Source organism: Nicotiana tabacum, chromosome 22 (genome assembly GCF_000715075.1).
Source record: "Nicotiana tabacum cultivar K326 chromosome 22, ASM71507v2, whole genome shotgun sequence".
Classification (NCBI taxonomy): Eukaryota; Viridiplantae; Streptophyta; class Magnoliopsida; order Solanales; family Solanaceae; genus Nicotiana; species Nicotiana tabacum.
In genome coordinates, this window is record NC_134101.1 from 3,126,511 (window position 1) to 3,178,736 (window position 52,226).

The following is a 52,226-nucleotide window of genomic DNA, read 5'->3' on the forward strand; positions in this document are numbered from 1 at the left end:
ATAAATTCAATTGTTATCTATTTGAAAATAAACTCAATAAGTTTAATTTGGGATTGGAGAAACAAGTAAATAGACCACTTGAAGACTAGGAAGTTGTCCTCGGATCCTAAAGAATCGAGAGATCTACGCACGAAAGCGGCCAGGTTCAGCCTGTCTGAAGGTACTTTGTTCAGTAGAACGTTCGGCGGCCCGCTCGCCATACGCGTAGGGCCAGGGGACACCGAATATGTTTTGCGAAAAGTTCATGAAGGCACATGCGGAAATAATTCGGGGGCAGAATCTTTGGTTCGTAAGATAATCAGAGCCGGTTATTACTGGATCGACATGGAGAAAGATGCAAAGGACTTTGTACGAAGATGTGATGGCTGTCAAAGGCATGCACCCATGATCTATCAGCCCGGAGAGCTACTACGTTCGGTCTTGTCACCTTGGCCGTTCATAAAGTGGGGAATGGACATTGTCGGTCCCCTACCATGGGCACCTAGTGAGGCTCAAATCATACTGTTTATGACCGATTATTTTTCTAAGTGGGTCAAAGCACAAACGTTCGATAAGTTCCGGGAAAAAGAAGCCGTCGACTTTATTTGAGACAACATAATATGCCGGTTCAGAATACCGGCCGAGATAGTATGTGAAAACGGGAAACAGTTCATCGGCAGCAAGGTAAACAAATTTTTCGAAGACCATAAGATCAAAAAGATCTTGTTAACACCCTATCACCCTAGTAGGAACGGACATGCAGAATCAACAAACAAGACCATACTTCAAAACCTAAAGAAAAGGTTAACTAATGCTAAAGGGAAATGGAAGGAAATTCTGTCCGAAGTATTATGGGCATACTGTACAACCTCTAAATCTAGTACCGGGACCACTCCATTTTCATTGGTCTACGACGACACAGCACTAATACCGGTCGAAGTAGGAGAACCGAGTCTCAGGTTCTGATATGCGACCAAAGAATCAAGCGGTGAGGCTATGAGCACGAACCTGAAACTATTGGATGAAAGGCGCGAGGCCCCCTAGTCCTGTTAGCCGCCCAGAAGCAGTAGATAAAAAGGTACAACCGAAGATCCAATCTCCGACACTTCAATATCGGGTACTTCGTGTTAAGAAAGGTAACACTGCACACTCGGAACGTGAACGGAGGGAAGGTGGGCCGAATTGTGAAGGACCTTATCGAGTCATCGAGATTACTGGCAAAGGTTCATACAAACACGAAGCAAGAAATGGTGCACAGCAAACGAACAACTGGAACGTGACGCACTTAAATCTGTACTACTGCTAAGTACGACCTCATTCACATTTTTATAATATTAAGAATCGAACTAACACTTGCATGCAACAACCAAAGGAGAATGTGACTATTAGGTCTAAAAGCATGCGTTGTACTCTTTTTCCCTTAAACCGATTTTATCCCAAATGGGTTTTCCGGCAAGGTTTTTAACGAGGCAACAATAAATCGTGCTAACTTAGAATCGAAGACCGGTTTTAAATCAGAGTCAATGATCTCATCAACAGTATCCAAGCCCTCTCAAGATCGACCTCGAATACTGGGGGCCACGTCCCCGGGTCCGGTTCAAGTCCCAAGATTTCGGAGAACATTACGAGACGACCGCACAAGACTAACAAAGGATCGTGATATCCGTGTCCAAACGGATATCACGACGTGAATCTCGGCCCGTATCGGTAGCGAAAAGGAAGATTTTTACCTTTCTTAGAATTGTACCTAGGGTGGAACTTCCCTACTATATAAAGGGGAAGCTAATTATTCATTAAACACTCTGTAGCACGCATACCAAGGCAATATACTTCTGTTCTCTTTGTTTCTAAAAGTTATTCAAAGTTCTTATTTTAATTCATAAGTTTTTCATAAGTGATAGCTGAGAACCGAAGGCAGGTTCCTTGTTAAGCCTTTAACCGAGCTCGGACTCACTATCATCATCGGTTTGGTTATTTACTTTATCTTTTATTTGCTTATTTAACGCCATTAATCACTTGTATTGAATTAATTCACATATCCTTAAAATCACGTATAAATTCAATTGTTATCTATTTTTAAGGGTAATCTAACTGTAGGTATTCCTAAAAATAAAAAAGTAAAAACATAAGCGTTCTTTATTTATACAGCAGAAATTGATTGCCTACACAACTATACTACTGCTTAAAAAAAAGGAAAAAGATCAAGTTATTACGACTTTTTTATATATAGCAATTGTCGTTTTGTCATGAATGTGAACCTTATCCGTGACATAATTAACAGTCTTCTTAGTCTCAACAAATTATCAAACACTAAACATTCTTCCCTAGTATTTAAGTATTCTCAATTTTAGGACAATTCCATCGTCCAAAGCAAAATCTCCAATTAATTCCCGATTACAGTTAATGAGAGCTCAAAAAATCGATCAATGATCCTTACAGACCTGCCAAACTTGCTTATTGACTTTGGCAACGTAAGTGGAGGCAGATTCAGCCTATATTCAGTAGTTTCAATTGAATTTAATATTATTGACATGCAACATAAATATTTATGTGAAAAATTACTAAAGTTTCAACAAATTATAAATTATAAATTATTTTTTAAAAAATACAATTTCTTCAATACAATCATCTCAAAATTAAACGTAACCTATCAAAATCTAAATCTTACGTACCGCTAGATATAACTTACAATTTCTGTATAGCCTCCAACCTTATCCACGAAAAACTTGCACGTATCTGGAGAACAGAGACCCTTTATACAAATTAATTCTTGTCATAAACTGTTAAAGCAACTACTGTAATCTGTAATTCGAGAAGGGTCCCAATGAGTATAGACAAAAGAATCGACAGAAGAAAAGTTAAAATGATGGTTAGATTTAATTGCATATGTTAGCTACTCACCCTGTACATGTCAGGAATCTCACAACAAGCACATAAAATTCATAAATACTTGATATTCAATATAGTACATTCTTGTTGTTATGTTATTCAGCCGTTGCCGGTGTCTGTTCTGTTCTTTTGCTTTCATCTGTGAAGAAAGAGGACCCGAACTAAAGATATATACCTATTAACTTGTTAATATGAGTAGTTTTTACTTTTGCTACGTCTCAGCTTTGTCTACAGAAAATATGGAAGAGTTAGCAGATGTACAAAATCTACTATCATAAGAGTGGCACAGTACTTCCATTAATTATTCTGCAAATTTTATCATGGTGGAAAGAGTGGGTGTCTAGATAATTCTCAATAAAATTTTAGTAATGAATGAATAAAAATGGAAGTTGAAAGAAATATATAAGACTAGGAATACCAGAACTGAGTCATTTGGATCAAAGACTAAGGCCAGATAACGCACTGAACCAAGTACATGAATATTTAAAGGATTCCCCAATCCACATCTGATTTCTCCAAAAGAACTGAGCCATTTGGTTCAGTCCTTGTCCTACTTTTAATAATTATTCTTTTGTAAAAAGAAGCAGCCAAGTAACTAAATAACGGGCAATGGGATGAAAGCAGCAATGGAAAAAGCCTATACACACACTTACCCAAAAGAAAAAGTCCTACCTGTTACTGGTATTTAGCGTTAGAAAGTACAAGTCTTCTTACGCTTAGTTTTCTGTCAATTATTATTAGAGAAGTACGCCTTCTTTAGCTTTAGGTTAGAATCTAGTATAGCTTTTACTACTAGTATATTATATGGTGTGGCTAATTTTGTTGGGTTTTAATATGTGTGCATAGTTGGTGAATGGACAGCGTCTGTCAACACAAGACATTTTGATTCAATGACTGTTATTTACAAAGAAAGCAGAAATATACTATAGGTCTATGACTTAGCAGCTTACCTTCTTCGTGATAGGCTCCTAATTACTGCTGTTAAAATTGTAGCTTCTTGACCAATGAGCTATCAGACTATTTTTGAGTAATCATCTTAGGTAAAAGTCCATCTTTATGTTTCGTTTTGAACTCGTAAAAAGTATATAAGCGTGGATTAACACAGCAGCTGCAACAGCACATCATAACATAAGCGTAAAACACTCACTTCAGAACATGTTTGTAAGAGTACTATTTAGTACAATATACGTATATTTTTTTGTTAGTTGTTACGTAGTGTAATTTTATAATTCCTACAAAATATCTACCCTCATTTGATACGATTCCTTAGCCAAAGGAGAATTTATGTAAAGTAGTACCGCACACACTAAGCTAGTGGAGCCGAGTATTATTTAATTTAATGCGGCAGCATCAACACGATTAAGGCGTAATACGACAACGATTTTACCAAGAAAACTAATCTCGAGTACAGCACTAATTAACAGAACGGACAAAAGTGAATTAAAAATATAATGACTTAACGTCCGTTTGTAAGGGGGTTGACGGCAGTTTCTTTGCAAGGACTTGGCGGCAAACTACTCCCAGATGCAATAAGCCGTTGTACGAAGCTTCCGATTCTTTGTCCGTTAGTCTCCGTCAATAACCGTTTACCGCCAAAAGGCAACGACTCAACTCCTCTTTCCTCCAACACCTCCTCCACCCTCTGTCCCACTCGTCCACTTGTGTAGCCGTTAGCCTGTGCATAAAACGATACTCCGTTAACGACGCTGACACCCCTATAGCTAATCTTTTAAGTAATTACGAAAAATATTACTATAAACTTACTTAAAAGTATATCTAAGTAGGGCAATATTAATGTTAAGGAAGGATTAATAACAAAAATAAGATGATTATTTGAGCCGATTAAATATTGATGAGTTAAAAAAAAAAAAATCAAGAGTGTAATTTTACGCAGTTAATATTCATGTTTTCATTTTGCTAAAAATAAATTGTGACAGTTACCTGAACTCTCACGTAGTCATTTGGATTCCAGCAGAAGGCATTGCCAAGGATTTGGTCAACAGTTTCTGATACGCCGTCGACAACGATACCGACGACGGAAGACGGAGAGAAATAACCGTCGTTACGGAGTTTCAAGTTTGACGGAGGACTTAACGGACTGTTACCAAGAGAGAGAACCAACAGGTCATCAACGCTTATCACGGAAGGAAAATCTCGTTTATTGTGCAAAACATGAGTGACGGCGGCGGCGGCGGGATTGTTCATGACGAGACCGCCGTCTACGGCCAAGCAAGAGGTTTTTCCGTCAACGGAACTTAGCTGAAACGGCTTAAACATTGACGGATTAGCTGACGTGGCACGGCAAACTTTCCAGAGCTCGAAATCGAAGCTCTCAGACTCCGCCGCATCAGCTCGGGAGAAAACGAATGGAGCTGAGCTGTTGAGGTCAAAGCAAGGAACAATCATAGGCTTACACGTGTCCCTTAACGTCAACACTTTCCCGTCCTCTCTTCTGAAAGCTTCCTTCAACACTTCATCCATACTCTTCCCTGAAAACCTCCTTTTCCTGGGGAAAACGCCGACGTTTTTCACCTTAAACAGCCGCGACTGGTTTTCCGTTACGAATTTAACAGCATCCTTCGCTGTGAATAACGGACGGCCATTACCTCCGTCAGCAACAAGCATTGCAGCGAAAATAGCACCTATACCGGTACCGGCGATAATGTCGAAGAAATCCGAAATTCGAGCTTGAGGATCGCTGGTTTTCACACGGATCTGATGTTCGAGATGAATCAAAGAGGCACCACAAACAATGCCATTAGTTCCACCACCGTCAATGCTGAGAATACGTGTTTTCTTCCCTTCGTATTGGTACAGCCATTTCTGCTCTAGCTTGGAGAAAATCTCCATCGTCACCTTATCAAGCTCCATCACTTAATGGTTTCAGTTTGATCAGATAAAGTAAATAATGGCACTATTAATTCAGTGAAAATCCAAAAAGAATTGACAAGATAATAGAGTGTGGATAACAACGAAGAGTGGTACTTTGCCGGTCGTAGTTGAATTGTACCTATGCAGTGTAGTGATGGAGAAATGAGAATCCGTGAAATCGTACACAGAAGCAAAAGCTCACGATTTCGTTTGGAGAAACATTTATGATCGCCAGTTGTTTTTATTGTAAATCTCTCTGTTATTTCACTTGAAATAGTCACACTTTTTGTGCAGTGTGTGCGTCCTCTCCCAGAGTGTGACTGAGAGTGGAAACAAAGAAGTGGAGCAGTAGTAGTTGTAGCAGGGGAAACAGGACACTCCAACTAAAGTTGGAACCTGAAAATTAGAGTTTTTTTTGGGAGGTGAGTATAATTTTGGATTATTTTTGAATTTTTGTAAGTAATGTGAGAAAAAATAGTTTGTTTTGAGTTTTTTAAGTTTTTCAAAAATTTTAAATTTTTTTAAAGTGAGAATTGAAAATTTTATGGCCAAACAATGATATCGAAAAAAAGTTAAAAAAATGAAAAAAATCTTATGTCCAAACGCCAAACGGGCTCTAAATATCGAAATCACTAATTTAATTAATTTGAATTTTGGAGAAAAACGCTCCTTATTATGAATTTCAACATTTTCGGAACATAGTCAGTGGAGGAGCTACCATTTGAATTACGATTCGATAGAATCCATTAACTTTGATCGAAATTCTATATTTGTCTTAAAAAATTTATTGAATATACATAAATTATTAAATTAGAATTCAATAACTTAAAAATATTAGAATATCAAACTCATAAACTTCAAATCAAACTTCAAATCTTTATTCTTCTAAAAATATGGTTAGTTGCAATTTTTATAACTCTCATTTTCTTCTAGTAATAACTTGATGCACTTTTTTTGTATTGTTGTAAAATTAAGATATCAATATTCAAATGCACAGGGTAGAGTATTGGACACTTTATAAAAAGTTTAGTTTAGTTTAGACATTTAGTACTTGCGAATTTCAGAAAACTCGTTGAAAACTCTTCTACAAAACTGGGCTTGCTACGTCGAAGTCGAATAAATTTGGGGATTGCAACATTTTCTTTTTTCGTTTTACTTTTGACTGGTGTTATTACTTCTTTTCTTCTTTAAATTTCTCGACACAACTTTCTTTTATTGTATATTTCCTATTATAAAACAATCGCAATCACGTGTTTCTGTTTCATAGGATACCGGGGAGAGACAGCCTTTTTATAGGATTTTATTCACAAATCAGTACACTTTCATCTTTTATTGCAATTTTAATGTGTCATCATTTATTTATTTGTCTCTTTATACTTTTTTTCAGTGTGAGTATCCTACTCAGCATTTGCCTATTAAAAATACAATAAAACAAAACTCGCTGCATGGCTAGCTGTTTGGTAAATATTTTATTGTTAGGATTCTTTTGTTTCTAGGCTCCTACCCAACTCGCTTTTAATGTGTTTCTTAACTTTTCCTTACCATTTCCAACATTTTAAATTAGTGATGAAAATTAAGGCTAGATATTACGCCCACCAATCCACTTTTAAGTGGCAAGGTTAGGAGTATGAGGATTCGGCCTGACCTTTCAAGTGATATGACATAAATGACTTTTGTATTATAAAAAAGGAAATATTATTTATTAAATAATTACGAATAAATGAGTGAACATTTAAATAATAAATTTTGTGCGCTTATCTTGGAGTGATAGTATGCAAAAAATCAAAAGAATAGGTAGGAAGTGCACTTGATGCTAAAGTATACATGGTTTATATATGATTTAACCCTTAATTCAGACACGAGATTGTTTGACCAAAAAGTATAACTTTCGGTTAAACTATTAAATTTATGTAACAAGGGGTTAAATCTAGTTAAGAATAATAACTCTAGAAGCTAATCTTTAAAACGTACAGTAGATGAGACAGATCTCATAAATGGTTGATGGCAATAAGTGCAAAATATTCTTAAAATATGAACATTAATGGAGATATAACTAATAATAAATGGCAATAAATGATATTTAAGTAAATAAGGAGAAAGATTAACCCAATGATGAATGACATATAGGTCCAAGATTAGTATGAACAATCCTCGGATATGGTGGAAAGGTGGCAATAATATGAACAAGAATCTTTATTAAAAGGTAGTCTTTGTATTTTTGCGAGAGAGAAAGTCTTCTTCTCAAAAGTGTTCTTATCAAAATCAATATTACATGCCCCTATTATTGTTGTTTATTTCTATATATATGAGTCTTTTTTCCTAGGAAACCATAATAGTACAAATGCAGGAAATATCCACTAAAATATTCCCTTTTAGTATCATATCCTGACAAATTAGCCGTTACAAGTCTTATCATTAGTGGCCAATCTTGACATCGACCCTTGTTGACATCTCGACTGCGATCCATGTCAACATCTCGATTACGGCTCATGTCGGCACCTCGACCAATGACTTCGGTGCATCTTGGGCGAGCTCGAACGACTCTTTCTTTAATGTCATATTACGCTAAATATCCTAAGGACGGATTTTGACCTATACAGAGACAACGAGAGGCAAAGCAGAAAATCCAATAGGTTTAACAGTTGGTCAGGCCTAGAAGAGGACTTAGAGTTTAAAATTTATGAGTTTTTATAACGATCTCAAATTAATATATAACAATAACTAATTAAATTTGCAATCAAATATTTATAGATATTTATAGAGTTTGAGCAAAAACTACTTATATAACGTAAACCCATATGTTTCATGCTAGCTCCGCCTCTAACCAATAAGTATAATCTATGGATCATTGTGTATGGCCTACTGCTTTTGCAAAACTCTAATCTGTTGCAGATTAACAGAATAGATTATAGGTCACCCACGGGGAGATAGTAATTAAAAAAAAAAAGAAATGTATACAGATATGTGTGTCTCTGTATTTGTACACGGGATCACGAGAGTTTGGATGTAAGTGATGCATTAGTAAAAAAATTTGCATGTTTTCTGGAAAAGTAGGGGTAGGTAAAATGGACCTTGACCCACTGATCCAGAGAATATGAATAGATGGATTGCGAAGAGAATAGATTTGATCCAAATTTGATGTGGATTTCTTCAACTCTATTAGATAGTTTCAAATATTTTGGATCTGTGATACATGGTAACAGGGAGATCGACGAGGATGTCGCACACAATTTTGGAGTAGGATGGATAAAATAGAGGTTCACTTTTGGTGTTTTATGTGACAAGAATGTGTCACCTAGACTTAAGGGCAAGTTCTATAAAGCGATAATTAGACCGGCCATGTTGTATGGAGTCGAATGTTGGCCAGTCAAGAAATCTCATGTCTAGAAGTTGAAAGTAACAGAAACGAGGATGTTGAAATGGATGTGTGGGCATACGAGGAGAGATAAGATTAGAAACGAGTATATTAGGGACAAAGTGGGCATAACTCCTATAGAAGATAAGTTGCGTGAATCGAGCCTGAGATGATTCGGACATGTGAAGAGGAGAGACCCTGATTCCCCGGTTAGGAGATGTGAGAGGTTGACCATGGCGGGTCAGAGGAGGGGTAGAGGGAGGCCTAAGAAGTACCGGGGTGAGGTGATTAGACAGGACATGACGCTACTTCAGCTTACTGAACACATGACCCTCAATAGGAGGATGTGAAAGTCGAGGATTAGGGTTGTGGGTTGACAGGCAGTCTATAGTTTCGTCTAGGCATCCCAGTAGTATTAGTATTAGTCTCGTAATTTGCTATTCCTAGCCCCTTGCTATTTCACATTGTGTCATTATTTCTAGCAAGATTGGATCTATTTTTATTATTCTTAGATATATGTTTATTGCACGTATCTCCATTTGTGCTCATATCTAATTACCTTGTCGTTGCTATTGTGTGTTTATTGCTTCATTTTCACTTCTCTTGAGCCGAGGGTCTTTCGAAAAACAACCTCTCTACCGTCATAAGATAGGGGTAAGATATGCGTACATCTTACCCTCCCCAAACCCTACTAGTAAAATTTCACTGGGTTTGTTATCATTGTTCTTCAACTCTATTATTTTGAGATGGATTGGTCCTCAGAGCGATTGCAAATGTAAAAATATTCAGAACGAATATAGAAGATTCATATGGTTACTCTATACAGTGAATGAATAGTATGCAAAAGGATCCCTAAAAGTAATTTTGTAATTTGGAGTTGAGGCACAGTTGGTTAATTAATGCATATAGATATAAGATATATACACTTCAAATCTTGTGCACTTCTTTCGGAAGACCTAAGAAACAGATATATAGGTATTTTATGATATTCATATGTCTATGTTTTACCGACACCAATGCATTTTATTACCCCCAGAACATCAGTAATACAATAAATAAGACTAGTTATTGATAGGCAGTCCAATATCTAAGAGATAATAATTCAAAACATTGTCACTAGTCAATAGTACATATCTTATTAACCTCCAAATCAATTTTCTCCAAATGAAGTTTTTTTTTTGGCTCTTCTGATCACTGCTACTTAGGCTGCAACTGGAGGTTTAGTTAGTTTTCTGCTACGGATATCAGTTAATTGGTAGTTTTTGGGTACCCGAATATCGAGCTTCTGTCCGGCTTGACAGTGGCCTCGAAACCCGCAAATATAGTAGTAGTGGCCGGGACCGACAATGGTGATGGAATCGTTGCCGGAGGAGTAAGTGACGATTGGATTTCCAGCATTGCACGAATGGAAATCGGAGAGGCTCACTCGTACCACGTTGTGGAGTTGTTGGTTGTACTGGAAAACTTCAGCACCATTGAGGCAATAATTAATGAAAAATGCTATAAAACAGGACACTTAATCATCTTAATAAGTAGTTACTATAAAAAGGGCAGCCCGGTTCACGAAGGGTCTGGGGAAGAGCCGCACCCCAAGGGGTGTGATGTAGGCAGCCTATCCTGATTGCACGGCTCGAATCTATGACCTATAGGTCACATTGAGACAACTTTATTGCTGCTCCAAGACTCCCCTCAATAAGTAGTTACTATATCATTAGAAATTCTTAATAAGGATGGGCAGAGATGGAGATGGATCTAAAATTTAAGAAGTTAAAATATTTCTCGATGGAGACAAACCCCTCCGGCGAAAAAGCACCTTTTGTCATTGTAGACTGAATTCGATGTGAACCTTAAGAGTTTAAATTATGTACGCTAACAGATCATTTACGAGAAAATTACAAATTAATGTCTAATAAACATTACATTGTAACCTGGTAAAACAGTAAATAACATGCTATCACGAGTTAAACTACACACGTAATGTTAAAAATCTTCACACTATCTGTGAATATAACTGAAATCCTTTCTATTAGAAGTAGCAGCTACTAATCTACTGCAGGAAATGCAAATTTGATATAAATTTATATTTTTAAATAATTGGCTTGTTACATACATAGTTCAAACGAAAAGCACTTGTAGTAAACCAGGTGATCATCTAAACTAGCTGGACTTACCAAGAGTGTCACCAACCTGGAAAGTCTTTGTAGAAGCCCACATGTGATAGTCAGTATTGCTGCCTGTCCAACCGGCGGAATCCCCAACACTGTACACAGTACAGTCGACCAGAGTTGTGCTAAAGAAACCAAAAATAGCCATTGCCGAGAAGAGAAGAATGGTTTCCTTTGCACAAACCATGACTTAACCTCCACAAGGGAAAAAAGAAATTGTAGTACTTTACAAGGAGTAACTTGGATTACAAAGGAAGTTGCAGCAACTTTCTTGTGTGAACTATCAGTATATAACTGACCAGCAGACTTCTGGTGCTGCATCCACCATGTTGTTTTTGTGAAGAAAGAGCTGAGAATGCTTTTAGGAGTCCAGTAGTACTCACAAGCTGTGCATGAGTTGAGAAAATCGTACGAGTAGAACATGCTGTATATACATGCATGAGCGTGTCAAATTGAACTTAATATTTGATACTGTTAGTGGATATAACTTAAAATTTAGAGAAAAAAAAACTCCCTTGACTCTCCCAAGTTCTCTTTGCCAAATTGCACCTGCACCACGCTAACTAAAAAAGGGCAGCCCGCTGCACTAAGCTCCCGATATGCGCGGGGTCCGAGAAAGGGCCGGACAATAAGGGTCTATTATATGCAGCCTTACCCTGCATTTTTACAAGAGATTGTTTCTACGGCTCGAACCCGTGACCTCCTGGTCACGCTAACTCCTGGGAAAAAAACCTTAGTAGTGTTTACCCATGCTTCACTTATATAACGGGAAAATGGTAATCCAGGTTGTTCTCTACACTTTGTATTTCTACTTGGTCTCGTCTGCTATCGTAAGAATCCTAAATACCAGGTGACTGGACATCTTGCTTCTTTGCTAGTTCCCTTGAGGGGGTCTAAAACTTCCTTATTCCACCCCCTGATGCATTCCTATATAGGAAAGAAAACAAATTTGGTAACCAAGGTCAAGATACTCATTTTTATTATACAACAGATACAGCTTATAGAATGCCAGAGCAGGAAACTACAGGAGTAGAGAAAACAACTCATCAAATTTAAAATATAGATCCAAATTTTGTTTGAAGAGATCTTTGATTCAACTATTCAAAGATAATCAACCAACCAATACAATATCACCAGAAGTCGATTCCTCATGTTGATAAAGTATCTTTTATGCCAATGAAGTAGCTACTTGTGAAGTAGAGAAGCCAAGTTCGACTCAACATCTTCTTTGGCTTTCTGATCAAATGACTCATCACCAATATATAGGTCTAGAATTGATCTGCATAAGAGTTTGCTTTGTATGCTTCCCACTTCCTTTCCATCAACTATAAAAGAAAAATAAACAAAACTTAAGCTTCATCTAAATGATTGATGCTAGAATGAACTTCGAACAAACAACTACAAACCAAAAAGAGCAGAGATAATATTTAGAGAAATGAAAAGAAAACATCCAGATATATCTTGGGGAAGATATTTTCAACAGCTAACATACAGCAATCCCTTTTTTGGTTATATAGATGGTGAAACTGGTGAAGGGCAGAAAAAATATATCCGTAACAAAAGGGAATAGGGATGGTTGGTCAATATCTTATACCAATCCTATAGAGAATCAAATTAGGAAAATGTTTAGCCACTTGCTACTTAGGAAATGTAAGGGAATAAAATGTGCCAACTGATGGTGTAATCAGGATATATTTTTGGTATTGCTCTTGTTTAGCTCTCACTTGATGAACTAATTTCCCCTTTATTGTAGCCTCTTTTATACTGCTTCGAAATCCAACCTTAAAAGGGCAATGGCTAAAAGAAAATAACGTCATGATCTATCCGCTTAATAGCTCTTCAATGATTCTTGCCAACTGATAGCTAAAACATTTGTTTTCTCAGCACACATAGACATACATAACACATGGAATCAACATACTGGCAACAGAAATAAATCATCTTACTTGTTGTGTGAAGTATGTAGTCATGGTCTCTGGAGAGTTCTATGATAGATCCCCGAGGTATTTTAATGTCATCTTTAAACTGGGAAGTGAACCTGCAGTTACAAAAAGACATTTTAGGCTATAAAAGAACTAGAAGGAGGCAAGGATAGTTAAGGATTTCGAAACTAGAAAGTTCAATTTTCTGAATAAACTTGTTAGCAGCTCAATGAACTTATTCAAGGAAAAGATGTGCTGTATGTAGATCTGAGAGATAACTGATCACAGTTAGGCAAAAGAGTCCAGTAATAATGTCCAAGACTGTGATATTGCAAAGCATTAAATTTAAAAGGTAACTTGAGTAAGGATTCAGAATATATATAAATATGAATAATTTAGGGTGCGAGCTAATGAAGTGCTTAGTCCAGCTTTATCAGGCTTGTTTCCCTGTAGTGATATGGTAATTACATGAAAAAGGTTGAATAAGATGTCGATTGATATGAGGCTAAGAAATTACCTATGGAGCAACTCTTTGTTATCATATCCCCCAAACTTGAGTAATCTGCTGCCAACAGATTCTTCAAAAGCATTGCGCACAGAACCAATGCTTAGTCTTCCATACACTATCTGAAGCCTAACAGTCATGCGTATATCATTTTCCATGAGATGATCCCTCAGCTCTTCCTTTTGCTTCAATTCAGAATCAGAGTACCCGCCTTGCTTCTGAGCCAGACACTTCTTCACATCACCATCATCAGCATAAACACCTATTGGGTGTCATATCGATATCACATCAGATAAAGGCCATAATTCAAAGTAAACGTCACTTTTCCTTCAAGATAAAGACATTCAGAACTGCAAACAGGAAAAAAGAGCGAGCATAATGCATATATCCCCTTATCATTTAAAGGAAGGTCCAAATAGAATAAGATTCTCAAATATGATACCACCACGGATTTAATTTTTATGCACTAACAGTGTAAGAAACTGTATCAACTTCAAACCTATCCCGGGTAACTATCTATAGTAAGCATGAAGTGATTACCTCGAAAAGAGGGCACACCAGATAACATAAACAATAAAGTTATCTACATGGTCAGTACAACTTAATAAATCCTACCTTGGGGTAATAAAGTAACTTAAAGAGCTCTTGAGCTTTGACTGGAATAGAAAGTGAACCAGCTAATAACAGCATTTTAAGAAGAAAATGATAAGCAAGAAATAAGAATTGGCATTTATTTGATACTCGCTTACTTCCAATTTATGTGACACTATATCCTTATCAATCCATTCAAAAAAGAATAATATATTTTTATATTTGGAAACAATTTAACTTTAAACTTTTCATTTTATTTTAACTAGAGCTTTTACAGCGACACAGATGTTATATCATGTTTAAAAACACGAGTTTCAAAAATTAACTACTTGACACACAAATGTTATGACATGTTTAAACCACTAGTTTCAAAAGTATTCGCTTTTCTTCTCTTAAACGCCGTGGTAAGTCAAACTACAGTCATATAAATTGGAATGGAAAGAGTATAATTGAGCATTTGTGCTGCACGCATTAATCATAAAAATCAAGAATTTCAACTACGTACACTATAGGAATCTACTTCAGAAATTGATATGGAGCAAAGAAAGAAAGTCAATTGGAGTGACAATGTGGTACCAAAAGCATAGACATCAATATTTTTCAACCCAAAAATTGCCTTTTTACGCAGCCCAATTCCAAGGAGTTGCTGAGACTCTTTCAAAACTGACGGAAATGACATTCCAGTCCTCGATTCTGTGACTGGAGCTGAATTATCAGCTAAAGAAACAGAACCCCACAAAGGCGAAGAATGATTCTTGTTAGGTGAGAAGTTGGAGAGTAGAAAATTCATAGCATCTTCAAGAAACGGATTTTTGGGACTTTGAGTTATGGCAATGATCGCTCCGGCAGCAGCCACGACTGAACCGCCGGCGGCCGCGGCGGCAGAGGCGCTGGAGAAGGAGCGAGATGAAGCATTTCCGGGGGTGGAACATGGTGGCTTCTGGGGCTGAGAAAACAAGAACGGAAAACGCAGAGAAGCCATTGTTTATTTTTTTACCTTTTACTACGAGTGTAGTTTATACTTCAAAAAATATATTCTTTTCTTCCTAATATTATTTGTATCTGTTTCTTTTTTCTATTTTCTCTGCACTTTTTTTTGTTTTCGCTTTTAGTGCTGAGGAAGGCAAGAATTTCCTATCCTAGACAGAGAAACTGGAAATACTTTTTTATTTATTTAGTGATGGTGTATTTGTCAAACTTAGGCATGCCTCGATCCGAGAGTCCGGAACCAAAATAATGAGTTTTTGCACTGAAGACACAAAAATAGGTGAAAAAAATATTTATTGACCAAAATATATATAGCGCATGTTAAGGTATAGCGCCCTTTAAAAAAGCCGTTATACTTGAATATGAAAAGACGGGTAAGTATAGCGCCGTTTATTAAGGCGCTATAGTATAGCGCCTTAATAAACGGCGTTATACCTACATAATAAATCATCTCCTTCTCTTCCCTACCAAACATAACTCTCCCCATTAAAACCAAAAAATTATAGCGGTCCCCCCCATTGACCACGAAAAACCTCGAGTGGACCCCACCCGTCCCACAAAAAGTAAAGATTCTCGGTCTCACATCCTAGCTAAGACGTTCTCTCGTTATGGGTTGCTCGTTTCGGCTCTAAATCGCCAAATCTTCAACTTTCCTAAAACCTTAAATCGAGGTATTCCGACTTAGTTTTTGTTGAAACTCGTATAAAAAATTGCATATTAGTTGTTTTTAATGTGTTCTATGTTGTTTTGCGATTGTTTTATGATTTAACTATTTTGTTATTTTTATCCGGACTATGATATTAGTGTCCTAAAAAAATTAGTAAAATAGAGAAATTATTATTAGTTGTTAAAAAAATATTAATAAGTTACTTTTTACTATGGTATATGTATTTTCGTGAATGTTTTGTGATTAAATTTATTTGTTGTTTTTATCTGGTTTAGATTATTTATTTGCTTAAAGACTAGTAAAATAGATAAATTGTTACTTTAGTTCCCTTTAGTGGTATCTTGTGGCCTAATGTAGTTCTTGTATTTGTAATGTAGTGCCCTTTTAGCGTAGTAAAGTGTAGTGCCCTTTAGCGTAGTATCCTTATAGTTATTGAAATTAATTATTTAAGTATTTATTATATCCAAAAATACGTCAAAATAGCTTATAGTTCAAATACAAACTATGTCCAATTCTAGTCAAGGATTGTAAGAAAATAACATGAGAAAACAACAAAAATTCAGGATATCTTAGTACTACTAGGCCTCAAATATCGAGCCCGGAACCCATATATGAATATTTAATAATTAAATCTTGTATAATTATGAAAATAAATTATTTAATTTTATTATAGTCAAAAATAAGTGAGTCATAAACAAAAATATATAATAATAAAACTAACATATAAATTAATAAAACTAACATATACAGTATTAAACTAGCATATAAATAATAATCTAACATTTAAAATAACAAACATATTGAGTGATAAATCGAGAAAATTTTCTCATCATGAACACAAGAATTCAGGATATCTTGGTGCTACTGGGCCTCAAATATCGAGCCCGGAACCCATATGTGAATATTTAATAATTAAATCTTGTATAATTATAAAAATTAATTAATTAATTTTATTATAGTCAAAAATAAGTGAGTCATAAATAAAAATATGTAATAATAAAACTGTCATATAAATTAATAAAACTACTAACATATAAATAATAAACTAACATTTAAAATAACAGAAATGTTGAGTGATAAATCGAAAAATATTTCTCATCATGAATACAAAAATTCAGGATATCTTGGTGCTACTAGGCCTCAAATATCGAGCCCGGAACCCATATGTAAATATTTAATAATTAAATCTTGTATAATTATGAAAATTAATTATTTAATTTACAAACAAACATATAAAATAATAAAACTAACATGTAAAATAAAGTAAAATAATATAATTAATCTTGTTTAATTTACTGTAGACGATATGGAGGTTCCGCCTTTGCATCCCAGACCTGCCACCCTGGAGCTACTATTGTTACAGGGTGATCATAGGTCGTCCCACATATGGGAGGGACAGTTACTAGCCCAGACTTTCTGCACCAGGAGAGTAGACGATATGTGGGGCTTTCTCAGGGACCGCACTCTCCATCCTCGTATTGTCAGACGCCTCCAGGATACTGGTTTTTATAGGATTGTGGAGATCGGTCGACTGCAGCTCGATTGGTCGTTGATTAAGGCCCTGATAAAGCGGTGGCGACTGGAGACGCACACATTCCATTTGCCCATTGGCGAGGCCACCGTCACGCTGCAGGACATGGATGTCATGTATGGGTTGCCCGTTGATGAACACCCTGTTGCTCTGCTGCATGCCATGATAGAGCAGACAGGTTTGCAGTACATGTACATGCTTCAGCGGCTCACCGGTTTACAGCTACCGGAGGAGACTGCACTGGTTGGGGCCAGTCGTCTGCAGTTGATGACTGTCCGACAACATTTGGAGGCATTGCACTCTGACATCACAGACGATACATCTGAGCTTCATATTCACCGGTACACGAGGTTGCTGTTACTCCTTATGTTTGGAGGGTTTTGTTCCCAAACACTTCGGGGAACCTAGTCAGCTTGAGATTTCTTCATCATCTTGAGCAACTAGATGATTTACCCCAGTACAACTGGGGTGTTGCTGTTCTCGGCTACTTGTACAGGCAGATATGCCGGGCGAGCATGGGCACCCAGCGTGACGTTGCTGGATTTTTGCCGTTGCTACAGGTGAAAACATATTCGAATACTCTATTCATTATAACATACCCAGTAAAAATATACCTTAAATTTTACGTCCACTTTGTATGTTAGGTTTAGGCTTGGGAGCGGTTCTTGCAGTTGCATCCACCTCTATCACCATTAGCTCCGGGTGCACCACCTCCGTTTCACTCTCTAGCTAGGAAGTGGGTTGATAGGCGGGGATATGGACGAGAGTACGAGGCTCGACATAATCTCCCCTTGTGCAGGGATTTGTTGGATTTGTTGGAGGGCGCACAAGTAAATGTATAGCTAAGTTTACTTGGCCCGACTTCATATATGTTGCGTATACTCACATTTTATGTTGTTACTTAATAGTTCATTTGGAGGCCATACAGCGACGAGCTAATAGCTGGTTTGCCCAATTATTGCTCCGCCGGCCGAATTATGTGGAGCTCTTCTGTCTCGTTGATGTGCCTTGATATTGTGGAGCATCATACCACCGAGCGAGTACTTCGCTAGTTTGGCCGCCCGCAACTTGTGCCGCCACCGTCCGCTTGGCATATCACACATTACCAGCGGGATGATCGTTCCAGGGTGGACAAGACATATATGTCATGGCTAGAGGCGCAGATCGATACTTGGGACCAGCGACATGACCTGATTCCGCCCCCTCCACCTGATCAGACGGATACTGAGCATGATTATATGGGCTGGTACCGCAACATTACCCGACATTTCGTCGGGAATCCTATTTATCGCGCTGGCGGTCGGTACATTCCATACACCGGGAGGCACGAGGCACTGGTATGTTATTTGGTATACTTACTTATAACGTTAAACTAGCATTCCGTAATTTATATTTTACATGTTGTGCAGGCTATTGGCCTACATGTGTTCCACCAGTTGGGACTGCAGATGCAACAACATACCGGCGAGGGAGCAGCTGCTTTGCACGAGTATGGCCGGCAGGTTACCGATCTGGCTTCCCGAACGTTGAGGCGAGCCCGAGATGATGAGCGATTAGGATATGAGGCTGAGTATGTGACGCTAGAGCAGTACCATCGTGGGCCACCAGTGTGGGCCGGAACGTGGTCGACATGGTAGGCGTGCCCCATGAGGTCGTGGGGGTCGACGAGGAGGTGGTCCCCAGCGAGGGGGCGTTGAGGCACCTGTTAAGGATATTGGAGTTGATCAGTCGGGTGACTTCCATCAGCCAGACCACTCTCAAAGCAGCATGCCGTCATTCAGCCTTCAACTCACTCCAGGGACTTCGCAGGTGACCCGTCATCTCCATTGTTGATCACGGGCACGGGCATTACGCGAGAGGATTGGGATCCATATTTTTCTGATCTTTCAGGACCATCGACCGTTGCTGATTATCGGCCGACACGAGATGTGGATAGTGGGCGCCGAGTGAGTTATGGCTCATCATGGAGGGATGCTAGGGATCTTTCACATGCGCAGTTATGTATTACTATTACATTTATAAAAAAAATATCTCATTGGTTAGACATAAATATCTTTATATTTTTTTTTATTAAGGCTTCATCCTCGCCCGTCACGGAGGCCACTTTGTGCGATATTGACCTGGTTGAGCCAGATGATTATATTCAGGAGCCTGACGAGACCATGGTAAGACAATTTAAATTTTTGTGACTTAACACGTACATTACAAAAATATATTTTCATATACTGAAATATCTTATTATTCTGTAGGTTACTGCTGGACAGATGACCCCTTCTACCGAGCCTGCCAGCCCTACTGAGGATCATGCTGCAGCGCATCCTCCGATAAAGAGGTGACGTGATGAGTATGATCCTGATAGTGTAGTCAGGCGGGATGGGATGCGCCTCAAACCAACGGCTGCATTAAAGCATACAGGATGTGGGACACATTGATTTTTTGTATTTTATGTACATATGACATTCAGTAAATAATTGCAATAATTTTTATTGTTTACATTATATGCGCATTATATTTTTATTTCTCCGGTTCTTCGTTATTTTGATACTACAATACAAACACAAACATAGCAATTTAACATAATTTAAATTCAGTACAACTAATGAAAATACATGACACGGAAAACATAAAGATAAAATACTACACTCAACACATACATGTGTTTGTTTAGTCACTACCTCCTATTATTCTCTGCTCCAAACACTTAAATTTCTCTTTCATTTTATTTTTTCTTCTTCCGCCTCTTTTAGTTTCTCCAGCGATGCCACAATTTCTCGTTGCATTTTAGAGATCTGGCGTTGGTATTCACTGTTCATATTCCAAACATACTGCAAACATGATTTATAATATTCCTGGTTAATGGGTTCATCATACTATTCCTTAGATGAACTTCCACCAGGAGCTGGATTACCACCGCCACCCAAACCAGCTGAAGGACATTTACGACGGTCGTGTCCTGTTTGCGAGCATATGCCACATTTGTGCGCATAAACAGTATCACCAATATCCATTTGGTTACGTATACGCATTCTTTTTTGCACTTGTTGCTGACGAAAAACTCCTTGTTACACACCATTTTAAATGGTTCCGGCGGCCAATAATCCTCAGTACCTACTGGCTGCAACTGCCCACTATAGGTGTTTAAGTATGCAGCAACACTATATTCTTTATTAACATAGTTGGTTGGCCCTAAACCTGTATGTTAAAAGCACTCGATGGTATGTGAACACGACATGTGGTAGATGGACCATTTCTCACAAAAGCATAACCTTCTGGATTCATTTACGGTGTGTGTATTATTTCCCCGGTTGTGATGGATAGCGGTGAGAACTTTAAAAATATTTCGCTCATTACAATACTGCAAAAATGAATGCCAATGTGCTCGCTTCCTGTATTCCTCAAATATTTTCATTGGTATTAGCATAAATTCAACACCCTTTTTCTATCAATGACGATGCACCTGTAGCCCTTTCAACAAACATCTCTGCCATCAGCTTGAATGACATCCACACCATGGCAGTGACATGCAATCCTCGTGCAGACTTCAATAACCCGTTGAAAGACTCTGACACATTTGTAGTTAGAATTCCCCATCTTCTGCCACCATCAGCATACAAAGTTCACTTGTCACGCTCATGTCGCATCAACCAATGATAGGCTCCCTCGTCTTCCTGCCTGATAGATTCCATGCGCCTCCTGAATTTACACTCTTGGTGATCTGTTGCAACCATCCACATTAAATCATGCAAATCCTTGTTGGGACATACCTTCAGGAAATTGGCCTTCAGGTGTCTCACACAGTAACGGTGGTAGGCATACGGTTCCTGCCATGCACGCAAATTCTGTACTGAACTTAAAATACCACCATGTCGATCAGATATTAGACAAATACCTGAACGCTATTTGATAACGTGCTCTTTCAAGTGGTTCAAAAATAGTGTCCACGTCTCTTGGCTTTCATTGGCACAAATAGCAAAAGCTAAGGGAAATATACTTCCATTAGCATCTACTACAACGATGATCAACAACTTAATATCATACTTACCATAGACATGAGTGTCGTCTATAGATATTACCGGCCGACAATGCACAAAATCATCAATTATTGGTTTAAATGCCCATAACACTTATATGAATATATATTCTGGTATTCCCGGACTCTGCTCAAGCTTCTATTCAACAACAGTCCCAGGGTTAAAGTGTTGCAATGCGGCCATGTACCTGGGTAGAGATGCGAGTGACTTATCTCAGTTACCATAAACAATTTCAAACGCACGTTTGCGCCCGAGAAATGCCTTTCTTTTGGTAATGGTGCACCAATATTCTTGGTGGACAGATGTAATACACTCTTTGATCTTGTACCTTATGGACGCTTCAATGTGTAGAATCAAGACAAGAGAAATCAATTCAACATCCAAGTTGAAGTGATTCCCACTGAATGTGTCCATTTCACAATTATGGGTGCCAATGTATTTACCCATAACCCACATATTTGTTTTCTTCTTCTTCTTCGCATGCAGCATCCAATTACAACCCGTAAACCATCTACGGCAAACAACCTTGTATATATATCCAGAGTTGACTCTCATACCGTCATCTCACGACACTCTTTTACGCTGTACATTTTCACCGCCCTGCTTAGGTGCGTTTTATCAGGAAAAAGCATGCCCTTTGACAGCACCGTTGGTCTAGACTCATCCCACAATGCTGTCCGAGTTTCATTAGTATCCCTTGCGAGGGCATCCACATCCGGCATACTTGGCAAATGATCAAGGTAGGGAATCTCCCTTGAATGAAACGGCACGTGGTACTTGTACACTCTTGGTCTAACGGGGGGTGGAGCATGCTCCCTCGTCAAATCAGGTCCAGCATTATCCTTCTCCTCCTCATCACCCTCATTAGGGAAGAGTGTATCATCTCCGAACTCATCGGTATTGTTGTCATAATCACTGTTCTCTTCCTAACTCTGTGCATCTACCAGATCCTGATTAAATATGTCGTCTTCGGGTAATTGAGTCAGGACAAGACCTCCAAGATGCTCGTTTTCACTGCACAACCAACAAAATAATGAGTTACTCAAATTGATAAATACTTTACATATAGCTATATCACTTCACTTATAAATCGTAATGTGTTGACATCCCATGATGGACATTATCCTGTTAGTAATGACTCCCGGATGGACTACCATGATCCAACATACCAGAACTACGCATATTCCAACTGGGCATGGGTTCATAACTTGTAGAATTCATATCTGGCCAGTACCCCCTGTGGAATAAATGAGTGTTAATACAAATTCAAAACAACAAAAATAAACATCGTAACACAAAGGAAAATTGAAGTTTACCACTCGTCTTGTGGATCATGCAAAGTATGAGAGAAATTATTTCCTCGCTTCTCATTTGCCCGTGGAGATAAGTTTAGATCAGGCCAAACTCTTTCGGTCACAACCTGTTCGGCTAAAACTGCTCTAAAATAACCACCTGATGACTGAGGAATATCCCTGTTTTGTGCAACCTCATTATTGCGAACGTTTTCAGCCTTGACGTACATTTCTAACATTTATATCAAAAAAAAATTCCGGTATTCATCCGGAGTCCTCAAAAAATCACTCAGAGTTTCATCATCCTCGATGTTAAACTCAGCATAACAAGCAACCCCTTGCAGAGTGACAGAATACGAATATCTTCTGGTTACTTTAAGGTTCACCGAACGTTTGCTCACACTCATTTTTTTACATAACAACGATACTAATCTATCATACTCCATTGTAAGTGGCAACTTAACATGATACTTTGAAGATAAACTATAGCTTACTGAGTTATTCGCCACCACAATCTCACCCCCCTCCCTCCCCAATATAATGAAACCCTAATTCTTCGCTCTTCAGACATTATGACAAAATACAAAATAACTTAACGAAGAATTTAACAAGACTTGAGAGTTTTTCTGAATGGATTTTTATAAAATCCTTAACGTCTTTAAATAAGGTAATGTCCAATCCGGGGGTCGAATCTTTTGAGGTATAGCGCCTTAAATAAGGGCGCTATACCCATTTAAATTATTGTTATGTCAGTTAAGCGCATAATAATTATTGGTGGGCCCATAAAATATGTATAGCACCTTAATAAATAGCGTTATACCTGCCTGTCCTTTCAAATCCAAATATAGGGCCCTTTAAAAGGGCGCTATATGTATTTTGGTCACTAAATTTTTTTTCCACCTATTTTTATGTCTTGAGTCCAAAAACTCATTATTTTGGTTCCGGACTCCTCGATCCGATCATCATATGTATCTAATAATTCTATCTATAAAGACATAAACAAATAAGATATAAGTAAATTGAGAAAAATTATCTAATATTTTATTTCGTCTATGCTGAAATTTGAATACTGATTACTAACGAAATGAAATTATCTAGTAGAAGATTTATTTGAGCTCCAAATCCTAGGAGTGCTTTGATCCATGACTCATAATGACTTTGGGGTGGCATCACTTGAAATTTTCCATTTTATATGAGAGTGTGTGATGTATGCAAATTGTAAAGTTTTATCTTATACTACATGTTTAATGTAATTAAAAAAGAACCTTCATTCAAATATCTATAGAGCATATGAAAATTATTAGTAATATGATTAATGTCTATACATTTCTATAGTTCATGTCAATACTTAAAACAACGTTTTAATAAATGCAACCTAAACCCATTAAGATGAAAAATTCTAAGTATAATGTTAAAACGAAACAACATAGTGGGCCGTCGGGCTGGGTCAGCTTGCTATCTCCCTTCCTCTCGGCCCATTACATCTTGGGTTATTCATTTTGTTAGTAGGCAGATAAATTTAGGAAATTTTACCTCATATACCAAGGTATACGTTATATTTATTATAAACTAAAATTATTTTAAAATATTATTTTCTATAGCTATCTTTTATATTTTATAGTAAAATAAGTATTTATGGTATATACTACCATTGAAGAGTGAAATACGCTATTTATGTTTTTCCTCTCTCTTTCTTTCAATTAACACACGATTCTCTCTCATAATTTTTCTTCTTTCTCTCTCTCTTTCTTCGAGCAAAATACCTGCTTCTAATCGTGAATTCTCTGGCCGAATCCTCTAGGGGTATTGCAATTGAAAATACTTATAAATTGTTGGGAGAAAAAGGGAAAGACAACCCTTTTCTTCAAAAACATATTCCTCCATAACAAGGAAGGGCTCGTCGCTCTAAGGCTAGGTCTACTGCGCGGGGAGCAAAAATAATGTCGAAATGATTCGAGTAGAGCATGGGTACTGTAACATGAACGGCGGATACTATAATATTTTTTTACGCCAGAGAAGATTTGAGGGCCGGAATTTTTGTTCGTCTCCATTTTTAGTTTTAATACAATGTATACCGTATTTTGCTTGGCCGAAAAACGTCATCTATGACGAACTTTCTTCTCTTCTTTGCTATTTGATCACATACAATGATACAAATACATTGTATTATGTATAAATTCACTCAAACACATTATATTTTTGTATAAATATATTTTTTGCCCGTATTATGTATTTTGAAGGTCTGTATTTTTTAATATAACTGAATACACGTGTATTCATGCATACTATACATACAGTATGCATGAATACAGAATATAAATATTGAAATACGCTGAATACAAACATTGAAATAAAACAGAATATAAACAATAAATATATTTTATTTTAAAATATAGTAAAATATAGTAAAATTCACTGAATACAAATAGAAAATACAGCGAATACAACCAATGAAATATACTGAATACAACAGTAATAACATGTATTAGGAATAGCTAAAATTCCGTTAATACAAATATATTTGAATACATTGAATACAAAATAGTGAATACAATAAATACAAACATTGAATCTAATGAATGCAACAATAAAAAATAAATATTGAAACACACGAAATACAATAATTATATACAACTAAAAAATTATTGTAATTAATTAAGTTGATAATGAGGGGTGTTATAATTGATTTTGTTGAGTTATATTAGGAGTGTATCACGCTACTTGATCCTATTTTCGTTATTAGACAACTAGACAGACCTATTTTTAAGGTGATTACCGTTACTGTATTCATGAATACATGTGAATACAGTCACGTACAGTTGTAACCCCCTGTTTTAGGCGACTTTTGCTACTGTGTACAGCTGGACTGCCCTGATTTTTAGTACATTACTGTAACAATTGAGTAGTAGATATAGAAAGTAATTATGTATATAGTAGCTATAGGAAGTTAATAGCCACTAAACAATAGTGGTTTCTGAAAATTCCTCTTCAAATAAATGCAAAGTTGCACGTGGCTACTATGGGCCGTTTGGTTGGGTCAGCCTGCTTTCATGCTTACCCTAAGCCTGCTATATTTGGGCTGAGAATTTTGTCGTAAAAATTGGATGGGTTATCCACTTCTTCTTTTTAAAAAAAAACATAATTCAAAAATTAGCCGTCGTTTGGAATGTAATCGAAAATAACAAATTTTTAATAGGAAAATAAAATTTAAACAAAAATACTCCTAGCTAAAACACAAAAACTTCAGTACATTGTGCGATGCGATTAGATTTCTTTTTTAATCGGTTACAAAAAGAATGACAACTTTCTAATTTAAAAATAATTTTAACTAAAATTTTCGATTTTAACCTTGGAGAGAAACTTTTATAGCCATACAAATGTTATCCAATGTTTAAGTTCAGAAGTTCTAAAAATTAATTTATACCTATACATATATTATAACATACTCACATTTCCAAAGTCTTTCTTTTTTAAACTTTATGCTTTATTTGAACTTTGGCACATAAATTAAAACAGATGGAGTGATTAAATAAAATGGGTGATACATAAGCAGACACACAAGTAATGATATTAAGGGGAGAACCTTTTTGATTCGCATCAACAATTATGTGTAATCAAAGCTTATTTGCTGGGCAAAAGACAAAGATTGTGGCGTTTGGAACATAAGTTGCAAAAGGAAAGGTATCAAAGGTCATTTGAAAAAACACGAAAGACTACAAATCCACTTTAGATGCTAACATCAACCTGCAGTGCTGCTTGGTTTGCACCATTTTGTTTTATTTATACTTCATTCTAAAATCAGTTGGAAATTAAAACATGCATTTATAAAACAAACTAGCAGGAAAATATTATATTTAGAGAATATCCGAAGTTTAATTTCTACATATATAAGTTAAACTGGCGTAAGAACCAACGAGCTTAAGCGAACTACATCGAATGCCACCTGAGCAGAAAATTGAATTATCGAAGTATTGACAAAGAAAATAGATAATAATATCGAAAATGTTCTTTGTGGCAATATAATATAACATTTGGAGAATAAATATTCCTTAACAAAGGCGATTCTAAAACATGGTTATTGCTCGAACATGAAACCTCTGGTTAATAAAGAAGAAAATATTTATTGCTCCACCATAATCAGTCTTTTCTTCCCTGCTACATAATGTGCAGCTAGTATAACTTGGTACGATAACATTATTTTCTGACTAATCCATGCTGCTATAAATAAAATAAATTAATACTAGCAACTTAACATAATACATGAGCAATTAGTTGGATATGGAATAATCATCATATTATGCCTTTTTGGAGTTTAGTTAAGCTATTTCAGCTTAAATACAAGTGCAAACGGGTGCAAACGAGAGCCTTGGATAAATCGAACCCAACTTGAAAAATCTAGAACTTAATTAGAAGCCATGAAAAAACACTACGTATGAAGTATATTTACGAACTAAAAATGCATCTTTTTGTTTGCTAACCGATGTCCAGTACATGTATTGGAGCCTTACTAAGTTTGGATTCGCATTGAAAAGTCTTATATTGAGGATAAAACGCTTCTTAATTCTTATAAAGGCGACTTCATATCTAGAAACTCAAACCCGATACTTCTTATAATTCTTGTTTCTTAGCCTCTTAATATATTAGGAGGTCCAGCTTGTTGATTTGTGCAGCTAGCTAGCACAAAATTGTTGTTTAATATTCAGCACAGAGAATCCTGAAATCATCATATTGTAATAGCTAATGTTTCGAATTCATTCGGTACCATAAATAACTTCCGTACCAAATTTATCCAGTGTTAGAAAGCTTAAAAGGAAACAGATCATCTGTTTTTTCATATATTTTTAGTTCTAATTTAGTTTTAACGTTAGCTCATCTTAATTTTCACATCAAGGCCCTAGCGGCCTAACTCTAAGATTGTCTTTTTTATTTATCGAATGTTATTTTATTCTCTAGCGTCCATTCTCACACCCAGGCAAAAACGCCACAATAGTACGATCAAGACTAGGTCGGTGAAATCATACACATAAGAGTTGAAGCGTATGTAGCATATAATCAATAGTTTCAACTGAATCTACTATATTTGATGTTGGAGTGTATATATGTAAATGTTAAATTTTGAACCTAGAATTTCAAACGAATAGTAAATTCCTTAGTAATATTAACCTAAACGCTGAATTAATCAAATTTTAATCACGTATTGGCTCTACAAAGCATAAAGATAATATTATAGATATTTCTTCAAATCTATCAGTCGTTAACAGTTTTGTGTCAAATCGCAATGAAAAAGCTAAGAATCTGATGTCAATGGAGTCAATCGTCTCATCTTAATCAGTTAAATTTGATTGGTCCACAGACATGATAGGCCATAAAATCCTTAGCCTTTGGTGGCTTTCGTCTTAGCGATTATTACACATAAAGAAAAGATAATATTGCAACTGTTTTGCAGAATAATGGACTCTACGTACCTTAGTCCTTGTCAAATTAACATGACATTTGCATTTGTTCTTTTAATAATTCCTCCATTTTCTGATTTCAATATGGGAATAACATGTCATTTGAGAGCTTATAGGCAAAGTGATAATGTCAATACCATTTTACTGCTCATTGTTCGACTGTGATGGGGGACACATTATATGATAGGAATTTTTGGTTAATTGGAGACTCTTGATTTTAGAGGTATATTTTCTTTAATTAATCGGCAATACACTAGTTTCAGTAGTAGAGGTAATTAATATTATCAAGTTAATACTAAAGCACAACCAAATATGCAATTTGATACACCATATATACTAAAAACAAAACGTGAGTATGAAACATTTAATTCTTTGGAATATCAATATTAATAATATATATAAAACCTAAGTTTAATTCCAATAAAAAAGGATAACATAGATTCTGCTCAAATCTAGTACAGTTATGGATGAACTTTTTACAAAAACAAATAATAGCATTACGTGGATGGGGCCTCTAATTTCCTGTATTTAGTTTTTGTGTTGCTAATTGAATTAAAAAAAGGGGTATTATCACTTTTAGCCAGCGCCAGAAACTATTTACATTCTTTAGCCGAAAAAGTTATAAACTTTGTATATAACATACAGAATGTATATATATACAAAATATATATTGCATTTTTTCGGCTATTATTTTGAAAGCGGCTATACAGTGTCATTTTCCAATCTACCATCAAATTAAACATCCACTAACACAAAAAAAAAAATGCATTCTCTGAACTACTAATTTATGAATTATTAATCGTTACATCACTATTGTATACATTACAATCTCGGGTAAAAAAAGAAAATCTCTGTTTAATACCTGTCTAATTTGTCTCAACAAAATTTATCTCTTGAATCATTAGAAAGGAGCGTTAAGGATAAAATGGGGTCTCCTAGTTTTCAATTCATCTTTATTTTTCCACCTTTATGGGTCCACATAACTACCACCATTTGTCCGGACATCATTCAATAATAAAAAAAAAATAAGTACTCGCTTTGTTTCATTTTATACAACATATTTTTAACTAATTAAGTTTAATTTTTTTTATTTTGGGTATAATAATATAGTATTAGTAACTCATTGATCCGATTAATCTAAATTAAAGCATGTTTGGCCAAACTTCTAGTAGGTCAAAAATACCTTTTTGTTAGAAAAAGTAATTTTCTGGAAATGTGATGTGTTTGGCGAGAATGGAGAAGTACTTTTGAGAAGCAACAAAAGATGTTTTTCTATTTTTGGGAAGAAACTACAAATTCTAGCTTCTTCCAATAAATAAAAATTACTTGTTTAATTTTAAGACAAAATTATCCTTACTATAAATTTATATTTTTTAAATTATCCTTTATTAATTTAAATTTTTTCTTTTCCTTTTTTGTTTCTACCATCCTTTTCTTTATTTATTTTATTTTTATCATATCTCCTTCTCCTAATATTATTGCTTTGGATACTATACTAATATTGATTAAGATCTTTAATTTATATTTTAATTTTATGTTTATATTCCATTCAAATAAAAGGAAAATTAATTAAATTTCTTATAGTAGATATTAAATTAGTTTATCTCTTTTAAATAATATACTAATTGTAAACTGAACATTTACTATCATTTTTTGTAATTTAACGCTCATAAGTATTTTTTGAAAAAATTGGTCAAACACAATTTATCTATCAAATATTACAACAAGTATTTCTGAAATTAAATTAGCCAAACCAAACTGTAACTTTCCAAAAATACTTTTATGAAAAGTATTTTTGAGCAAAAATATTTGTCAAAATTAGAAGTTTTTGGCAGCTTGACAAAATTAAACAAGCTCTTAGTATTACGCGAAACACATTAAAAGGAAAAAAAAGTGTTGTCTATCCAAGGCTGAGGGTGAACGATCTTGTTCATCCCACCATAATCATTTATTGTTGATTAAATATATTATAGTCAGAGTGAAAGTAAATAAATTAATATGCATGAGAAATTAACCTTGCCCGGAAAAGAAAAGAAGTAGCCTCTTTTTCGTAAATTGGGTTGATCACTTGATCCCATGCACCTATTTGCGGCATCTCTTGGAAAGTCATTTCTGTCTGCTTTCTTTTCCTCTTCCTCTTTATAAACGGACTCCTCTCCCCTTATTCATTCTCATAACAAACAAAATCAAACAAAAGTTGCTATAGACAAACGAGAGGGGGAGAGAAGAAAAAGATTATTACTATTTCTTTTTAAAAGTTGCATCATCAGCTTTTTGTTTAATTTTCTAAAGAAGGGAGAAAAGGAGATTGAATTCATGTCGATCTCAGCTTCTTATCTCAGATTCTGCTTCACTGCTCGTCACTACGTATCGTCTTCTCTTGCAAATCAACCTCCTAAGTTCCTTAAAAGTGAGCTCTAAATTCTTCTTAGTATTAAATTCTTTTTGTGTAGCATGTACGGTGATGCATAAAAGTACTTTCCAACCACTTTTCCACTGGGATGAGTCGTTTTCAAGTTTTGTAATTCACCCTTATTCATTTTCCCTTTTTTTTTTTTTGGTGCCAAATTAAACCTTCTGATTTTTTTTTTAAATTATAACAAATCAGTCTCTTTCTATATTTCTCTGCCTTTTCCCCCCGGTTTTCTAGCTTTTCACCTTGGTTTCTGAAGATATAACATTGATGTATGGATAAAAAAAACTATAGCAGAGTTTTCCCCGGAAGAATTATAGCTTGGCCTAGCTTTTTCAAGTTCAAAAACATTTTTTTTCTTTTTTTCTAAATTTGAAGAGTTTGGCCAAATTTTTAGGAGAAAAAGTACTTCTTAGGAGAAACAAAAACAGAAGTAGTTTTGGAGAAGCAGAAAAATTTGGTCAAACACTAATTGCTGCGTCGAAGTATTTTTTAAATTAATTAGCCAAACACAAACTGTTTCTCGCCAAAAGTACTTTTGAAAAATACACTTTTGAAAAAAATATTTCTCAAAATAAGCTGATTTTTCCGGCCGGCCAAACGGGTTATTAATACTCCTTCCTGTTTCATTTTATATGAAACTGATATTAATACTTTACTACTTTATTCTTCAGTGAGAATTTGTACTGTAATGCCACAATGTTCCTTTCAGAGGTAGAGAGTGATAAAAAGGTCTGAACTCGAGATCACTTGCTGATGAGATAAACTTTAATTTCATTAGTTCCACGACCTACTTTTTTGTTATTTTCAGGGGTACCGTCTTTGTGTTACAGTAATAAATTTTTGTTTAGGTAAATTTTCTTTTTGGGCAAGATAAGTATTCTATCACCACGAACTAATTATAAGTGGCAGAGCAGTTACTTTTTAGGATACAGGAGTAGCTTTATAAAAATTCATTAAACGGCCTCACCCTAAAGCAAGTGAAACACTTTTTAGGCCCCAAAAATTTAACCCTAAAGCAAGTTAGGCCCCAAATATTTAAGGGCCCCAAAATTACTAGTATTTCTCTATATATATAGTAGTATATTATTTATATAATTATCTTTTATTATTGATAAATTTATTTCTTTATTGTCATATTAATTTTTAATAACTTAATTTCTTCCTTTAATTAATATAATTAAAATAGTTTTCTGTCAATCTTATTTTACTTTTTCACTTAATTATATTTCTCTATTCATTAGTTGGTCACGTAACTATATCTAATAATCTAACTTATTATTTATTTTCGTTACATAAATTATACTCTCTCCGTCCCAATTTATATAAAAGTATTTGACTGGACATGGATTTTATGAAATAAATGAAGGCTTTTGAAACTTGTAATCTTAAATAAATCATAGAAGTTTTTGGGTTAGAAATCATCTCATTAATGGTAAAAAGAAAAATCTAAAGTTGAATTGTTACCAAATATAGAAAGAGACTTACTAAAAAAAAGGAGTCACTTATGTTTTTTGGGTTCTCCCATTTCAGTTGTGATGCAATCAACGTTAAATTTATTTAATTTTTTGTATTTTATAAAATTAAGTTCTCATTTTTTTTAATTCTACATCTGCACTTGTCTAATTTTTTTAAAAATGATGTTTATTAAATAATATATATATTAAGATCTCTTATTAAGATTTTGCTTTAGTCCGATGAGGTTGGGCCGCCCCTCTGTTGTCACTGTATATAATTAACTCGACATTTCTTTTTGCACAGGTAACAGATCTTCCGGAGAACATGTTCATTTTAGTTCCAATCTGCAATGTAATGCGGTTTCCAGATCACCTCGTACACAAGGTACTACTGTATATTACATGTTTCAGAAAGAAAAAAAAAGCTGAGGGAAATTTCTTTTCTTCTCCGTTTTTTTTTTAACTGCGTTGATCTTCACAAAAAAATGCAGAATACAAAGAGTTACTGCAAAATGGCCGTACTTTGCCTGTTATCAAGTGGGACGACATCCTGGAGGAAGTGGAAGAAATCGAAAAAGAAACACTTGAGGTATGGTTAGGCCAAACAAAATAAAAAAAAACGAAACAGAAAGTATCTCTTTAGCTTCTTTTTTTTATAGTGCTTTAAGTTTTGTGCTTGACTTTTATTGGAAATATTTGTATGTAAAAGGTATGCCCATCAAATAAGATAATGGATCAAATTCATACTATTCGGTTAATGCTGCGATCTATGGACGAAGGAGAAATAAGCATATCGGCTTACGATACAGCTTGGGTTGCTCTAGTAAAAGATATAAATGGAACAAGTGAAACTCCTCAGTTCCCTTCAAGTCTTAAATGGATTGCAAACAATCAGTTGGCTGATGGTTCTTGGGGTGACAGCTCTATCTTTTTGGTTTATGACCGTGTCATCAACACATTAGCCTGTGTTATTGCCTTGAAATCTTGGAACGTGGATTCTCACAAGTGTGAATTAGGTAAGAATTTTATGTCATGTATGACGTGTAAAAGAAGTTTTACAATACTCTTCCGCCTATTTTAATTGTTTTTATTTTTATTTTCACACGTATAAAGAAATTTACCTTTTAACATTAATTAATAATAAAATTAATCATAATAACATTAATTTGTTCATTGGAAGTATACAAATATTCCTATGTTCTTTACTCCAAGGACAACTTTGAAAAAAAGAAGTTAATTCCCTTTTAAAATTTTAAAAAAAATTAAATATTATGGACCACAAAAAAAAACCAAAATACCAAATAAAGTGGACTGGAGGGAGTATTAGATTATTTAAAAAATAATTACATATAGTTGTCCATGAAAATAGAATTAGTAATACAAAGATCTTATAGATTACGTACTACTTACATGTTAAAAGACACTGATTTATGTAAAAACAATTATACCGATCGACAAGTTATGTAAGTAACAATTTTAATCTGTTAAATAGCATTAATAATATAAAGAATTTAATTCATTAGAGAATAATGCAAGAAAAATGAATAAATAAAAGAACGACTAGGTAATAGTGGTGACTTTACATTCCACTCCATTGATTAATTAATAGAATGTATACTTTCGATGTGATCATTCCCCGCTAACAGACAGAGGCCTAACAAGTTGTGTCTTCTGGGGTTTTGGAATAGGAATGTCGTTTATAAGAGAGAATTTGAACAGTATTGGAGATGAAAATGCAGAGCACATGCCTATCGGATTTGAAGTGGCATTTCCTTCGCTCATTGAGATTGGTAAAAAATTAGGCATAGATTTTCCTTATGATTCTCCCATCTTGCAAGCGATTTATGCCCGAAGAACACTAAAGCTGACAAGGTAATCATAATTTTTGTTTAAATTTAGATATTGTTCGTACATAAATTTGGTTAAAACTTGAAAAAAAATATTTTTTGAAGATGAGATTAAAGATGATTTTTGAAAGTTGAAATTATGTTTGAACATGCATTTTATTTAAAAAAAAGTTGAAATTTTGTGAATAAAAACTTCAAGAACTTAAAAAACTAATATAAGTAGGCGTTAGACATTAAAAGAGTAGTATTTGGAGTTAAGTTAATGATATTTAAAATTTTAAATTATAGGTATTTCACTTAAAAATATATTATAGTTTTGTGAGGGGAGAAAAAAGTTTTTTTCGAAAATTATGAAAAACTGGTAAAAATCCATTTCCAAAAAATCTTCAAAAACTTACAAAATTTTATGGACAAATATATTTTTGAAAAAAAAAATCAGAACAAAAGAAAAAAATCTTTGGACAAACGGGTCCTAAACCACTTTTTGAAGCTTGAAAAATTCATTTTAAAAAATTGTCCAAAAGTTGATAAGTTTTTCAATTTTTATTTTTCGAAAAAAAGTGAAAAACACTTATGGCCAAACGGGAGCCTAGTGTCGAGTCAAATATTAATATAAAATGAGACAAGGATAACTAGTTACAAGAAAAAGTAGCTCTTGAACTAAAATTGCCCAGGCATTATCATCTTTGATGCTTCACATCATGAATAAATTTTAAAGTATATCCAATCTTCTAGAGTATTTTTACTTTGTATTGGATTATAATACTTTTCTGGATAGAAAGTAGAAGGACTTTATTTTACATGTATGTGAGTAATGATTACGTGTGGGTGGCAATAGGATACCAAAGGACATAATGCACAAAGTGCCCACAACGTTACTCCACAGTTTAGAAGGAATGCCAGATTTGGACTGGCAAAAGCTACTTCAATTGCAATGTGCTGATGGGTCATTTCTGTTTTCTCCATCTTCTACTGCCTTTGCACTTATGCAAACTCAAGATAATAATTGCCTCAATTATCTCGCAAATGTTGTTGAAAAATTCAATAGCGGAGGTAACTTATATATTGAGAGTTTAATTTCTTATATTATTAGTGTAATCTAATTAAGTTGTATATTTATTAATTTCTTCAACCATTCAGTTCCAAATGTCTATCCTGTGGACTTATTTGAGCATATTTGGATCGTTGACCGGTTGGAAAGACTTGGGATTTCTCGCTATTTTAAGACAGAAATAAAGGAATGTATTGATTACGTCAACAGGTAGTACAATTGTCTATTTTAAGGACAATGATAGTTTATCTTTTTCTAGTACTTGTACTACAGTACTATTGTTTAAATTGTGATCGGCAAAGGGTCAAATATGTCCCTTTATTTTTAAAAATAATTTAAAAATATCTCTTGTTATACTATTGGGTTATTTGTACCCCTGCATTCATACTTTGAGTTCAAATATATCCCTCATTTAAACGGAGGGACACGTGTCATCGTCCTGTTGGTCAATTCTAAATATCTCCTAATTAATTAAAAAGAAACATTACCCATACCCGAAAAATAATTATTTTTATTGTAAAAACTGAAAAAAACTAAAATTTTTTTTTACTAAAAACTGAAAAAAAAATAAAAAAAATTCCAGTTTTTACAAAAAAAATTCTTTAAAAAAACTGAAAAATATTTTCTAAAATAATATTTTTGTAAAAACTGAAAAGTAATTTTCTAAAGCAATTAAAAACTAGAAAAAACTGAAATATTTTTAACTAAAAACTGCAAAAATAGAAAATATTTATTTTTTCAGTTTTTACAAAAATATTGCTTTAGAAAATTGCTTTTTAGTTTTTTTTTCACATTTTTTACAAAAATATTGTTTTAGAAAATATTTTTTAGCTTTTTTTAAAGCAGTTTTTTTTTTTGTAAAAACTGGAAAAAAAAATATATTTTCGTTTTTTTTCAGTTTTTAGTAAAAAAACATTCAGTTTTTTTCTCTTCAGTTTTTACAAAAATAATTGCTTTAGAAAATTGATTTTCAGCTCTTTTTTTCCAGTTTTTACAAAAACATTATTTTAGAAAATATTTTTCAGTTTTTTCTAAAGCAGTTTTTTTGTAAAAACTGAAAAAAAAAATTCATTTTTTTTAGTTTTTAGTAAAAAATAATTTCAGTTTTTTCCAGTTTTTACAAAAAAAAAAAATTATTTTTCGGGTATGAGTAACGAGTCTTTTTAATTAATTAGGAGATATTTAGAATTGGCCAACATGACGATGATACGTGTCTCTTCGTTTAAATGAGGGGTATATTTGAATCTAAAGTATGACTGCAGGAGTATAAATAATTCAATAGTATAACGAGGGGTATTCTTAGACCATTTTTAAAAGTAGAGATATATATTTAACCCTTTGCCGAATTGTGATCGACTGGTGGAATAATATTTTTATTTTTATTTTTTAGAAATTGGACAAATGAAGGAATCTGCTGGGCTAGAAATTCCCCAGTTCAAGATATTGATGACACGTCCATGGCTTTTAGACTTTTAAGGTTGCATGGCTACGTCGTTTCTGCTGGTTAGTCATCAATCTACTTTACTAAGATGCATTTCTCGTTTACATAACCTAAACACCTAATTTCCATGCATTTAACTTATATATTTTTTTACGCTGAAGTAGTATATTTTAATTTGTTATAATAGATTATTTAAGAGTGATGATATATATGTTTTGCTTTCATAACTAGTTGCGCGTTATTGTGGGTCATTTTAACATGATAGTGTAAAAATTTATGCTTTATCGATACACAGATGTTAACTCGATTACTAGTACATTATTGTACTGATGAATGTGCTTGCTTATTTTCACAGACGTATTCAAACATTTTGAGAACGGGGGTGAATTTTTCTGCTTCGTGGGACAATCGAACCAGGCTGTGACAGGAATGTATAACCTTTACAGGGCTTCTCAGCTAATGTTTCCAGGCGAGAAAATACTTGACAATGCCAAGAAATTCTCCTCTAATTTTCTACGAGAAAAACGAGATGAAAATGAACTGCTAGACAAGTGGATAATCACTAAAGATTTACCTGGAGAGGTACATATATCAGTTGGTCTTTGTATTCTTTTTTCTATTTTCTCTTTAGAAGTACATTTCTTTTTATTTTTCCCACATTCATTATTTTCTTCATATATTACACTGTACTTTCATATTTCCTTTTTTTTTTTAACATGGTTGTTTTTATACAGGTGGGATATGCATTAGATGTACCATGGTATGCTAGCCTTCCCCGAGTAGAAACAAGATTCTTTCTAGAACAATATGGTGGTGAAGACGATGTGTGGATTGGCAAAACATTATATAGGTACTTTTAACGATTCATATTCCCTATTCACACAATAACCTTTTCTTGCACAAAAATACTCTGGTGCAAGAATTTAGCGATGATCATTAAAGTTGTAATATGGATGTTGTAAAAATTATTTAGACTATCAATCACCATAATTTATTTAATAAGCATTGATTGATAACTTAAAATAGATAATTGGTAACTTAAAATATTTGTATTATATTGATAATACAGATATTTGTTATATATAATTTAAATCTCCATAAAAAATATTGTCAGTCCTTGTACAACTGTTACAATTATAAGAGGAGTGGCATGATAAATAAAGAAGAAACTGTTGTTTTCTAAGGGGAGCTAGCTAGTGAGGATATATTAATATAAAGAGTCAACCTCGAGAGAGTGACCAAGTTACCAAACCCAAGGTAATTGGAGCCCCACCATATTTGGTACTGTATTCAGGTTACAATTTGCAAAAGACGGCCCACAGTTTTTATGTGTGTCTTACTGTTTGTTTGGTTATGTGCAAAAGACGGCACACAGTCAAAAAAAACCTGAGAAATAGTTGTTCCCTGCAAACATAAGGATAATTGGGAAAATTTAATTAACACTCTTGCCTTTAATAAAAACCAACTTATGTTACTAATACATTGGATACTGATGTATTTATTTTATAGGCGGAGAGTCTGTTCAGTTGTCTCATCTTGATCACACCTCAACGTTAGCCTATTGATAAACAACAACAATAACAACCCACTATAATCCCACTAATGGGGTCTGGGGAGGATAATGTGTACGCACACCTTACTCCTATCCTGGGATAGAGAGGCTGCTTTCGATAGTCTCATCTTGATCACACCTCAACGTTAGCCTATTGATAAACAACAACAGCAACAACAACAACCCACTATAATTTCACTAATATGGTATGGGGAGGATAGTGTGTACGCAGACCTTACCCATACCCTGGGCCTCAACGTTAGCCTATTGATAAACAACAACAACAACAACAACCCACTATAATCCCACTAATGGGGTCTGGGAAGGGTAGTGTGTATGCATACCTTACCCCTACCCTGGGATAGAGAGGTTGTTTCCGATAGACCCTCAGCTCCCTCCCTCCAAGAACTTCCCACCTTGCTCTTGGAGTGACTCGAACTCACAACCTCTTGGTTGGAAGTGGAGGGTGCTTACCACTAGAGCAATCGACTCTCGTCGAGCCTATTGATAAACGCGACCACTGAAATTCGACGTTTAAGATTTATTTAAATTAAAAAAGCTGATTCTTTATATTTTTTTTCTTCAACAATAATTTGGTATCTTATTGATATAGGATGCCTTTTGTTAACAATAACCTATATCTGGAGCTAGCAAAATCGGACTATAACAATTGCCAAGCTTTGCATCAGCTCGAGTGGAGACGAATTTGCAAGTAAGTTACTTCCATTACCTAATTCACCTTTGATGGTAAGATAAGCAATATCAACAACAACAACAACATTTCACCCAACATTTCAGGAAATTATGGGTCACTCTAGACAATTTCTTTCCATGTCTTTACTTTATCTAAACGTTCTAAAACTTCATGGATGAAGGTGGTATAAAGAATGTGGGCTTGGAGAGTTTGGAGTGAGGGAAAGAAGCTTGATGCTGACGTATTATTCAGCTACAGCTAGTATATTTGAGCCAGAAAAGTCAAGAGAGCGAATGGTTTGGGTCAAAACCGTTGTTCTTATGGACTGTGTTAGATATTACTTTGGCAAGAAACAAATATCTGCGGAACACAAGACTGCTTTTATTCACGAATTCACACATTCCACCACTCGACACTACGTGAATTCTAGGTAATGACTATTTCCAGTGCCTGCTTTCTTTTACATAATATACTACTGCTACAGTAAAGTGTTGTGTTCATATGGAGTTAATACACTCTTGAAGTCCTAAAAAAGTCTAAAACAAATTCACTGATGCTAGATTTTGTACTCACGAGGCTTATATGCAAGCTACATATATGTCGGGTACAATAAAAATGATGGAAGAATTAGCTTAAATAGCCGCTCACCTAACTACTTAAACGTAAAGTAACTGGTGGATCTATAATATATTTATAATTCACATATAATACTACGTGTATAACCATGAGTGGCTCTAGGGTAACGCACTAAAGCTTCTGCTTTAGGCCCCCAAAATTTTTTCTATTAGTTATAATTATTTATATTAGTAAGATTTTTTTAAGTTAACAAAATATTAATATTTTATTTCATTACACTACATTGGTTCTAGTTTATCAAATGTTTTATTAGTAGATATGAAAATTTGAATAATTTAACTCAAAATTTTAGAATATTAGATAATGTTATATTGTGAAATATTTAAAAGAAAACTTAAAATTTTAAAAGAAAATTTGTTAAGACTACTAATACTATTTCCTCACATATTCTTAAGTTTTAGCTTTCGGCCTCCGATTTTATTGAGCCGCCCGTGCGTATAACCATATGAAATCAAGCGTATAATTTATTTATACAAGCTAAAAAAATGAAGAATCTATTTGTGTAAAAAAAACCAAAAGATCGATAAAAGAATAAAATCAATTGCTATAATTTTTTCTTCGGCGTGACAAAAGTTTTACCATTATAACTACATTACACCTTTTTTTTTTTGTAGCAATAAGTATTATTACTACTTATTACAGTACTCTGAGTTACTAGCTCGCCCCGGAATGTAAGGCTTGTAGCAAACCTTGGCTAATTTATTTCTTGTTACGATATAGAGAAAGTCATTGCAGCTAAAGAGGATAGTTTAACACTTTAACTGTGTGTGCATAATTTTGTAATGATTATTCAATCATGGCAATGGCAGGTATAGTGCAGAACAAAAGCTCGTCGGGATTATACTCGGAACCCTAAACCAGCTCTCACTTGACGCTTTGCTGACACATGGCAGAGACATCCATCACTTCTTGCATCATGCTGTAAGTATGCTATACTGTACTATACTACTACGAAGATTTCATCAAATGTTAGTATTTTATAAATGAAATGAATAATTAAATTGAATCACATTTATACTGATAAATTCCGGAGGCGAGGGTCTATTGGAAACGATCTCTTTATCCTCACAAGTTAGGAATAAGGTCTGCGTACACATTATCCTCCCAGACTCCATGGTGTGGATAATACGGGGTATGTTGTTGTTGTTGTTATTTATACTGATATATGTCTATAGTGGGAAAAGTGGCTGCTAGTTGTCGATGGTGAAGGAGCTGCAGAGCTTCTAATTGGTACGTTAAATTCATGCACTGGCCGTTGGGTGTCGGAGGAGCTATTGTTGTCCCATCCAAAATATCAAAGGCTAATGGAAATCACCAATAGAGTTTGTCACCAACTTCGTCTCTTTCACCTCTACAAGGTTAGACTCATCCAACAGAGAAGTTATAAAACATCTTATTGTTACTATTTGTTCTTTGCTAGTTTAGCTGCGCTGTTACAAGGAATTGACACCTTTTGTCTTCTCATTTATACTTAAATGATATGTTTTTATAGTCACAAAAAATATAGTTATATGTTTTAACTATAAGTTCTAAGGTTACTTTTGATATTGCTAAATAATTTTATTTTTTTCTCAAACTTCATACTCAGTCTCAGTTAGAAATAATTACTCCTATGAGATGTAAGGGAGGGAGTATAAGGTTGTAATTTCATGAAGTAGAACTTTTGTGGTGGAGCAAAAACTAGTATGGAAGTCGATCTATTAAGATCAACACAATTGTCCGTATTCATTTTCTTCTATCAAGTCTTTATTAGAAGAAGAATTAACCCAAATAGCCGCTTATCCAACCGTTTAAATTAAAAATAGTCAGTGAATATATAAAGATCCCTGGTTAGAAAGCACTCACTAACTTAATTAGAATCTCAAATCTCTTTTGACGACTAGAGTTATGAGTGTGTCTAGACTTAGTTGTCATGGTTATTGTAATTATTATCACTCTCTCTTTTCTGATGATACATTCTTGTAGTATAGCCACTTTTTCTCTTCTTGACAAAGTCCAAAGAGATATGCTTTTGCCTGATATTAACAACCAGATGTCTTTGTCGTGTAATTATAAATCCAGGGACAAAATGCAGACGGCCAAAGAATAGAAAAGCAGCTGGGGATGTTGACGTTTAGTGAGATAGAATCAGACATGCAACAACTAGCGGAGCTCGTGCTATCCCAATCCGATTGTTCAGATGAGGATCTGGATGCCAATATTAAAGACACTTTTCTTACTATTGCCAAAAGTTTTTACTATACAGCTCATTGTGATACAAGAACTATCAATTTGCACATAGCCAAAGTACTCTTTGAAAGAGTACTTTAATATTCATCTCCTGTACATCCTTCATTGTAGTAGGGTACGTATGTATCAAGAACAATGCTAGAAATAGAATAAAAATCGAGCAAACAATTTCCAAGATTGAAGATATTGTTTATGATTAAAAAGGAAACCAGACATTTTCGGGTCTAATAGGTTAAATGGTTTTGGATTTGATTGAACAAAATTTGTATAGTGGCTACATTTAAAAGAGCAGTATACTTTAATTTGCCAAATAAGATGCAACTCTTATGTGGTGGCTGGTAAAAGAGCTTTGTTTTGCTCTTGCATATATCTCTAGAAGTATATATCTACTGCTCAATATTCGACAATATATGAAAAGATAGCGCATCATAAATAAGATCAGAGTGAATATCAAAACATTGAGATATTGTTTCCCATTTGGGACAAGCAAGGGTCTATTAGATAAGACATCTCAAAACTCCTTCCCACCTACTTCGACTTTCTTTTGCATCATAGTCTACCCCTAGTATGGGGCTGAGATTAGAAGTGTTTTATGACATAATTGGGCGGTTAAAATAAGTTGAATTTTGAACTAAGATGAGCTAGTCAATTTGAGCTAAATAATAGTAGAACTTAACCTTGCCAACTTAAACTCGATTTTCATTTAGCAATATCTTTTTTTTATCATTGTTAATTACCAAATCAAATCACACACACAGGAAAAAACCTTTTCCTTTTTAACATGACTACATTTAACCAACCAAATTAAAGCTATAAAAAAAATATTTTTATGTTGCATTTTTTGGTGTCTTTTAGATGGACTAATTAACTTGGATCATACGCAAATTATACGTCAATGAATATATGCCTCCCCTCTCCCCAATCCAACAGCTGGTTAAACTTGAGCACATATATTTTTATGTGTTAAATTTGACAGTTACTAGACATCATGAGAAATGTTATTTTTATTGGTTTAGACAAAGCAGAAGAGGTTGGAGCACTAGGATCAAATGTGCTTTTCTTTGAACACAAAAAGAAGAGGCATGCATATGGCATGAGGTGGAAGAAAGATTTAAAAGCATGAGAAAGAGATCAAAGGAAAAGCAATTTGAATGCATGGCCCTGCTTTTGTTTTGCAAGTTGAATGCAAACAACAAACCTATTGTAGTAAAATCTTCTCCACTGCACCACAGCTAGCTATAATTGTCAGGTTCACATATATTCGAACGTGCAGTCACCTCTGAAGCTAGTGTCCAATACAATTTTGTCGTGCAAATACGCAACCCATTTCCACTAATGGGAAAAGCAACTCAATCATGTTTCCTTAGCCGATTACGGCCCTTTTCTGTGTATTCAAAGACATTCAACATTTCAATCAGCGGTTACTAAGTGTTATTGCATGTACTAGGACTACTACTACTTTGTGGTGACAGTGGCAAAATGGATTTTAAAAAAAAATTAGTTAGATAATAAATTTTTTAAAAACAGTCAAATATGGATAAAAATTATATTATCCACTTAGAAAATGGATAACTAATGATTTAACTTTTATATTTGTAAAAATTCAAATTGGGGGTTCCACAAACTTGAGAGACTAGGAATAATTCTCCCAAAAATGATCATATTCAAAAAGCCATGGATAATATGGTTACACATATTATCCGCCAGTTAACCCATTTTTTATCCGTATTAAATATGGATCGTGTCAGATAATTTATTCGTTTTTGTATTACCCATTTTCGACCCGTCCGTTTGCCACTCTAGTGCAAAGTACTTAGTTAAGTATTCTTGTTAAAGAAAAAATACTGCTCCTATTCAAGAGAGGCGGATGTAGCATACTATGTACGGGTTCAACTGAACCCAAAACTTTCGACGCGGAGTAAAAATTTATATGTAAAAATTTATTAAAATTGCAAAATAATAGATATGAACCCATAACTTTAAAAATATAATGGGTTCAATGTTAAAAACCTTAAAATTGAACACATAAGATTTAAATCCTAAATCCGCATATGCTATTCAAGGCAAGAGCAGCATGCTCATACACGTTTGTCCATATTGAAAAATCACTCTTATGATAAAGAATGTGATTTTCCTCTTTTGTCCACTGAAGAATGAGGAGAAAAAAAGAAAAGGATGAGGACTATGGAATTAGTGTACTACTTACTAAAGAACATTTATCGAGAACTAAGCTCGACACCGGGTGGATAAAAAATAACAACATAAGGAAATTTGTTAAAAATTAATTGTATTGTAGATGTCATTTAGTACTCCATTGTAAATAAATTTTCCGAAGAAACCTATACATATTGGACTCCACCATAAATATATTTATCTATTTAGTACTCTATTAAAAATAAGCCTCCTTAAGAAGCTTATCATTTCGGTACTCCATTGTGGATAAATATTACTCTGGCGGATAAATTTTACTCCATTGTGGATAAATATAGCTGGTACCGTAGCAATTTACAAGCACCTTACACAGCATCTTCCAGTACCAACTTAATTACATGCAGCTTACACAACAACTTGCAGTAGCAGCTTACACAATAGCTTCCCTTCTTCATTAAACAGAGGAGATTTCAGTTCATTATGTATATCAGTTTGAAATTGAATAATATATCAATCTCTCTCTATACTTGTCTTTGGTTAATTTACCTTATAGTCTTTATTTTATAACAAAAATAAGTTTTTATGTATGTCAAAAAAGAGTGAATGAATACCTAACTCATATTAAAATATCATATATTTTCTGAAATATTATTTGAAAATATTCATAGTTATAATAATGATTAGTTGAAGTATTTTTCTCCACCAAAAAAAAAATACAAAATCAAACTGTATTAAAACGAACAACTACATGTATGTTCCCTAATACTATATGAAAGTATTAGAGCAGTCGACCAACAATAGTTTCCAAATACTAAAGACAATGAAGTCGTGATAGAGGTCCATGAACTGGCCCTAACACACACGAAATGCTCCTAAAGTCACAGCAAATATAAAGGTCTGAAATTCTTGCACTAATTGTTCCTCAATATCTAATGATTAATAGACCAAGAGGTCCAACTCAACAAACATATGTTTCAACATTTCAGTCCTCTTCAAGGGATAAGAGCCTTGACTCATCATGAGATTTGAGAGTACCATAACTCTTCTCAAATAGGGGCGATTTTCACAAGAGAACATAAAAAATAAAAAGAGTAAACACGAGAAAAAAATAGGATTAAAGTTGTGGAAAACCAATTAACGATTTGCCATGTAACAGAGCTTTTTGAGAAATAAATTTCAAGTGCTATATGAGGTCTTTTTGGGACATATTATATACCAAATTGAAGATCTTGGAATGTAGTTTCCAACGCTCTTAACCGTTCGTTCATACGATATTCGGATAAAAAAGATATAAGCGTCAAAAAATTGACGAATTAGATGGTATCAAGCTAGCACCTTTTGACTTTTCAAAAGTTGTTATATATGTTTTAACCCGTCTCTCTCTCTTCAGTTTTACACAGAATCTGACCAGAGAACACCATAAAAATAGTCCTTGAGCTCTCTAATAGTACTTCAAATAATACTAACATCCCGGGTACGAAATCGAGAAGCGTTACATCAGAATGATCCCTACGACGTAAGTATCGCTATATCGCCTCTCTTTTTTTTTTTTTGTAGTTTGAGTTTTGGAATGTATTTAATAGTTAATATAAATTTCTAATTTCTATATTTAAGCTTTAAAATATCAATAAAATTTGACAAATTCATTTCCTAAATGTTAGACCTCACAGAACGGTGATCGAAAGCCATGAGTTCGAGTTATTTAACTTGTAGTGGACTGTTTTGTGGGCTGTTTCGTGTTGCTTTTGGGCTGTCTATTGTGATGCTGATTTATCGAGTTTGGAAGGATCAAAAGGGTGTGGAGAAACGCCACATGTGGTAGGGTAGTAGGTTGGTCGCTCGTTGTTGTATTTACAGGCTAATTGATAACTTGTTGATTGGGTGTATTATGGTATATTTGGGGGTTTTGTTGTATTGAAAGTCCATAATTGTAATTAGGTTGGTTTTGAGTTGCTGATTGTATTATGTTTGTATCTCGTCTATAATAGGCTTGAGGGAGCAGTAAAATCAGAGGAAATGCTGCCCGTTTTATTTTAGAATCGAGTTATCATTTGAGATACATAATATACTACCGCCATCTAAATTGTACACGTATTTCTTTGTTATAGGGTTGGCGCGCTAGTTGTCATAAGCTTGTTGTTGAGTTGCATTGACGGCTTGAGGTATGTTAAGACTATCCCTTCTTTCTTTTTGGCATAATCCAAATGATACAAATGAAACGAGCAAAATACGCAACTTTCATAAATGACTCTATTCATAAAAATACTAGTGGTGTCTATATTCTTGATTCCCTATGTGAATTATTATTATATCCTCTATTCATGGGTATAAAAAAATACGTATTTGATAAAGTTTGTTCGAAAGGCATATTGATTTTATGATATTCGAGAAATCTTATTAACATATTTCTTATGCATTTCATGCATTTATACATGTACCTTGACCCATGACAAGAAGGCGTTATATACGCGTATATTATATGTATATGGGATATGAGAAAAGGTTAAGGCCTTATATACGCACCACCTCTTGATTAGCTGGTATATGTTGATGATTTTGCCCATAGTGGCCGAGATGATATGATGGGATGCCCTCAGAGGCTTGATGATATTATGTACACATATACCTATGCATTATACGATATTTACATACACGTGCATGACATTATAAATATTTCAGGATTCACAAAGTTATTTAGACTCACATGTGGAATTCTTTAACCCATGTTTTATCTATGTCTTTTATGTACTGATTTTCATGCTTTACATACTGAGTACATTATTCGTACTGACATCCCTTTTTGCATGGGAACGCTGCGTTTCATGCCCGCATGTGCAGATAGACAGGCTGACGGTCCCCCTTCTTAGGATCCTTGATCAGCGAGAGTTGGTGTGGTCCATTTGATCCGGAGCTGCTTTGAGTTTCGGTACGATGTGTTTGCATACATATATGGGTACGACGGGGCCCAGTCTCGTCCTTTATACAGTTGTACACTCTAATAGAGGTCTGTAGACAGTCATGTATAGTTAGATAGTATGTGACCTTGTCGGCTCGCCCTACCGTATTTCGTATATATATATATAGTTAGATAGTATGTGACCTTGTCGGCTCGCCCTATCGTATTTCGTATATATATATATATATATATATATATATATATATATATATATATATATATATATATATATATATTCCCAAATAGGCTGTTCATATGAATTAGTAGTTTATTTTCAGACGTTATGCATGACCTACACTTATTTCATGTTTATATCTTAGACGAATGCTTAGGGTAATATGAGTGTTCGGGAGTACAACCTTCAGTTTGATTCTTTGGCTAGGTATATCCCACTATTGTAGCTAAGATGGAGGATCGGGTTCACCGGTTCGTGATGGGGTTGGAGCCACACCTGCTCAATGATTGTATGTCGGTCTCACTTCATCCAGGCATTGATATTTCTCGTATTCAGGCATACGCTCAGGGTGTAGAGGAGCATAAGAAGAAGCATAGGGCCAATCATGAGCATGATAGGGGCCAGAGTAAGAGACGAGATCTTCAGGTCCTTCTGGTAAGTTTCGAGGTGGTCAGAGATAACAATATCCGAGGTATCCAGCTCAGCCATCAGCTAGTGCACCCCCTCAGTTTTCGGGTAGGAGATTTGATCGTTCTACATATTCAGGGCCCAGTCAAAGTTCCAGGGCCTCTCGTTCTCAGTATAGGGGTGAGTCAAGTCAGATGAGGCCACCCTTGCCACGATGTGCTTAGTGTGGTAAGCAGCATGTCCGGCAGTTCCTTATGGGGTTGGGTGTTTGTTATACTTGTGGTCATCCAGGCCATGTTATGAGAAATTATCCGACGAGAGGTGGTGTGGGTATAGTTCAGCCAGCGAGATCTATAGATGGTTCGTCATCATCAGTACGCCCCCCGGGCAAGGATCACAGGCTCCAGCTGGTCGTGGTAGAGGCAGAAGTAGAGTATCTAGCTCGAGCAGTCCTCAAAACCGTATCTATGCCTTAGCGGGTCGACAGGATCATGAGTCATCACCTGATGTTGTTACAGGTATCTTATCAGTCTCCTCATATGATGTATATGCATTGATTGATCCAGGTTCCACCTTATCGTACGTCACTCCGTTGGTTGCTAGTAAGTTTGGGATAGAACCTGAGTTGATTGAACCTTTTGAGGTGTCTACACCTATTGGGGATCCAGTGATAGCTAGACAGGTATATAAAGACCGTATAGTAGTAGTAGTTCATAGTCGTTCTACAGTAGCATACCTGATTGAGTTAGATATGGTGGAATTATATGTTATAATGGGTATGAATTGGTTGGCTTCTTGTTATGCTAACGTTGATTGTAGATCAAAGATGGTTCGATTTCAGTTTCCATAGGAGTCAATTCTAGAGTGGAAAGGTAATACTGCATCGCCGAGAGGTAGGTTTATTTCCTATCTCAAGGCAAGGAAGATGATCAGAAGGGCTATATTTATCACTTAGTTTGGGTACAGGATGTGAAAATCAGAGTTACCAACCCTTCAATCTATCCCGGTAGTTAATGAGTTTCCCGATGTTTTTCCCGATGAGTTTCCAAGCCTTCCGCCAGAGCGGGAGATTGAGTTTGCTATTGACACATTACCAGATACTCAGCCGATATCTATTCCTCCTTATAGAATGGCACCTGTCACACCTCCTTTTTCCCGGGGGGATAGGGGAGTTTTTTCAATTAAAGTAACATTAATCGAAGTGGGATTATTTATTTGATCAGAGTCGCCAATTGGAATAATTTATGGTGTCCCAAGTCACCGATTTATTTTGAAATCCCAAATCGAGGAAATTTGACTCTATTTTTTTTTTGGGTCTGCAAACACAGAAGACCGGGTAAGGAATTGTTTTAACCCGGGAGAAGGTGTGAGGTACTCCTGAGTTTCGTGGTTTTAGCACGGTCACTTAACTATTAATAATTGGCCTAATTATCTGATTAATTATATATTTAGAACATATTGTGCATTTTTAACTTCTAACCGCTTTCAATTAAGTTAATCGCCTTTTTAGTGTTTATAGAATTTATTTAAACAAATTGTGATGTCGCGCACTTGTTTGTTTTTGTACATATTGTGAACCGCGACACGTGAAATGCACCCGCAATTTATAACATATTAATTTTAATTATTATTAAAAGTTATGATCGGGTCACATGAAATGCACACCCGAATGGGGTTTACATATCGTGACCATGCCACGGGAACCGTACCCATGGACACGATGATTTATTAATCGCGCCTAAAGCAAAACTACGAATGTTTATGATAGTTGAAACAATTCTAGATACAAAGATCAAAACAGTACTAATTTTATCCACAAATTTCTTCAGTAAACTTACCTATCTTTAAATATAGCTTCAGATTACAAGCCAAGCAAAGAAGTTATATCTTTTGTACCTATTTTTCTTTATTGTCTATTTCAGTAAATTAATGCTCATGTTCATCTCAACAATCACTCACCTATACAGATTTATAGACTCTATTCATTCTAAATTAATCATTGAGTTCATCCTTAATCGAGATACTGAATTGAGAACTCATTAAAAATGAGCAAATCCAGACTTAAATTACTTATAAAAAATTCTATAGATACAAAGACCAAAACAGTCAGTATGCAGCATTTCCACAACTAATATTGAAGAAATGCACCAAAAATTTTAAGCCACACTAGCACCACTATTTCACAAAACATGTATTAGAGCAAATATATAATCCCCTTGCCTCCCCTAAAATCAGCGAACACAAAACAATAGCTGAGAGTCATAAGTTACCCGACTGGTATTGCTTTCGAAATTAGAATACAAAGCTAAAGAAACATACCTATCACAGATTGCTTAAGGTGCCACGTAAAGACTAAGAGAATGAGACGGAGCTCGGCACAAGCAGAGATCGGCAGATACAACAGCAGCACAGTAACGTTAGACTCGACTTCAGTCCAGAAAAAGCTCGAGCAGGCAACTGGTTTGGAGCTTTCTTCATCCGCATTCACTTGTAGCATTGAGCAAATAAACGATGATGAATGATTGGCCAGCAAAACAAGAACAAAGTCGGCCAGATCTTGTTAGATCTGAAACACCATTAATGAACCAAATGGGAGCTGCAGTTTCACCGACTTCCAGCGAGTTTCATCGTAACGGAATAAGGGGTGAGAGAGATGGGAACGAGGGTGAGAGTGAAGGGAAATCGGGATGGCTGCTGGCGGAGAGGTGAAGGGGGAAAGCTGCTAGAGGTTTTTTGAAAGAAGGGGCGTCTGATCTTCGTCTTCTCTCCTTTAGGGTTTGGGAAAATGGGTGTTTTAAAGAGAGGGGGGGATCTGGTTGGGCCAGGTGGGTCATGGAAATTGGGCTTCTAAAAGGATAGGCTTGACTAAACCAATTTGTGTGGCTAAACTATTATATATATTTTACTCACTAATTGACTAATGACCTAATTAATTAACTAGCCCAAGAATGCATGTAGAGTTACTAATGTATTTTTAGGTATTTTACAAATGCAATTGTATGCAATTAAAATCTAAAAAATGTAAAAATTAAAAATATTTTTGTATTTTCTTTAGGATTCAAAATGCAACTTAAAAATGCATCAAACGTGAATACGTACAAAGCAAACTAAGTAAAAAAAAAATTAAAGCTATTTATTGGATTTTTTAGGAATAATTTTATATTAGGGCAAAAATTCGGTGCTCACAGCTGCCCCTCTTTGCTCGGAAATATGAAGAGTTTTCGGGCAAAGATAAAGTGAGCAATTACGAGCAATTTTTGCTCGTTTGGATACTCCATGGGAAGCGTTTTTTGAAAAGTTTGACCGAACCTTGCTTCGGAGGTTGCCTACATATCCTTGGCTATAAACGAATCAGGTCAGTGTAGTTCTGGAAGTTTAGGTAGCTGGGACTACCTAGAAGATGTGATTTCACTGTTGTTGCTGCTATTTACTGCTTGCTGAGCACCTTATTACACCAAAGTCAAAATGAAAAAGACTAACTAAGCCTATCAGCTAAGAGTTACAAGATTCCTATCTATGAGTCTTCTGAAGCTTGATCTTGAGTCTTGAATGGTTCTTCATGCAGACTTTTGATTTGAACCTTGATGCTTGTTAGTTGCAGGTGCAGATTCATCTCTTCAGCTTCTTCGGATCAAGATGGGACATGCAAAGCTTGCGACTTCAGTCATGTCTTGAGCAACCCATATCTTTCATCTGCTTTTGCATTTTGAATTATTATTATTATTATTTTTTATTCTGGATTGAGACTTCTTCTTTTGGTCATCTCGGATTGTCGACTTGCATTCTTGAGGCGAGCTTCTGTACTTCTAACTTGAATTGAATTCTGAAATGACTTCCCTTGTTCTTCAGGTGGGCGCCTGCAACTGACTTGAAATTTGAAATGAATTCCCTCGTTCTCCAGGTGGGCGCCTGCCAATGACTTGAAAATTGAAATAAACTGGAAGTTGACCCTATTCTTCAGGCAGGATCCTGCTATCTCTGACTTGAACTTGAAATAAATTCCCTCATTCTCCAGGTGAGTGCCTACTGACTTAAAACTTAAAATGAATTCCCTTATTTTCCAGGTGGGCGCCTGCTGTCTTAAAACTGAAATAAATTCCCTCATTCTCCAGGTGGGCGTCTGCTGTTGACTTAAAATCTGAAATGAATTCCCTCATTCTCCAGGTGGGCGCCTGATGCTACAACAAAATAGACAAAACAAAAGATACTTTTCTGCTCCAGTTTGCACTAGGAAGATTTGTGAGTTGTTAGCAGAACTATAAATCACCTATGTTATTGATGAATGATGCTATGATGAGAGTAAAATTAAAGATTCGACTAGGATGTGCGTCTCCTAAAGAAATAAAAATCTGAAAAATCCAAACTAGGAAGTGCGTCTCCTAAATTTGAGATTGAGCTTGCGGAAAACTATAAACTAAGCTTGACTAAATTAAAAACTGACCCTATTCTCCAGGCGGGACCCCTGATTTCAAGAATACTAAAGATTGATAACTTAAGAAAACTAAAAATTGACCCTTTTTTTTTCTTTTTTTTTTTTAAATCCATACTTCCCTTCTTTTTTTTAACTTATTATCTTAGGAGAAAATTCATCAGACTAGTTTTTGATCTTAGGAGAAAGATTTATCAGACTAAGATTTTGATCGTAGGAGAAAATTCATCAAACTAGGTCTTTTTTCTTTTTCTTTTTTTTGGTATCTTAGGAGAAAGATTTATCAGACTAAGATTTCGATCCTAGGAGAAAATTCATCAGACTAGGTTTCTTTTCTTTATTTTTTGGTATCTTAGGAGAAAGATTCATCAGAACAAAATATTTATCCTAGGAGAAAGTTCATCAGACTAGGTTTTCAATCTTAGGAGAAAGATTCATCAGACTAAGATTTCGATCCTAGGAGAAAGTTCATCTGACTAGGTTTTCAATCTTAGGAGAAAGATTCATCATACTAAGATTTCGATCCTAGGAGAAAATTCATCAGACTAG

At 35.0% G+C, this 52,226-nt stretch overlaps 5 protein-coding genes across 5 annotated transcripts; 2 read left to right on the forward strand and 3 right to left on the reverse strand.

The window, feature by feature from the left end:
- Window positions 1-4,227: 4,227 nt before the first annotated feature.
- LOC107832426 (putative inactive patatin-like protein 9) lies at window positions 4,228-6,067 on the reverse strand. The gene is made up of 2 exons (XM_016660274.2): window positions 4,810-6,067; window positions 4,228-4,543 (listed from the first exon to the last, which is right to left on the reverse strand). Exons 1-2 carry the CDS (start codon window positions 5,737-5,739, stop codon window positions 4,325-4,327), a joined length of 1,149 nt encoding a protein of 382 aa, XP_016515760.1. The 5' UTR covers window positions 5,740-6,067; the 3' UTR covers window positions 4,228-4,324.
- Window positions 6,068-10,015: 3,948 nt separating this feature from the next.
- Window positions 10,016-12,054, reverse strand: LOC107832424 (mavicyanin-like). Its single transcript, XM_016660271.2, has 2 exons — window positions 11,266-12,054; window positions 10,016-10,558 (listed from the first exon to the last, which is right to left on the reverse strand). Exons 1-2 carry the CDS (start codon window positions 11,444-11,446, stop codon window positions 10,296-10,298), a joined length of 444 nt encoding a protein of 147 aa, XP_016515757.1. The 5' UTR covers window positions 11,447-12,054; the 3' UTR covers window positions 10,016-10,295.
- A 156-nt stretch (window positions 12,055-12,210) lies between these two features.
- Window positions 12,211-15,439, reverse strand: LOC107832423 (fatty-acid-binding protein 1). The gene is made up of 4 exons (XM_016660270.2): window positions 14,854-15,439; window positions 13,699-13,948; window positions 13,206-13,297; window positions 12,211-12,584 (listed from the first exon to the last, which is right to left on the reverse strand). The coding sequence occupies exons 1-4, from the start codon at window positions 15,257-15,259 to the stop codon at window positions 12,445-12,447; spliced, it is 888 nt and encodes a 295-aa protein (XP_016515756.1). The 5' UTR covers window positions 15,260-15,439; the 3' UTR covers window positions 12,211-12,444.
- A 1,798-nt stretch (window positions 15,440-17,237) lies between these two features.
- On the forward strand, window positions 17,238-18,514 carry LOC142176744 (serine/threonine-protein phosphatase 7 long form homolog). Its single transcript, XM_075245001.1, has 4 exons — window positions 17,238-17,803; window positions 17,959-18,022; window positions 18,113-18,292; window positions 18,371-18,514. The coding sequence occupies exons 1-4, from the start codon at window positions 17,238-17,240 to the stop codon at window positions 18,512-18,514; spliced, it is 954 nt and encodes a 317-aa protein (XP_075101102.1).
- Window positions 18,515-30,334: 11,820 nt separating this feature from the next.
- On the forward strand, window positions 30,335-41,740 carry LOC107832422 (ent-copalyl diphosphate synthase 1). The gene is made up of 15 exons (XM_016660268.2): window positions 30,335-30,648; window positions 32,413-32,493; window positions 32,600-32,697; window positions 32,818-33,124; window positions 33,797-33,980; window positions 34,794-35,008; window positions 35,096-35,216; window positions 36,397-36,509; window positions 36,803-37,029; window positions 37,182-37,297; window positions 38,613-38,711; window positions 38,875-39,123; window positions 40,139-40,250; window positions 40,505-40,687; window positions 41,391-41,740. The coding sequence occupies exons 1-15, from the start codon at window positions 30,555-30,557 to the stop codon at window positions 41,637-41,639; spliced, it is 2,448 nt and encodes an 815-aa protein (XP_016515754.1). The 5' UTR covers window positions 30,335-30,554; the 3' UTR covers window positions 41,640-41,740.
- Window positions 41,741-52,226: the final 10,486 nt, after the last annotated feature.

Bases quoted from the DNA above. Each gene is read 5' to 3' on its own strand.
- LOC107832426 (XM_016660274.2), bottom strand. From the start codon at position 5,739: ATGGAGCTTGATAAGGTGACGATGGAGATTTTCTCCAAGCTAGAGCAG. The intron at 4,544-4,809 runs GTAACTGTCACA...TTTTATGCACAG, and splicing joins ATGACTACGTGAGAGTTCAG to GCTAACGGCTACACAAGTGG.
- LOC107832424 (XM_016660271.2), bottom strand. From the start codon at position 11,446: ATGGTTTGTGCAAAGGAAACCATTCTTCTCTTCTCGGCAATGGCTATT. The intron at 10,559-11,265 runs GTAAGTCCAGCT...ATGGTGCTGAAG, and splicing joins CCAGGTTGGTGACACTCTTG to TTTTCCAGTACAACCAACAA.
- LOC107832423 (XM_016660270.2), bottom strand. From the start codon at position 15,259: ATGGCTTCTCTGCGTTTTCCGTTCTTGTTTTCTCAGCCCCAGAAGCCA. The intron at 13,298-13,698 runs GTAATTTCTTAG...TTGTAACTGCAG, and splicing joins AACAAAGAGTTGCTCCATAG to GTTCACTTCCCAGTTTAAAG. The intron at 12,585-13,205 runs GTAAGATGATTT...TTTCTTTTATAG, and splicing joins CTACATACTTCACACAACAA to TTGATGGAAAGGAAGTGGGA.
- LOC142176744 (XM_075245001.1), top strand. From the start codon at position 17,238: ATGGAGGTTCCGCCTTTGCATCCCAGACCTGCCACCCTGGAGCTACTA. The intron at 17,804-17,958 runs GTACACGAGGTT...CTACTTGTACAG, and splicing joins TCTGAGCTTCATATTCACCG to GCAGATATGCCGGGCGAGCA. The intron at 18,293-18,370 runs GTAAATGTATAG...GTTACTTAATAG, and splicing joins ATTTGTTGGAGGGCGCACAA to TTCATTTGGAGGCCATACAG.
- LOC107832422 (XM_016660268.2), top strand. From the start codon at position 30,555: ATGTCGATCTCAGCTTCTTATCTCAGATTCTGCTTCACTGCTCGTCAC. The intron at 37,298-38,612 runs GTACTTTTAACG...TTATTGATATAG, and splicing joins ATTGGCAAAACATTATATAG to GATGCCTTTTGTTAACAATA. The intron at 40,688-41,390 runs GTTAGACTCATC...TTATAAATCCAG, and splicing joins GTCTCTTTCACCTCTACAAG to GGACAAAATGCAGACGGCCA.